The sequence below is a fragment of the Silene latifolia genome, chromosome 10, assembly GCF_048544455.1.
Source record: "Silene latifolia isolate original U9 population chromosome 10, ASM4854445v1, whole genome shotgun sequence".
NCBI lineage: Eukaryota > Viridiplantae > Streptophyta > Magnoliopsida > Caryophyllales > Caryophyllaceae > Silene > Silene latifolia.
This window is the reverse complement of record NC_133535.1, coordinates 97,568,425-97,640,513: the sequence shown is the minus strand read 5'-3', so window position 1 is coordinate 97,640,513 and position 72,089 is coordinate 97,568,425. Positions and strand designations below refer to the sequence as shown.

Genomic DNA, 72,089 nt, shown 5'->3' with positions numbered 1-72,089 from the left:
TTAGAGATCAACAATAATCACAACCATCACCAAACAACTATGTAATCAATAACCAAGTAGGGAAACCCTACCTGGAAAAGCAATCACCAAGATCGTTATAATCAGCTAATCAGAAACGTTCCTCTACGAAATCGCCTCCTATCAAATACACAATCATACAATTACCATTTAACAATCACAATACTCCAAAACCCCCAAAATACCAAATTAGGGTTTCAGCCAAACTCAATGAAACGACATTAAAACTGTACAAGGATCTTTCCCACAATACGACGGTCTCAACGATATAAAGAACTCTGATATCCGACGACTCTAGCCCTTGGATTTGATAGCAATGAGAGGAAGAGAATCAACATTGCTTTGTTTTATTTGTAAAAAGTTTAGATTTTAGGTAAAAGGTGGAAAGAACTGACGTATGAAGTTTATATAACATTTCACGCATTTCTATCAAAACCCGGCAAAACCCGTATAAAACCCGACTTACTCGATCGAGTAAGTCACTTCCTCGATCGAGTGCCCCCTACTCGATCGAGTAACCCACTTACTCGATCGAGTACCCATCAGTAGTACACTGTTTCGTACGCAACACTCACTTACTCGACAGAGTAAGCCCTACTCGATAGAGTACCCAACAACACATAAAACCGTAGTATTACAGTCTTCCCTCCTTAAAAACGAACTTCATCCCCGAAGTTCAAACCAAACCTATAAAACATGAACTCTTAACACCAACTCCACCAACTACGCCTACCTCCACAACATGGCTCACGATATTGTATCAACTACATTATAGTCTCTCGACAATAACTCCATACACTACCAAATACCATCCACAAACGCCGCTAGCTCCGTCTCACTAACATATTATCCACTAGAAAATCAAATATCAAGACAATCCACCTAGCAAGATCAACCACCAAACGGAATGTTACATTCTACCACCCTTAAAATGAACTTCGTCCTTGAAGTTTACTCACACTCATAAATATCATCACACTACTACAAGCACGACCATGACCTTTTAACAATATCAACCATCTACGTAACCGATATACACTTTTGAAAGTTCATCTCATAAGTATCCCGCCTACTCCACCACAACCGATGACGGCATCGCAACACTGCCACCAACATCCGCACCGCAGCGCGAAAATACTCATACCAAAACACGGAGTACCGTGCCCGGATCACCACCTGAGGCACAATAGCCACATTGATAGTCATCGCAACTTACACAATTCCCATAAACACTGACTCAGTATAACTTCCTGGACAAAAAAGAACTTCGTCAAAACCGCTTTACTAGATCACAACGCAACAATCAAACGGAATGAACAGATAATAACCTTAAGAATGTCATCCATACTATTACTCACGAGGTCGGAACATCACACTAACACTTACATATATCATAAATACACATACAAGTATAACTAGCCATGCCGGATCACTCAAATTATTACTTTTTGAATATCATCCCATTAGGTTACCGTACCCAACATATATTACAGAACATTCAGATAACAACTTTATGACTATTGCATTATACCATTACTCGTGAGGTCAGAACCTCGCACAAACACTTATACACACCATAAACTCATAATAGAATCTAACTAGCCAAACCAGATTACGTAAGTTACCACCTGATAAAGGTTACCTCTCGCCCGAATTTAACTCGTATGCCCCTCATAACACATTCTCCTATTTGCATAACCATCACCTCCTGCCAAATATAACCATACCGCTAATACCTAATTACTAGAAACCGCCTCTACAAAATCAACCTCTTTAAAATGGCTACCTTTTCTATTAATCATCACCCTTAACCACTAGTGACAACACCACAACACCACCAATGTTCGTATAACAAATCTCTTACACTCATCTCTAAATATAACAGTTCCTTTCCTATCTTCGATTAACATCCCAAATAACGAGCATTAATTTCATTAATAAACATTACCTCAGCATTCATTCCAATTATATCCTTAAGTGTATCGTCACCTAACTCGCCACCAAAATCTCATATCGTGTCAATACTTTACCAACCTTTACTCTCCTTAATTCCTCGAAACTCATGGCTAACATGTTGTCCTGAAACTCCTGTATAACTATTAACTCACATCCTCATGATAGTATCATATATCTCGATGATTTCTTACTTCTATATCACATAACTCCGGTCAACATCCTCCTAGTCTACTCCCCTCATTCTTTTCTTCTTACACTCGACAAAATCAATTAACAATTCAACTCCTTATTCCTTCTACCTAACTCTTTAGTGCTCCGGTTACCTTCTCATTGCTCCAAAACTCAAATCCCTTTATTTCATATCAGTACCATCTCACTCTTTCTTACCATGGATCTTCTCTCATCATGCTATCACTCACACTCGTCACTTTTTTTTTTCCGCCTCCAGAAACCAAAACTCATTTCATACCGTTAATTGCCCAAGGAAATCACACACTAGTTTCACCTATTGATGATACAAATTCCCAAACTCGGCCACTACCTACACATCACGACATCGTTTCCATCCCTCTATAACGACCTTCTATCACATATATCCTTAACCAATACAATCCTAACTATCTCCCTCCATAAATCCTTACACATCCCAAATTGCCACTATTCACATCCCTCATCTCATCCTTTTCATTCTCACGTTCTTTACACTTACATTATCCCTTGCCCATATACACTTACCATATATTACCCAAACTCGCAATCCTTATACTCACCACATCTCACAAAACATGCTCCATGCCTCAATAAGCTCATTACTTCACCTCTCTTTTCTTTTTCCACTATGCATCACAACCACATATAACTCCTGTCCTCCCCACCAAACTCATACCCATCATAAGGTTCTACTCTTACATCATAAGATTGGGTAACTTACGCATCAGGACCAACACATATGTAAAACAATGGATAAAGAAGCAAAAGAACACCCTTCAATTAAATAAGATATGAGACGAGGTAAAAAGATAAGCATATGACCCAATACAGGGGTCACTAGATCGAGTACAGCCTACTCGATCGAGTAGGTGAAGGTCAGAAGCACGTATAATAAATTACCAGGGCTACTCAATCAAGTAAGTGGTACTCGAACGAGTAACAAGAGGTGCACTCGATCGAGTAAGGGCTACTCGATCGAGTTCCTTATGCGGTTCTCAGCACTGTCCAATTTTCGTAAAACAGTCATATCTCACTCTTTTCTTGGTCATTTTGGGCATGTGACCTATCGTTAGAATCGTAGAAAAACAAGCTATCACCTCCATTTGGAATCACATCAAAATCATATATACATCTCAAGTTATAAAAGTTTAAAGACAACACTATGCCAAATCGGACAATCAATAAGGAGCGTATCACAACGGTTTAATGCATTTAATAACGACACTTAGATTAACGTTTTCAAAATATTAGCGGAAACCTAGACCGCGCTAATAAGAATAACGGTTTCCGTCGAAAATCGTTCTTTTTATAATGTGACAACGGTTTTTTGACAAACCGTTATCAAAAACGTTTAACGGTTTCCAAAAACTCGTTATATAATCACCCTTATCAACGGTTGTTACACAACCGTTACTAGTTTAAGAAAACGTCATGTCGAAAACCGTTACTAAATTAACACCAGCAACGGTTTTTGGTACCCATTTTTAGGTTATAGCTACGGGTTTCTTGTAACCATTATCATTTTCTATTATGAAAGAACGGTTCCTCTGTACCCGTTGTCATTTATCATTTACGGGTTAAAAATAACCGTTATATACTTTTTTCAATGTTTAATATTTAACCGATGCATGTATGATAAATAATGAGTCGTTGCATGCATTGTTTTGTTTGACCATTATTACTATCCGTACATTATTATACACACATGCATACATATTTTTCTATAAATATCACTTATAATGTGATCAATTAACCATATTCACCAATTCAAAGTTCAATTAATCATAGCCTATAATTTAATTAAAAATATTACACTTCGATCACCATGTCGTCGTCGTCTTCTACACCCGCCGAATCACAATCAATTACGCGCTATATCCATCCGATTACTTGTATTATACACAACCTTCCAATCAAATATGATGACAATGGTAAGGCTTTTTCGAGAAGTTTTACTTAGATGAGAGATATGCTTCGTCAAGGTGGGTATGCGAACGTTAAAAAGGCCCACCCAACTTGGACTAAAGTTCATGTTTTTTTTGGGTTACGCAATGATCGAGTTTAAAGGTTTTGGGAAGATGCTGGAATCTTTTCGTCAAGCGAGAAAACTCCAGGCAAGATACGAGGATCATGATGCTGGGAAGAACAATTATTATACGAATGATGTGTTACAAGCGCAATATTTATGGATTGCAACCGATTGTGACATTAATCTATTAAGAACATATCGACACTATATTGACACTCTGCCTCGTTCATGGGAGGCGGAACAAGTGCCTCTTAATAATCCACATATTGAATTCCCAAAATTTATCTCAATCGCAGGGGAATTACAAGATCATTATGTTAATTAATTATTATTATTATTCTAATTAATGTTGTTAAAAGCGCGTCTTTTAATTTCTTGTTATATATGTGTTTTTCTTGAATATATGCGTGGTAGTGTATTTTATTTTCTAATTATTTATTGCAAGTTACGTAGGTTTAAAATATTTTTTAATAAGTCAACTTTTACATTAAATTAATTACCAACGGTTTTGAAAAAAATTATAATTGTGACTATAAATGTTAAAGCATCCTTTACTAATATTCCTTAATCAAATCACAATATTTCATCCCCAGCCATTACACAAATTTGAAACAACATGGCAATGAACCCTAATTTTATCAACAACGAAAAATGGCTTACACAAACGATTGGAGATGATGGGAAGGTTCTCGCCGGGCTTCCCGCTGATCAACACCCATTAATCAAAGCATCCCTTGAACATCAACGAAATTATTGGTTTAAGAGGCGTGAAGCAGTCCGGCTTGTCATCCAAGCCTCCTCCTCCTCATCATCATCTTTATACCTTCGTTGGCCTATTACTCGGAACTTGGCTGCAGCCAGAGATATGTTGAATTGTACTCTTCCAACCTTATCTCCACATGCAAGTCGTGTCCTTGCATATATTCAATCTGTTATTGCAAAATATGAAGCCAATGACCCAGAAGTTAGCGGTATACCATAGTGGCGTAATTGGTGGCAGGTTGAGAAGCGCTTTTTATGCTTACCCAGGGTTGTTCCGGCTTATTATACATCTTTTGATTTCTGATAAATGCTGTAATGTATTTGGTTTAAAATTAAATAAAATGATCATTTTGAAAGTGTTGAGTTATGCTTGTTTGTTCTGCTTCCATTTTTTGAACTCCATAGATCAGTCAGTAATCAAGATCATGATTGCTGCTACATAATACTCATCAACAACGGTTCACCTACAAGCGTTGTCAATTGATTCATCAACAACGGTTCACCTACAACCGTTGTAAATTGGTTCATTAACAACGGTTCACCTACAACCGTTGTCAATTTGTGCATTAACAACGGTTCACCTACAACCGTTGTCAATCGTGACGTTCTAACTTCAACGTGCACCGTTTATTAATTGTTTGACCATACGACTCAATATATTAAAAAAATAAATACATGTAAGATATGACCATACGATTCAATATATTAAAAAAAAATTAATTGTTTGACCATACGGTATTTTTTAAGTCGTGGCTAATATTTCTCATTATTCTTGATTTGTCCAATGCACGGACTGTTCAATTATTTTTTATTGAATCAACGTTGCATTATTGGTGGGTTTGAATCAACACTGCATTATTGGTGGGTGATTCTATAATTTTAATTTTGTTCCAAAATTATGGTCGTTAACCAAGGTACAAATATTGTGAGTCCATGAGTGCAGAGGGATCGTAAGTTGTCAGAAGAAGCAGAAAATAAAAGATTAAGGGAATTGCATCGTCAACCGAGCTATATTGAAAGCGAGAAGAAAATGGCTGTGTTACGGGAAATGTTAAAGGAACAATGTCCTTTCCATTTCATTAAGTTCCCCCCTAAACATATAATTCTTGAAGGTACATATGAGAATTCATCGGCTTTCGAAGTTGGTTCTTCTGAGGATTTGATGGTGGGGTATATATTACCCAGATGCGATTGGTATGTATCTACCGTGAGTGAAACAACAAACACTTGGCGTCAATGGTGGTTTAGGTCATCGAAAGTGATGTCGGATTCGGAGGAAAAGACCAAAATTGAAATAGACTCTTACACCATCATTAATGGGAAGAGATATTGTCTAGGACGTAGTGTATTTTGGGTCATTTGATTAATGTATGTTTATTAATTGCTCATTGGGTTGTATTTTGGAAACTAATTGAGGAAAGAAGTTTTTAATATATGCATTAATTACATTGGGTTGTGTATAATTTAGTCTTGAATTTCCATTTTCCCCACTTGCTATCCCAGTTGCCTAATTGAGGAAAGAAGTTTGTACTAACTTAATACGGAGTACCAAATATGGAAGATGCTTTATTTTTGCGGGAAAAACTTGACACAATGAAAGATAAATGACAACGGTTACACACCAACCGATGTATTATAATGAAAACAATTACGAGTTTATAGTCAACCGTGGTCATATTGCAAAATACAGAAGATGGTTTCGCTTAACCCGTGTTTATTAGTTTCAATTAAATAATTCTTCAAACAACATACATGCAAACCTTCTCCTCACTCACTTAAAATCCTCGAAGATTGAGTTTCCCTAGAACCACTACTATTCTCTGTCGCCGTCGTCTTCGCCGTCGTCGTCGTCGTCGCCATCCCCATTGACTCTGTCGTCCCCACCGTCATCGCCATATCGGGGCCGGCTTATCCTCTTTGAAGAAGTAATAATAAACCCTACTCCTTCGTCTCATTAACTTAATGTCTTTATTTTCATTTTTAGTTGTGATATTATCTCCTAATTATCTTAGGTTTATTGTGTGTTAAACAACACCTATTATTTTAAGTATATTGTGTGTTAAACAACACCTATATTTTTAGGTATACTCTGTGATCATTTATTTGAGACGGTGCTCCTGCTATGTTAACTTAATGCTTAAAGTTAGTAGTTTGTTAATTTCTGGTTTAGATATGGGTGGAAAGCAGAATGGAAAAGATGGGAAAAGTCAACGAAGAAGATTCAGGTGATGAGAATAATTTGGAATCGGATACTGGACGAAGGAGCCATAGGGTTTCCCTAGAAGCAATAGAGAGAGGGATACCTAATAAACTTAAATGGGATAAATTAACGGGGCTGCCAGATGGTATCTTTGCTTCAAAATTCGGGAGTTGGATTGGTTGTTGTGTAAGAGAGTATGTGCCTCTCGGTTGCCGCGTATCGATCAGTTGAGTAAAGACCAGGAGGAAAAGCTATGGGGGAGAATAAAGGTATGTATATACAATAATAAATGCAGTGAGATGAAATTATCTTAGTTTTCGATATGTGCTATTAGCCGAAACTAAGCAAATATGCTCACCCTATATGCAGCCAGCTTACACTGTCCCCCAAGAACATAATGGTTACCTAAAAAAAAGATAGGGGAATCCTTCAGAGCATGGAAGTTAAAGGTTGCTCAGAACCACTTGTTCAACAAGAAGACCGGGGACATAAACAAGAAACCACCAACGAAAAAGTATCGGTATGTCAGCCAACAAGATTGGTATAACTTTATTGCTTATAGGCAGTCTGATAAGTTTAAGGTAATTTATCTGCGACTCATTGGGATCACTTTATTAGTAATCACTATATAAGTAATGAAATATGCTTACGTTACTCGATACAATTCATTTTATGAAGACTATGAGTAAGCATAACCTAGAGAACATTTCAAAGAAAGAGAGCGTCTTTCATGGCTCTAGAGGTGGTTATAGATTGATTAAGAAGAAGCTTGGAACTGTCAATCGTCATGACGCTTGGGTGGCCGGTCACACTCCTAAGAATGGAAAGTTAGAATCTCTATATGATAAGGCCATCAAAGAGAAAATTGTAAGTTTGAATAAATATGTCACTCCTAAAACTGGTGGTGGGTTATACAATTCTGAGTTTAAATAAAATTTTGTTGCATAATGGTTTTTTGTGTATGTAGAGGATCTGTGAGAATAAGGTACATGAAGGAAAATGGAAGCCTGAAGGACGTGATGACATTCTTGCTAGGGCAATCGGCAAAGCAGAGCATCCAGGTCGTGTGAGAGGGTATCGACGCATGTTGGTATCACTAAGTATTTTGGGAAAACTACTCGAAGGACAATGAGTGGTGATGATAGGGTATATAAATACTGTATTTTATTCAACATAATATATATATATATATATGCTGAAATTATACTACTTATTTTAATCATATTCATTTCTACTACACAGCTACAAACAATGGTCAGGTTAATACTCAGAATGGTGGAAACGGGGGATAAGCCATTTGAAGAAGAGTTGGTTATGGTTTGGCAAGTCATAAAGGAAGCATGGGAGAAGAAAGAAAAAGCGGGCATGCGAAGTGAGGAAGACATGGCAAAAGATCAAGATGGGATAGTTGAAGAGGAAGCCATGAAGGCAGGGGAGAAGGAGGTGGAGGTGGGAGCCAAAGACACGTTCTTATCATCTCCAAATCCGGTTTTTGACGAGGTATTAGCTACTACGACTAGTTTATAATTTCTGTATATATACTAATTAATTAAATTTATTAATTAAAGTAGTGCATGTATATATACTAATTAATTTAAAATGTGAAGGCCGTTTGCAAGAAGCCTTGTGTTCTTTACTACAAAGCCCCTACAGTAGCATCGGGCAAAATTGCTGTTGCTAGAGGAGTAGCTTTCTATTACGATCAGAATCAAGAAGTTGATGTTGAAGGCAATCAAGGCATTGCCCTCCGTGAGGGATGGAGGGAAGTGGAAGTGACCGAGTTATATCTGGAGGAGTATGGTACTCTAATAGTACCACGTAGTGATAATTGTCGTTTGCAAGATGTCGTGGGTTCTATTGTGCAATGGCCTGAAGCAGTCATTAGTGTTGACATCTCCGGGGTAGTTATGCTAAAGCGAACGCATTTTATATAATGAACACCTTTAAATTTATTAGGGTAACCTTATCTAACATATAGTAAGTGTTTCAATTTTAACATTTGCAGGAGTTACACGAAGCCATTATGGCTGAAATTAGGACTATTACGTCAACACCCAAAGTCATTGATTCGACTGCTTCTCCACCCAAAATTCAAGAGGTAGTAATAATTTGAAAAATAGATTGTGCGTTTTTCCTTCTTTTTTTTGGTTATTTAAATTATATATGACGTCTCGTGTAATGTATATATTTTTTTTTTCTAAATTGTAGACCGGGGTTAAATCAGACGACTTACGATATAAGCCATGTACTTTTGCTGCACACAACGCTGGTGTTCCTCTTAAACCTAGATATCACACCGATGATTATAAGCAAAAAGTGAATACTCCAACGTTCGTAGCTTTGCACCAGCTGGCTGAAAGGAAGGTAGCTATCGGGGAAGTACTCATTATTGAGATTGGAGAGGATGTTCTGGGCGACGGTACAACTGTTCTTATGGATGGGGAATCACTGTGTTAGTTTCTCGACCTTGACGAGTTAGATGCTATGCACATTGTAATTTGGATGAAGTAAGTTTTTTAATAAAACTTGGCATTTGGTTATACGAATAGTGATGTTTATTTAAATCATCAATGAAAATAACATTCTTCTTTCCATATGACGTAATAGGTACCTGTGTATACACATCGTTGAGGGGAACTATGTTTCTCATGACTACGGATTCGTGTCACCTGAATTGTTCTCTCAAAAGGTGCATGGATACACATACAGAGACCACATCAATAAAATTACTGAACGGTTGAGGACGCCCAAAAGCCTATGGTTTGCCCCATATAATGAGAATCGGTATGTATAGTACTTTATTATAATGAATTACGATTCTATTCATTTATTAACATGCTTACATGCATGTATACGAACTAACAGTTCAATTTTCAATATTTCATAGCAAGCATTGTGATGTGACCAATATTTGAGCATATTTAGTCCCCGAATTAGCCTCGTTCCTATGTTTTTTAGTGCATATTTGGGTCATTTACTATCTTTAGTCCTTTGTTTTGCATATTCTTTGAGGTTTTGTTTCCTTGGTAGAAGAGGAGTGCAAACCTTGCATTTTCATGGCAAAATAGAGCTAAATTGATCGAATCTAATGACCAAGCATCAAAATGAAGACAAGACTAGAAGGCCTTCGTAAATAATGAAGTAGATGGGCAATGATGAAGAAGATCCTTGCATCTCCGACAAGATCCCGGAGGATTGTTGGAAGAAGAAAATAAGGAAAGAAGAAAAAGCTCACTGGACTGGAATCCGCTCGTCCCAGCATCGGGACGCTCATCCAAGAGCCACAATCCGAGCGTCCCACCTACCAAGCCGCTCGTTCAAGAGCCACAATCCGAGCATCCCACCTGCCTGGCCGCTCGTCCGCCGCTTGCACAATCCTCTCGTCCCGACCTTTTGGACGCTCGGATTGTTCTCCAGTGCAGCCCGACTTCTTCTTGTTCTACTAGGGATGCGCATATTTTCGGAAGACTAGCAAAAAGGAGACTCGCATCTTTCTTCGAGAGGAGCATTTCCTCAACTTTTCTTAAGGACTTAATCGTCATTTAAGCCCTTAGTAACCCTAATTTGTGCACCTAATCCCCATTATAAATACCCCATTATTCTAATTAGATTATCATGTTCTTCTTATCAATCTTTAGTGTAGTTTATATTATTCTAATCTCTCTTTAATCTTGTAATCAACTTTTAATCAAGTATTAATACAAATCTCATTTCCTCAATTTCTCTATTGTTCATCCTTTATTTTGGGTAATTGAAGATTATTTGGGTTTATTTGGAGGATTGACAACCTTCCAATCATTCATCAAGTACTTCTATTATTCTTTGCTTATTATTTTGGAATCATCATTAGGTATAATTCTCTTAATCCCTTTTTAATTATTGTTTATCATCTTTACTTATTCATCATGTTTTGCTTTGTTGATATGATTGACAACCTTGTTAACATGTTAAACTTGATGATGAGTGAGTAGTTTCCTTGACTAGGGTTAATGGGGAATTAGGGGAAACCAACATGGAGGATGATTCATGCTTAATCTAATATGTTTACATAATTTATTTGCTTGCTTGTTGTGATCTCAATTTATGCACATGTTATGTTTGATGAAATGCGAGCCTATGAATCCTTGCATTTTTTACCCATCACTTACCTTTTCAATGAGACTTGTAAGACATAAACCAACTCGAGTCTCATTAGACCATGCATATAGTTGAGTAGGGAGGATTAAGTCGACTTGTAGGTGTTTTACAATCTAATCGATTCGGCTCCGAGACCCAAACCTTCCTTGGATTGTAAGATATAAACCAACTCGATCCTATCACAACAATAATTGCTTGCTTATAATTAGAGAATATGTTTGTATGATCAATTCCCATGAATCCCCTATGAACCCATGACACCCTAGTGCTTTTAATCAATTGTTTACACCTCTTTTTAATCATCTTGCTTGTTTACTTTTATTGTTATTTAGTTTAGTGATCTTCTTATCTCAACCCAAATTGTGACACCCTTAGACACCACTACTTGCAATCGAAAATCCTACATCAATACCCGTCCCTTGGGATCCAACCTTTACTTGCCTCTTTACTAATAGTAGAGGTGTTTGTGAAGATTATAAATATTGTTTTGGTCTAGGTACTCCTAACGACAAGTAACCGAAATCTAAGCTAAGAAAGCGACCGACCAAAAATGGCGCCGTTGCCGGGAACAGTGTTAACTTGATTTGATTTTCTTTGATTGTTATTAGTTGTGTCTTTCTTTGCCTTGGGGAAGTAAAACTCCTCAATGTTTGTTCTAATTGTTTCCAAGTTGTTCGAAATTTTGTAAGATGGATATTATAGATTGTTTTGTTGAGGACCACTTGAGTATACCTTTCTTCAAAGACTCCATGCAAGTATTGGAAGCCTTGGAAGCAAGTGAGGCCAAAAATATGCATTGAGAGTTGGAGGTAGATCTTCTTGAGGCCGCTCTAGCTAACAAAGAACTTACCCATGAGCAATCCGAATTAGTAGATAACATCCTTGTGGAAGCATATCAACCCATGGAACAAGAGCAAGCAATCAAAGAAGACATCATACAAACCGAAGAGCAAGAAGGATTTATTATGGAATTTGAGTATGATGAGATTACTGAGCTTGAAGAACAAGTTGAGTATGCCATGAGAATGGAGTGTTTAATGGAAATGGAGCAAGTTCTTAATGAACCTTCAATGGAGGAAAGTGAGGTACAAGTTCCAACTTAAAAATCCTTTCCCCCAAATTTGAAATATGCTTATCTTGATGAATCTAAGACCAAACCCGTGATTGTTAATGACAAACGTGATGAAAACCAATTGGGAAAATTGCTTGACCTGTTGAAACAACATGAAAAGTGAGGAGTCTATTGATCGAATACGAAAGAGGGGGGGGGGGGGGGGGGATGAATTGAGTATTAAAAACGATGCCCACTTTTTCGAAATATATGATGTAAAATTAATTATTTGATTTTATTGATTAAAATCAACTAATTAATTTACTAATAAGCGCAAAATCGAAATAACAAAAATAAAGAAAGAGAGAAAGAGAGACATACAGGATTTTTAAAGTAATTCAGTTTCACAAGTCGAAACCTACGTCCACTATTCTCGATTAATAATTTTTAGTACCTTTCTACGGATTACAAAAATTATCAATCCACTCGTATAATCAACAATATGATTATAACTCAGATTGAGTATCGCTAAATACTCTTGATTGCTCTTACGTTAATAAGAAAAGTACAACGATAAATACTAATCTCACGTTATGCGAGTGAGTATAATATCTTTATGAACTTAGTATCCTATAACGATTTCCTTTCAGTGATTGACAAATATGATGCGCAACTTTTGTATAAGCAATTTGTAAAATAAGAATTAAAGCTCAAATAATTTTTGCTTAAATATTTTTCTCTTGAATGTTGTAGATGTGTGTCACCAATAATTGTTGAATGAAGAGAGGTATTGTAGATACCTCATTTCTGCACCTCCCGCAAACCACCCGGTGATGATTGGGCCGCATGTTTGGTACGCGGAACGATTTGTGACAGTTCGTAAGTTTATTGTCAAGTGATTGCTCAAACACTGATGTCTACCTCTGCTTGTCATCTACGCGCCGATACGGTCGTTTTGACAGTAATTAGAGTACATTTGGAGACCGGGCCTAAAACCGTCTTCATTTTCTGATAACCGCTAAATCCCGAGTCAGAATGTTCTGGAATGTTCCGGATATTTCTATTCCATATTTTATTAATATTTCACAATCTTTTATTCTTTGGTAAAGAATTTCCCGTAATATTCATACAAAATATTAAGGAAAATAGAATTAATCCGTTATTCCATAAATTAAACACAGAAATCTTTCTTCCGCAGGAGGAAACCGCCTGGGAACAGATGCAGCAGGTGCTGCGCCTCTTCCAAGAGACGCAGTGCTTGCTGCGCCTCTTCCCAGGTCCTTTTCTACGTATTTTTCGTATCTTTTCATATCTTTTCGAGATTCACTTCCAAAGTTTCTCCGAAAACCCTAATTCCTTCACGTGATTAGTATAAATAGGAGCCTTCGCTCCTCATATTTCTCACGCGAGTGTCCGCCCTTCTCTTCTCCCTTTGCATTCTAGACCACGTTCTTACTTTTTGGCGTCTACGTGCTTGAACATTCGACCACGTAAGCTCGGATCCTTCTGAGTTCCAGTCTCGTTTGCATGACCGACCAATTTGACCAACTCCACAATAATCAACTTAATTAATCTTAATCGTTTTCCTCTTACGAGGGAACTTTCGTTACATTCGAGTCGAGCATCACTAATCATAAACTTAGTTCATCTCGTTTCGTCAAACATGTAAGTCCGAGGGTGTAAATCCTTCTTTATTTATTGTTATTTACTTTTTGTATCATTAATGTAAGATTTATGTCGAAAATACGATTAAAACCGATTTCTAAAACCATGCTTTAAAACCCTTTTTACGGATTACCAGAAGATGACCGTCGAGAAAGGACGCAGCAACTGCTGCGCCTCTTCGAAGGAGCGCAGTGCCTGCTGCGCCTCTTCGTGAGGCTGCCGCAGTTCCTGCTTCTTTTCTTCTTCCTTCGTCCTCTGTCAATTCGTTGTTTTTATTTGTTTTCGTTTTGTTCTTCAATTCCTTGACATAATAGGATAATAATTTCACATGCATATTGTTTATCATCATATAATTCATCATTAAATCCCGACTCAAATCCCTTATAATCCAATATTTGCAGGTTTTCGTCATTAAAATCAATTCGCGTTGTAGAGATTCGATTCTTTCATATTGAGTCTCTGGAATTCGATCTTTGGTATATTTCCATCTGTCTATTGTCATATTCGTCATTAGTTCTTCATTAATTCGTCATATTTAACCTATTTAGTTCACCCGTGTCATTAATCAATCTTTCATCCATGTAATTAATTCGTTTGCATTAGTTTCATCCATGTTTTATCGCTTTTTATGACTCATTCACATGTAATTAATGCATTAAATCACTTTCATCCGAGTCAAAAATCATAATCAATCCTTAAATTCACCAATTAATATTAACGATTTGCAGTTCCGGCTTTACAGCCAGAACTCACCCTTGGAACAGACGCAGCATCTGCTGCGCCTCTTCCAGAGGGCGCAGTCCTGCTGCGCCTGTTCCAGGTTGACTTCTGTCTCTGAACTTCCGTTCTGTTTTGACCTAGTTTAATTAGCTTACGTATGTAATTTGTTATTAATCGTATTATCGCCTAATTCCTGTTCGTTAATTTGTTTTTTTTTTTATTCTTTCTCAAATTATCCGTTTTAAAAGTATTTTCGACATAAATTAATTGAATCCATTGTAATCATTGTAATTTCCATTATTGTATTTATTGTATTTCTTTATCGTATCATTTGTATGCCTTCGCATGTAATTCAATCTAAATCCCGATTTGACCTAATTGTTTGCTAAATTAATTGTTCACCGACTTAGTTAAATCTTCACATGCTAGGATTAAAACTTGGATGTTGCATTGCATGCATATAATTGACGATATATCAAGTACGAATAACTTCCCTAATCATTAGTAGAGGCCGCTATCGAGGCGGGCGGGATTAGGTGTTCGATCAAAAGAGCTTCCTAATACGTACCCTCACCCCTTACTCCAGATCTCTGTGAACATCCGTGTTCATTGGCATCCACGAGAGTCATTCTAGACATAGAATGCTAAGGGTAACGAGTTCTGGGTGTCTATGTCACTACTTTGTGTCTTGACATGACATGAGGAATTCGAACGGTTTCCAATTTTCCACAATAAATTGGTGACGACTCCACAAATGCAAACGCTTGTTCTCTTCCTCCCAAGCGCCCCCGTGGGCCCGCGTCCACAGTTTGGCGACTCCGCTGGGGATAATACACTTACATGTAGCCAAGGGTGAAACTTGAACAAGGTTAGGGAATTGTTTGTACAAGACAATTGTCGGTTTTCATAACTCGGTCTTCCTAGATCGTTTATTCGGCCTTCCTAGGCCCAACCCAACCCATTCGATCAATCGTCCCGTCTAAACGGTCCTAATTCTTATTTGGGCCTAAGGATGGATAGCGATTGACGTCATCCATACCATGGCACTTACTCCTGTTTGTATCAAAGGCTTTCACTACTTGAGGAAATGGACTAGGAATCGGCCTTACTCTTGTTTGGTACGAGCCTCTCCACAGACTTCGGGTTTGATTGTTCGGTATGGCAACCCACCCTTTTAAACCAAAACCCTTTTAAATGCACTCAGCATCCCGTTATAATGCTTGTATAAATGTTTGTACCTTACGTGATCACCATTTCTAAACGAAACCATGACGATTTTTGTAAAATCAAAATTTTTTTAAAATGTAAATTTCGAAAAAAAGGCCAATGATTAGCGCAAAACCGAGTAAAAACTCTGTCCATTTGTCGAGTCAAATTTCGGGCCCAAGCCCATTTCAAAACCTCACTTCGCGTCCACTCCTACATCTACACTATAGTTGACTAGGACACACACTTCCAAATCTTGTCATTTCTTCAAAACTCACTCAACACAAGTGGCACACACCCACTTCACGAGTCAAAACATTTCCTTCTTAGTAAGTGTGTTAGAATGGTCGATCGTGTTTTGATTCATCATCAATCTCTTATCCAGTTTCCAAGATGCCTGAAACAAGTGACGTGAACTTCAATCAACTTCAAGATGGTAATGATCGAATCCTAACCGCGCTAGCTCAACTCCAAGTTACTCAAGATCAAGTGTATGATCGCCTTGACACCATCGAGGGCCGGATCTATACCGTAGAAACGAGGTTGCCTCCTCGAGAAAGTGAAGTAGTTGATGACCTCGTGAATGACTTTAGGGACGAAAACCCTCCCATGGGTATGACTGCAGCTGTGAAACGACTCCAATACTTAGAGGAGCAATTGATGTATCTAAAAGGGGATGACATTTATAGGGAGAATAATCGCAAGTATGAGGCCGTGAGTTCCAAGTTGCCAACCAACTTCAACATGACGAATATCCCTAAATTCAAGGGGCATGAAAACCCTTTGAACCATATTCGTGCCTTCAAGGATTACATGTCTATCAAAGGCATCAAACCCGAGATGTTCTTAAGGATCTTTCCTTCATCTCTTGACACCATCCCAAAGCAATGGTGCTACTCTCTAGAACATAAGAAGATCGCCACTTAGGAGGACGCCGCGATTGAGTTTGCTAAGAAATATGCGGATAATGCTGAGATCCAAGTTAACATGCGCACTTTGGAGGTTCTTACCCAAAATGACAAAGAAGGTTTCACCGACTTCCTAAGTAGGTGGAGGAAGACTAGTACCCAACTAGTTGAACGTCCGGATGAGGCTACCCTTGTGGAGAAGTTCGTGGACAACCTAAAGCCCATCTATGCCAATCATTTGAGGTACCAAAACATCAAAACTTTTAAAGACTTAACCGTACTAGGAACAAGTATTGAAGATGACATCCGTAAAGGCCTCTTGTCCAAAACGGTAGGTCGAGGATATCAAGGCTCAACAAGACGTTCTTACGACTCTACTAGCAAGACCGATGAAGTTAACCTCCTCGAGCCATCCAAGAAGAGTGCCCCACCAAGGAAATTCACAAATCTTGGGGACACTTACTCCAATGCTCTAAAAAGGTTAATGAAATAAGGCAAACTCCAACCCATAGGACCTACGCCCGAACCAGAAAAGAAGTCCAAGTTCTGGGACGAGAACTCATACTGCGAATATCATAGGGGTAAGAGGCATGACACAGAAAAATGCTACAAATTGAAGAATGTGCTTCAAGACATGATTGAGGATGGTCGACTACCAATACCGCCGGGAGGTAAGCCCAACAACACTCAGAATCCTCTTGGAATTCTAGTGATCATAAGTGAAGAATCTACCTTAGATTTTTCACACCTCATTTCTCCAGTAAAAGATGAAATCCACGCGATCGAGAATTAAGGGTTCTACTCTACTATCTCCCCTACCATTTACGACTTCATCGCATGGGCAAGGAGTGTGGAAAGGCAAGTTTGGGAATTGGAAAATGTGGTGACAACTTTACATGACCCCAATGCAACACCTAAAGAACATGCGCCACTAATCTTTTCCCAAAATGCCACTATGCAAGAAATAGTCGTCGTGGTTGATAAACTAGTCGACCAAATCACACAATTAGAGGACGAGGTCATGAGAATGAGGGAACTAGCTACAGTCAATGGAGTATGGGCCGATGATGACGAAGACGAATATCTCATTGAACACTCCCTAGTCAAGGAAATAGTCCAAAATGGTGAAGACCAAGACGTGGACCACGTAACTCGTTCGGGGCGTCCATATCAAAGTACTACTCAAAATGGTCCAACCAACGTTGTCACACCAAATGATAACGAAGATGACTCTACTGATCATTTGCTCAAGCAATTACAGAAGACAAAGGCTGATCTTTCAGTCTGGCAATTAGTAGCAAGCTCATTCCCACATCGCCAAGCTTTACTGCAAGCTTTGGCCAAAATAAATGTAGCACATAACTCGATACCCGACGATGCAGTCAACTTGGTCTTCCAAGAATCACCGAAGCTAAATAATCCTATTACTTTCTCAGATGAAGATTTGCCACCCTTTGGCGCCAGTCACAACTTGGCACTCTACATCACTGTCATTTGCTTAAAGAAGAATGTGCCAATGACCTCGGTGGATGATGGCTCCGCGGTCAACGTCATACCCCTGAAAACGGCATACAAACTAGGCATGAAAGAGTCGGATTGGACCCCTTCCAATCAAGGTGTTCGCGCATATGATGGTACACGATGAAAGGTGGTAGGACTCATTAACCTAACCATAGCCACAGGGCTAATTGAGCGAAAGGTTAACTTCAAAATAGTGGACATTGAAGCTTCCTTCAACATACTTCTGGGAAGATCTTGGATTCACGCTTCCAAAGCGGTAACATCCACCCTTCACCAAAAGATCAAAATTCCACTAAATGGCAAAGTGGTGACGATCACTTCGTCACCCATCAAGGCAATAATCGAAAAGAAGTCAAATAATCAAGTCCTTGCGGATCCAGTATATGAACTTGGGGGCTTTCAAAGCATAAGTGTCATAGAAAGCGAGTTGGCACCCCTATACTACGATCCCTACTCCAACTTGGTGGTCAACCACATACTCAAATCCCAGGGATACTTCCCTGGAATGCCTTTGAACCCTGCCCGAAGAAACACCTTCGCACCCTACAAGGAAGGCAACTAAAAAAGAATACCACTTGGACTAGGATACGAACCTACTAAAGAGGAAGTTCTCAAGATGCTCGCTCAAGTTCAAAGCCGTAAACACGTAGGAGTCCAAATGCGACCATATTTCCCTACCCTAAATGGATACTTTGTTAGGGAAGGAAGTCAAGAACTCTTTCACGGATTTCCCGAACCTTGGCACTACCTCGGAAGGAAGATACCCGGAATCGAGATCTTTCACGATTGCTACTTCATTCCTCCAAAAACGGTTCCTACCGTCAAAGCCCGTCAAGCACCTTGCTTAGACGAACAAGCTGTTAGTCTACTATTTGGAGAAGATCGATTTGTTAGAGCCGGGCAGGATGAGATCATTACCATGATACTTCAAGACAACCACTTCAACCCTACCGCGTTAATCGCAGAAACAAACGCGAACCAGCAGAAAGGATGGAGAAAATCAATCAAATGGACCAACAATCAAGGAAGACTCTTCAAGCTCACCACTGGAGAAGGAGAGATGTTCAAAGAAGATCCAGAAGACGATGAATTCGAGTCAGAGTCAGAGTCGGAGTCAGAGTCGGAGTCTAGAGAAGTCGCTAAGGAGTCTCCTCCTGTCGTCACCCCCATTCCCTTTGTTTCTCCTAGCTTAGCCTCAAATAGCAACAGTAGTTCAAGAAATGTCCCAACAACTGTCCCTTTACCGCCGCTGACCACAGATCAGATGGCTTCTTTGTTTCAACTTTTCTCAAACTTTAAAATGAATAAATTAGGTTCTGCTTACTCTTTGTGTTATATTGAATGCAATTCTGTTTACGATGATACTGAGGATGACCCAGACCCAGACTCAATTGAGATACCTCCCTATGTAGCCAAGGAAATACTACAAGAGGGGGAAGGGGGACCAGTAATAGAGAACACCGAACCCATCAATGTAGGAACCAAACTAGAACCCCAAGAACTTAGGATAGGGACAACCCTGAGCTCTACCGAAAGGGCCGATTTCATAGACCTCCTACACGAGTTCAAAGACGTTTTCGCTTGGTCCTACAAAGACATGCCAGGGATCGACAGGGATATCGCCGAACATAGAATCCCAATTAAGCCAGGTTTCAAGCCCGTGAAACAGAAGCTTCGTCGAATGAGAACAGAATGGGCTCTCAAGATTAAGGAAGAAGTCGATAAGCAATTCAAAGCCGGGTTCATCAAAGTTTCCGAGTACTCTGACTGGGTAGCCAACATAGTACCCGTACCCAAAAAGGATGGGAGAATCCGTGTTTGTGGTTATTTTAGGGACTTGAACAAAGCAAGTCCTAAAGATGACTTTCCTCTACCACATATCGACATATTGGTGGACAATACCGCAGATCACGCGTTACTATCCTTCATGGATGGATACGCGGGATATAACCAAATCAAGATGGCCATAGAAGACATGCATAAGACCGCCTTTGTCACTCAATGGGGAACCTATTGCTATACGGTCATGTCGTTTGGGTTAATCAACGCCGGAGCTACATATCAACGCACCGCAACTATACTCCTACATGACATAATCCACAAAGAAGTTGAGGTATACGTAGACGACATGATTGTCAAGTCCAAGGATAGAGAGGGGCATATTGCGAACCTTCGCAAATTCTTCTCAAGGCTACGAAAGTACAACATGAGGCTCAATCCTCAGAAGTGCGCATTCGGAGTAACATCTGGCAAACTCTTGGGATACCTCGTTAGCCAACGAGGTATAGAAATAGACCCTTCCAAGATCAAAGCTCTGATCGAAATGCCGCAACCTCAAACGGAGAAAGAAGTCAGAGGATTCCTGGGAAAAGTGCAATATATAAGTCGATTCATATCGAAACTCACCATGATCTGTGAACCTATCTTCAAAAAGCTCAAGAAAACAGATCACACCATGTGGGATGATGACTGTCAAAAGGCATTCGACCGAATCAAGGAGATATTAGCTAAACCGAAACAGCCATGGGCGCCATGCTAGCTCAAACCGAAGGAAAGGAGGAAAGGGCTATCTACTACCTTAGTAAGAAGTTCATGGAGTAGGAGTGCAAATACTCACAACTCGAAAAGACATGCCTCGCTCTTGTGTGGGCAACGATGAAGCTACGTCATTACATGCTTAGCTACCCCGTCAAAATATACTCCAAAATGGATCCTGTCAAATACCTCTTCGAGAAACCCGTCCTCAACGGACGCCTAGCAAGATGGACTTTGATGCTCTCAGAGTTCGATCTCAAATACGTGCCTCTGAAAGTTATAAAAGGGCGCGCCGTTGCCGAATTCTTTGCAGAAAATCCCATCAACGATGCACAAACAATAGATACTTGGTCATTTCCAGACGAGGATATACTCCAAACCGATGTAGACTCCTGGGACCTTTACTTCGATGGAGCATCAAACTTAAGAGGATTTGGAATAGGAGTGTTGCTCATTTCTCATGAAGGTGATCATACACCGATCTCTGTCAAACTCGACTTCGAGGTGACAAATAACGCTGCAGAATACGAAGCCTGCCTCATTGGACTACAAGCGGCAGTGAGCTTAGGCATTAAAAACCTCCGAGTGCATGGGGATTCGTCCCTGATCATCAATCAAGTTACGGGATCTTGGAAAATCCGAAGCGAAAGCCTAGCACCTTATTAAGCCAGAATAGACCAAGTTGCCCAATTCTTTGATCACGTGACCTATCTACACCTACCTCGGGAAGAAAATCAATTTGCGGATGCTCTTGCAAAACTTGCATCTTTGATTAATATGCCAGATGACATGGTGGAAATGCCTTTATGCATCGAACGACGATGAGAGCCAGCTTATGTCCACCAAATCACCGATGAAGAAGAAATCACAGAGGAACCTTGGTTCCAAGCAATCCTAAATTTCAAGTTCAACGGTACCTATCCACCGGATATGGACAAAAGGGGACAACGTGCTATACGCATACTAGCTTCCCAATACGTTCTCATGCAAGGAGAGTTATACAAAACAACACCTCTTGGTGTAGTCCTACGTTGCCTTGATCATTCACAGGCGCGGAAAGTGATGGAAGAAGTTCATGATGGAGAATGCGGTCCTCAAATGAGTGGGCCCATGATGGCAAAGAAAATCACACGTTTGGGGGTATTATTGGACCACAATGGAATCCGATTGCATCAAATACGTAAGACATTGCCACAACTGCCAAATCTTCGGGAATGTACAGCATGTCCCTCCTTCATTGCTCTATACGATGACATCTCCTTGGCCATTTTCTGCCTGGGGAATTGATATAATCGGGAAGATAACTCCAGCCGGATCAGGAGGTCACTGTTTCATTTTAGTGGCAATCGACTATTTCACCAAATGGGTAGAAGCGGCTTCCTACACTAGTCTCACGGCTAAAAACGTAGCAAAGTTCATACAAAACAACATCATCTGTCGATACGGTTGCCCACATGAGATCATTAGTGATAATGGATCACATTTCCAAGCCGAGACTGAGCAATTGCTAGCCAAGTACAAAATTAGGCATCACCACTCTTCGCAATATAGACCATAGACTAATGGCGCGGTAGAGGCGGCAAACAAGAACGTTGTCACAATTCTCAAGAAAATGATTGACAACTATCGAGATTGGCTAGGCATGATACCCTTTGCTTTGTGGGGATATCGCACATCTGTTAGAACGCCCACTGGGGCCACCCTTTTCTATTTGACCTACGGCATGGAAGCTGTACAGCCAGTCGAGTTAGAAATACCATCCTTGCGTATATTACTCGAAAGTCAAATCCCGGAAGCCGATTGGAAGAGGGATAGATATGAAGAACTCATCCTCCTGGATGAACGTAGGCTACGCGCATTACATAATGTCCAAACATATCAAGAACGTATCAAACGAGCCTTCAACAAAAGGGTCAAGCAAAGGAACATCAAGGAAGGAGACTTAGTAATCAAGTCGGTTAGAGCTCTTTTACCTGTCGACCCACGGGGAAAATTCAAACCTAATTGGGCCGGGCCTTTTCTAGTCAAGTCCATACTTTCGGGGGGTGCGGTTAGAATCACAGACCTAGATAGGAATGAATTTTCCAACCCGACAAACCTCGACCAACTAAAGTGATATTATGCCTAAAATAGGAATAAAAACGCGCCTCGTGTAACCTCACGTGATACCGTCGTTTTGTATCAAAATTAAATTTATAATTCCAAACTAAAACTATAGCTAGTGATAGTAAGGTTCGAACCACAGAGAGACAAGATCAATTTTGTTTGCTATTTTCAGTCTATAAAAGTAACAATTAAATGGGGGTTTTGAATTTGGTTGATTTTAATGACTAATTGCTAAATATGAAATTTCTCAACAAGATAAAAGAGAGATCAGGAACTTCGGTTCACCACGGCTAAGGTCAGGTCAAAAAGGTAGTAGAGGTCCTATGATACGGTCTTAGGAAATATGAACAAGCCTTTCGATCAATGCTCAAAATTAACCTTACGGTCTTCTAATTCCCTAGAATTTCTCAAAGCTTTCGCTCAAAGGAAATTCCAAATCTAATGATAACCTAACCTACCAATCTTTCAATCTAGCAAGATGGGTTTATCAAAAGGTAATAAAATCGATATGTAAGAAAATCATACTAATAAAATTGACCCTAATTCATGCCATGGCTCACCTCGTTCCCAATCAAGATAATTAGCTACGCATAACTAAAACTATAACAATTGCAAAATTGAAGGCAAAGAACAAGATTGACATAATTGAAATTGAATTAAAGACAAAGGATCAAAAGATGAATTGCTGAAAGTAAATTAATAACAACAAGTATTGAATTAACAAGAAATTAAAGAAGAAGGAATTTGCATAAAAGCTTACTAATTAAATGATGAACAAAGTATTCCTATTCGAATTTCGTCGTCTCCCCAGAAAACTATATCTAAAAAACAGTTCTTGAGTAATGAAAAACATACCCTAAAATTGTAGCTGCGTTCTACTGAAAACCATGCCAAAAAGTTAATTACAATTGGGCTTTTAAAAAGTCTAACACGAAAATTAAATCTCAGCTCGCAGCCTGGTCGATCGACTAAGGAGCACGGTCGATCGACTAGTGAGTGCAGCACAGTAGCGTCTGCTGAAGTTCCCTGGTCGATCGACTGGGGATGTTGGTCGATCGACCAACTGAGCTATGCAATAATCTCCTTTCCTCTTCCAAGCAGCCTCTAAGCTCCATGCACGCATCCCGAGGTGAGTGAGTACGAACTCCCTTCTTCAAAGTTTCCCTGAAGTTGCCTCCGGAGGACGATTTAGGCTTGATTTAGCTCACTTCCACTCATTCCTACAATAAATCATAGAAAATGCAAAGTAAACCGTTTCAGGAGAAATAATAGCTTAAGGCTAACAAATACGCATGGAAATACGTGCCAAAACTGCAAATAAAGTGTATAGAATATACACGTATCAAATCTCCCCAAACCAAACCTTGCTTGTCCCCAAGCAAGCACTAAATGCAACTAAAAGGACCTAATGGAAAGGAGTATATCTCAGAGCGAGCTACAAGTCAATGCCAAACCGTTAAATGCACATAATCAGCTACCGCAAAGCTCAAAGCAAGTGAACAAATTTATGCATGTTATGGAATTAAATTGGGCGTTCGACCTTGCAAGACTCATAAATTCGGACTCTCCCGGGTCACTCTTCCCTCAGCAAGGCAAATGGTAAGAATATATGTAGAAGAGAGGGAAGAAGATACAGACTCTCACCTAGACTGCGACCGACAAAACATGTATGCTGACTAGTATGAATAATGATTCTAGCTACCGTACACACGCATAACCACAGTCAAGGACTATTACATGCCGAACTATTGCAAAATTTGGATGTGTGAGGTTAAGTGGGAAAGAAAGGGCAAAAAAAGTATGGGAATGTGAGGGTAAGAGGCCAAGCTAGTACCTAACAAATCATCAAAACTGAATCCCGTTCCTCCAACTCAAAATACAAGCCATTGCCTCTAAATGTCTAGGCAACACACTATCCCAAACGAACACCTCCAATTCAAAAAAAATTAAGTACATGAGGTGTATTCTCGACTCAGCCGAATTATTAATTTTTTTTTCAAATTCCTTTTCTTCATTTTTTTTTCTTTTTTTTTTTAAAGAGTGGGCAGTCGATCGACCAATGACAGCAGTCGATCGACCACCTCTGCTGGACTATGCTCACTGCCCAGATCAACTTCTTCTCTTTTTTTTTTTCATTTCTTTTGAGTTTTTCTTTCTTTCTTTTTCTCTCCTGATTTCCTCCTTTTCCAGGCTGACACATTACCAGCAATTCTCATGAATACTCACTCCAACAGTGCATAAACGAACCAAAACTGCTATAATTCGACAAATTCCGCTACTACTACCTAGCTCGGCATAATGGTAGGCTAAGTATGGGATGTAGTTGAGGGCAACTGGCAGATATGGCTTATAGTGGAGTTAAATGGGGAAAAATGAGAAAGGGGGAGATGCAATAGTTCTCAAAACATGTAATACCGACCACAAACCGATGCGTATAGGCAATAAGCAATCAAAACTCATACACGTGCAAAACATGAAATGAAGGGAGTACTACTCTCATTCCTAAATTAACCGGTCATGAATGTCACCGGTTATAGGCTCTATATCTTAGAAAGTATAAGTAGTTTGCCAAAAAGATGGGTCAAGTCTAATAACCCGAAGTAAATTCCACAACAAAATTTGAGAAATCACTTTTAATTCTCGCTAAGCAGTTGTGAAAAGGCAAGGAATGGCATATATTTGACTAATAGTGCAATATCATCATTAATAAACTCCAATCCGACTCGACTATATGCAAAAGTAAACGTGATATTTTTGATTCTTTTTGAAATTTTTCGGTTTTTTCTTTGTTTTTTTTATTTTGAAATAACACAAATGCAAGCTAAAATGCAGTAAATGTGTGACTGAAATGCAATAAAAAAACAAATGCAGATGAAAAAGACATATGCAAATACCCTACCCAAACCGAAACGCACAATGCCCCCATTGTGCTCAGCAGCAAATCACCAGCAGTCACAACAATATAGGGAGGAATAAAAGCAACAACAAAAGAAAGGGAAACTAACAAAGAAGGATAGGAAACTCACAAAAGACGACCTCCCCAAACCAGCCAAAAACAGGGGAGGTCACAAGCATCTAATCCCCACCATCGTACTCAGAACCACTATCCTCTCCGGACCCCGAGTCGCTCTCCTCCTCCTCCGCCTCAACAGCAGCGGCAGTAGTAGTCGTGGGAGGAGGTCTCCTGGCAGGCTGGGGGTAACCTCCCACCGGAGGGACAAAGAAGGACGGGTGAGTCCAGGCACCTCGTGGGAGCATCCCCCCACGAGCGTACTCCTCGTAAACTGGGTACAGGGCCAGGGCCGTGTTTAGTCGATGCTGATCAAAGCTCCTGCACAAGTCACTCAACACACGTGACATCCCCCTTTGGTCCATGACCGGAGGGATAACCAAAGGTGTAGGGGGGCGGAAAGTGTCCGGGTAACCCGTGGGAGCAGGAGTAGAAGAGGAGGAGGATCGTGAAAACGAGGCATGAGCCCGCCTCGAGGTGCTAGCAGTAGTGGTGCCCGGCCCAATAGGAAGCCTGTAGTTGGGCAAGGGCGGGCGAGCACTACTACACACACCTTACTTTGCCCACGCTTTATTGGGCTATTCCCGACGCTTAAAAGCGTCGCCATTTTATTTCTCGACGCTTTTAGAAGCGTGGTTTTTTGGGGCGTCAGGAAATTTTGACAGTTTTTAGCGTCAACCTTGTAGACGCTTTTATGTGTCGAGAGCAGCGACACTTTTAAGCGTCAAAGTTTATCTACACTTTTTCGCGTCGAAATTTTGAATTTCTCTACGCTTTTTCCTGTCACTAGACAAATTCAATAATACTATCTTCGTCAATACGATTTGAATTAAATCATATAAATTACGAGCTAGTGACATCATAAATTAAAGTGTGTATAAAAAACATTAATTTGACTAGAACCAAAACAAAATTTTATACCATAAATTAAAATTGCAATTATCAAATTACATGCTTTCAAAATTCAAAAAAAATAAAAAAAAATATCATAATGATTTCATCCGAACAATCGAACAATAGAAATAAGAAATATCCCTATTAATGCTTTTCAGCAAAAATAATAAATTATTTCGAAACGATTAGATTTAAGCCAAAAGGTGCAACAAATCTACTCCAGAAAGTGAATTCAAGATTTGGTCCTTCTATCCGGATGCACCGCCACCATTAGTTGAGTCGGATATCTACATGCAAGGAAATTAAATATCATTAACAAGGCAATCAAGTAGGAAGTTGTGCTACTAATAACAAAAAGAAATCAAAATACTACATACTTCAGAAACCATACATAAAAAAAAGGGTTATTTCATGTGAATAATCCAAACTATACCTACCCTTCTCATATTAATCCATACTAAGGTTTAACCTAGAAAAAACCCATTTATCCCCTCATTTATATTTCAGTGATCTCATGGAAGGGCAACCTGTGAAGCCGATTCCCTGACTTGTATTACGTTAATTAATATCACTACCTCTCACTCTCCCCACTTTAAAAAACAAGAACAAAACAATTCAAAACACCTAAATTCTGAAAGCAGTACAAACAAGTGAACAACTACCAACTTCTTTCCTCTATAGATACACACAGAGCTAAATAAGCTTCATGGTTGATTTCAGCTCCATCTTACATGCAAATCTCAAGCTCTATAGACTATAGATATCCTCCTATTGAACCACCATTCCCAAATGCTTTAGAGATAATTTTCACAGGTAATTTTTCCACTTTTATGGATTAGAGATAATTTAGAGATAATTTTCACATGGGATTTGGCTGAGATTAGGCAGATTATTCTCTCAGAGAATAATTTTTCCACTTAATTATTCTCTTATTTGTCTCGATTTGAATGGGATTTGGGCTTTCGGCTGCCATGGGGACTGCTATAGCAAGGCCTGATGCGTCCGTTGTGGATAAATGAGAGAATAATTAAGAAATAGTAGAATTTTGAATTTGAAGATGAAGATATTAAAACAATGGAGGATTCAAAGGAAGGAGGAAGAAAGTTGGATCCAGGGAGAAAAAAGATTAAATAAAAGGTGACCTGATACTTCACCGGGAGTAACAGGTAAAAAATGGACAAAGATCACTAAAAGATAAATGAGGGGATACAAAAAGTAGACACACCTAAAACTCCGACAGAGACCAAAACCAATGCCACGACATTTCTAGGTTTCAATTACCTCCACAAGTACTCAAGTCTACTCCAAAATACCAACTCATAGTCATTTGCACACGCCTTCGTGGCTATACTAATCAATATACCGCAACACTCCAAACAACAGAAATACTAACAGTCATTTGCACACGCCTTTGTGGCTAAATGATCAATATACCTCCACACTCCAAACAACAAAAATAAGCAGTACTTTACATCTCAATTCTCAACACAATACTAACAGTAATCAAGGGATTCCCTAGTGGAAACCAACAAAGTTTTACACCTAACTACAACAATTTACACATTGGTCACAAATTCTTACTTGTGAATGGTGACGGTCACAAGTTTATGACGTCTCGCAACTATTTTAAATAACGTTAAGAATGAAAGGGGTTGCGGGCAACAACTAACCCTAAGGCATATAACCGAGCATCATTCCTATAGAACCATTCAGCATAGACAAAACTACCAAACTGAATCATACTACGATTCAGTACTATATTAAATTTAAAGACAACATAAAAATAAAAATACCTTTGAGTTCAAGGATGATTTTACAAGTTGGGCTATCTCGGGCGACGGCATTCCCGAACTCATACCTTCCAAGATTTTATACAAGATGCTATTCGTCTCATTCAACTTGGTTTGCAGCTCTTCTTTGTCCTTAGTCAAACTTAGAACAGACTTTTCCATATTTTGCACCTTTTCCACATGCTTGAGTTCCAAAGAACTACCATCTCCAGAATTAAAAGTCTTTTTCCTTAAAATACTGTGCACCCCAAATACATCACTTCCTTTCACGCCGAAACCATAGCCTAACGGGCGTTTGGGGATATCTTCCCCATACATTAGTTTACTGAAAGCTTCATTTTGGATTTGCGCTTTGGGCTTGGTAGGATTAGTTGCAAGTTTAGATTGAACATAAGTATCAGCATCCAACTACACACATTAAAAAAATGCTTAGTATATGTCAATTTACAAGAAATTTTAGAGTACATCAAACATTTTTATTATATATGAGTACCACAAATTCTTCCGTTATTGTATCTTTCACATATGACCCATCTTTCCTCTTATGAGTTTGCTTGAAAACCTCCAATTCAGTTGGCTCCCTTTTGTTCTTTTCTTCCTGTGAGTCATCAGTGAGTAATTAGCTTATACACCTAAGCTTGTATTTAATTCTAAATAAATGTAAAGATGGTGGTAATCATCAATAAAGGATAAAATATTTAAAAACTCCGCCCATATATTAGCATAGCTTATTGACCCGGTTGTGTGAACATGATTTTGTGATGCACGGGCCTCTTTCCCGCATTCAGAAAATTTCTGCATTAAATAAAATAGACATTACATAGAGTGCTGACATTATGAAAAAATAGTGAAGATAATAAAAGCAACTATTTAATTTTGGGCAAATACCTTTCCCTTGTCAGAATACCAATAATCCACTAAATGAATCCAACTATCAAGAGGGACCCCTCCTGGTTTAGTTTGGTAGATTTCTTGTTTAGTTTTTTTCGTGGATTTAAACAAAGTCTTCTTCAAGTCGTGCCTATATTGTCTCACACTATTGCCTACACGCTTCAGAATACCTTTGTCATAGCCATCACCATCGGGAATAACAAAATGATCCTTCGGAAAAAAAAAGGTTAATTTAAACAAAAAATATGAGCTGACCAAACTAGCACAATTATCCATGTTATGAAGTTAGTAACAACATACCCGAATACACTTGATGATTTCAACTTTGAAAATTTCAGGCACACGGTGCCAATTTGTCTCTCCAATTGGACAAAATCTTTCCTTCCGAGCCATATTACCAATGAATTTAACGAGGATGTGTCCTTCCATTTTGAGTGGCTGATGAAATTCATTAAAAGTGACACAATACCTCCCTTTAGTACACCATACATCATGCGGTTGAATTCGACCGCTGACCTTTTCAATATTTCCTTCATTATCTACCAAAACACATAAATACATATGTTCTTAAACTCTTTGATAATAGAGGTTTTTTTAAAAAAAATTCTGTGCAAAATTGCAAGCGTTAACAAACAAACAAACAAAAAAAAAATCCTACAAAATATATCAATTAACTAACTCAAATTCGAGGATATGAATGAAACATGCTCCGTTTATCTATCCCACGTTCTATCTACCAACCTCTGCATTGCAGCTATATCGCCCAGCCAAAACGCCAAGCTTATAAAGTCCTAACCACTACACTTTTATTAATTTGTGAGGGGTGTTCATAAAACGTAAAGAATCTGTTTGAGTCAGAGGTAGTACATAACAATATGCTAATCTGCTTTGTCTATCCTTAAAGATTATCTCTAGCGAAGAGGCCCAAAAACAACTCAATCAAAGCTAGATTAGCCTAATGGCTAGTCGCATAAGAACACTAAAAGATGACAACGAATCCATTTAACTAACCAAAGGGAACTTAAGATGTCCCATAAGAACATGAGCAAGTATCTTTATATTTAATCATGTCCTTGATCAGTTCCAATTGGCTTGCATCCACCAGCAGACTTCAATATGACAATTACCGAAAATCTATGTTATCCGACTCGGCTGAAAGTATAGGACACGACACTTCTGACTCGGTTGACAGTATCGGACACGACACTGTGTCCTAGTGACATAACAATATAAAAAATATATGATAATACCAAAATTGGATGCAGGGAATGCAGGAGGAACTTAAACATATTTTTATATAGTTAAGGAACTCAAACCTAAGACCGTTAGTTTTTCCGTTAACTATCAACAATATCACTGTAACTGAAAGACTTATTTTAATATCACTGCACTACTAGAAAATGGGGAAAAGAAAGCATTAATAAGTTTGGTGAGCATAGAAAACTATATCATACTAATGTCATGGAGTAGTGGCGGCAGTCCCAACACACAATTCCACACAAACCAACAAAGAACTACAATCATCCAAATTTAGATTGATACATGCATAAACACAAACTAAAACAATTTCTATCTGCTCAATCTAAACAAAGCACAACCAACCAAATTAAAAATGGAGAAAAACATGGCATAAAAGCAAAAAAAGATTGAAAGAAGAATACATGTTTGAACAGGGTATAGAGACTCAGGTAACCCAGTTGCTGTTAGAAGGATGCCATGAACTTTCATTTTTTTTCATTTAATCAGTTATGAAGGTTAATTTGCACTACTAGTATTATCTCATTAAATTTGAACTGTCCAAGCTATCTTTGTGTTCTTTTAGTTTGGTACAATAAGCATTAAGCCTCTTGCTACAACTCAGGTTGATAACACTTATAATAATGGTTGAATTTACCAGCTAACCAACACTGACAACTCATCTACAGAGGTGATATGATAATAATGGTTGTATATACGAAACCAGAGATTCTCACAGAGACAACAAAAATTAAACAAAAATAACTCAGAAAGCCAACCATGACAACAAAAATTAAACAAAGAGAACTTACCCATAAGTAGAACCTCCTCATTTTCGTCAAATTCTACATTATCAGGCCAATCGTGTACCACACTACGACGTTTCGGTTTGAAAGTTTTTAGACGAGTTACATTAGCATCTTGCTGGTTCAGAACTTCTTCATGCTCGACTGATGACTTCTCAATTGTGTTAGACCTATTACACCCATTGTTGGTCCTGTTAACAAGTTCAGATGGTAGCGGACGACAAGTGGGTTGAGACATTGACAATAATGCAGGCTTTGCACTATTACTAGTTGACTTGAGAGTCAAAACTTGTGCTTGTTCCCCAAATTTTTGAGATACATCGGGCTGTTTGGCAGAGAGTTGTGGGGCTTTTCCATTAGCAGAATCATGCAAATTTCGAGTGACATGGGTCTTTGAATGTAGGTGATTTGTAGTAAAAGACCAATCATTCATAGTAGATGTTTTCCATAAAGGATCAGGTGGTTTAACTCCTCCTACTTGTGCCTCTTTCCCCGTTTTTTGAGATGCATCAGGTTGCTTGGCAGACAGTTCTTGGGATTTTCTAGCAACAAGATCATAAGAATTTCGGGGGACATGGGTCTTTGAAAGTAGGGGGTTTGTAGTAAAAGATCCGTCAGGTTTCTTAATAAGTTTAACTCCTCCTACTTGTGCTTGTTCCCCCCTTTTTTGAGATGCATCAAGTTGCTTGGCAGAGAGTTCTCGGGCTTTTCTAGCAGGAAAATCGGGAGAATTTATGGTGGCGTGGGTCTTTGAAACTAGAGGGGTTGTAGTAAAGGAAGTAGAAGTTTTCCACAAAGGATCAGGTGGTTTAACTCCTCCTACTTGTGCCTCTTTCCACGTTTTTTGAGATGCATCAGGTTGCTTGGCAGATAGTTCTTGGGATTTTCTAGCAACAAGATCATAAGAATTTCCGGGGACATGGGTCTTTGAAAGTAGGGGGTTTGTGGTAAAAGATCCGTCAGGTTTCTTAATAAATTTTTTAACGAATCGTCTGGCTGGTTTAACCCCTCCTACTTGTGCTTGTTCCCCCCTTTTTTGAGATGCATCAAGTTGCTTGGCAGAGAGTTCGCGAGCTTTTCTAGCAGCAAGATCATCAGAATTTGCGGTAACGTGGGTCTTTGAAAGTAAGGGGTTTGGAGTAAAAGCTCGGTCAGGTTGATCATATTTAGCTGCATGTTCTTGAAAAGTGTGTGAGATTTGGATTCTTGAACTTGGGTCATTTCGAGTTTTTTCAAAAGACGGATTGACCTGGGTCTTTGAAAAAGAATCCTTTGAAAAGATAAGGCTCATCAATATTTCCAGGAGGACGACAATCTTTTAGCGATGGGTTGTTCTTTGCGGTGCCTTAACAACTGCAGCTACTTTGTTTTTTTGAGGGCAAAATGGCCCCATCCGTCATCGCACCACCCGATTCCGTAGTAAGAGATGATGGTGTGGTTAGAGGTGGCATTGGCCCATCAGCTTCCTTAAATTGAGCCCTGATCCTTTTGCTTCGGTAACTCATCCTTGAACGTGATACTCGTTAATAAATCCTAAAATAAACATTAAATCCATTAGTTGTATATAATAGTAAAGGTCAACGAGCATATAATAATATAATAAAGGGAAAGAGTTGCTCACAACATTTGCATAACCAAAACCAAAAACATTATTTAGATTAATAATTAAAATCATCTAATATCAAAAGTATACAAGAACTAGTTCAACAGAATTTCGCCAGTCTCAATAAGATCCCTAGGTTTTGTACTAATTACATAAGACCATCCTTTTTGCATCTCATCGTCGACATAAAAAACTTGTTTTGCTTGACACGAGAAAATAAAAGGATCATCGGCTAAATTTCGACCAGTATGCATCAGTTTAGAAAAGTTGACACACACACTCCTATCTTCAAACTTCTTAACACCTCTGTGTATATCAACCCAAGCACAACTGAACATTACAACTTTGCATTGGCCAAAATAATCTAACTCATAAATATCCTTTAGTTTTCCATAATATGTTTCACCATCAGCTTCGACCATAACTCCAGAATTTTGAGTTCTTCGATTTTCTTCACGATCAACCGTTTGGAATTTATATCCATTGATCATAAATCCCGTCATCCTTTTACAATGATTATTTAAACCACCTGCCAAAGCTTTCCTAAGTTGTCCTTGTGGGGTACTTGTATCTAGGTTTTGTACCTATGACAATAGACAATTGTATTAATATGAATAATATAAAATTGATAAGCCACATTTCGAAGTTTTAAAAGAGGTGGACCTGTCCTTGCAACCATTCCGCAAATTCTTTGATAATCCATTCGTTTTCATTATTTTGGGTAACACTGAGATGGACCATCTCCAGCCGCTTGTAATTAAGAAATGCACTTTAAAAGAATTGGAAAAAAATCATTACCGGATTATATTAAGGATGGGTGCTAAATTATAAAACTTTTGAGTCATTTATACTTACTCAAGAACCTCTTTCATCTAATCAGAATGAAGCAAAACGTAGCGGTGAGCTTGTTTTAAACTTCTGTCATCTAGGCGTACTTTTTCAATCATACCAACAACTCTACCACCAGAGTGAAACAAATAATCACTCATGTCTTGAATACCATCATCATTCCTCTTCGATCTATTAAAGATAGTCTCAATATCTCCCAAATACCTTGAACAAAATGTGATTGTCTCCTCAAGCATGTACCCTTCAGCAATTGATCCCTCTGGCTGCGCTTTATTACTTACGTATGATTTTAAGTGAGCCAAATACCTTTAGAGAGTTCATAAAATCAGTTTAGAAAAAAACACTTAAACATCCACTTAAATAGTCTCTGATAATTACCTTTCAATAGGGTACATCCATCTATACTGGACAGGACCACCAAGTTTCGCCTCCTCGACTAAGTGAATCAATAGGTGAACCATAATTGTGAAAAAGGTTGGCATAAACTCCATTTCCATACGACATAGTATTAGCACAATTTTTGACTGAAGTGCATTTAACTCGTCGTGTTCAAGGGTATGCGAACAAAGAGACTTGAAAAAGCAAGATAATTCCCCACGTAAGTCAATAACTTTAGTAGCCTTGGATGCCCTCAATGCCACATGAAGTATATCTTGCATTAAGACATGATTGTCGTGGCTCTTAAGATTAATGAGTTTTCTCTGTTTCATATTCACGCATCTAGAGATGTTTGAGCCATACCCATCAGGAGCTCTAATCTTTTGCAAGACTTTTAGAAATCGCTCTTTCTCCTCGTTAGACATGGTGTATGATGCTGGAGGCATGTATGGTTCTCGATTAGGTCGATCTTGGAGCCATAGATGTTCCTTTATGCCTAGCTTCTTTAGACCTTTTCTCGCATTCACATCGTCTCTACTCTTATCCATATCAAAAAGTGTACCCAATATATTGTCGCACACATTTTTCTCAATGTGCATAACATCTAAATTATGTCTTAGTGGGTTGTGTTCCCAGTAGGGCAGCTCAAAAAATATACTCTTCTTATTCCACAAATTATGATTATTATCTTTACAGTTGCTATCATTAACCATGTTAGTCGAGACACCAACTTCCCTTGCACTATTTGGCCTTTTCAATCGTTTTGTAGTCTTCCCATACGTATATTCAATCTTTTCTTGTTGTCTTAAGACATCAGAACCACTTATAGATTTTGGAGCGCAGCCAGACGCTATCGTTCCATCAAACAAATTGGCTTCAGAACGATAGTGATGATCTGGAGCCAACCAATTCCTATGTCCCACATCGCAAATCTTGCCACCAAATCTTCCGGAATTAGTTGAATGGGTACAACGTGGACAAGCATCATAACCAGCAGTACTCCATCCAGAAAGCATAGCATATGCTGGAAAATCGTTAATAGTACTATGTAATGCTGCTCGGAGTTTGAATTTTTCACCTTCAAAGGCGTCAAATGCGTCAACACCGCTCCATAACAACTTCAACTCAGAAATTAGAGGTTGGAGATACACATCAATGTCAATTCCTGGACTGGATTTCCAGGAATAATACAAGACAAAAGAAATGAAGAGGGTTTCATGCACAACCATGGTGGCAAGTTATAAGGAATCAAAATAACTGGCCATGTGCTATAAGTGGTATTCATCAAACGATATGGGTTAAACCCGTCACTAGCTAATGCTAACCTAACACTTCGAGGATCAGAGGCAAATAGAGGATACAGAGAATCAAATTGTTCCCACGCTAAAGCGACTGCTGGATGTCTAAGTTTTCCATCTTTTACACGATCTTTATGATGCCATCTCATATCTTCTGCTGTTTTAGGTGACGCGTAGATCCTCTCTAATCTAGGAATGAGGGGAAAATACCTCATCACTTTAGCTCCTTCACCCTTCTTAGCTAGATTTTTACCTTTTTCACCTATGACTTTTTTCCATCTTGACGTGTGACAAACATTACACTCCTCCTTGTCACTGTTTTCCCCCCAAAATAGCATGCAATTGGATGGGCTGGCATGAATCTTTTCATACCCAAGTCCTAAATCATTTATTATCTTCTTACCCTCATAAAAGGATGATGGGAACTCTTTTACTTGAGGAAATGCTTGAAGTAGAAGTTCAAGTAACTTGTTAAATGACTCAATAGACCAATGAAACATACATTTAATATGGTATAAATGTAAAAGGAATGAGAGCTTTGAGAAAGATTGACAGCCTTCGTAAAGTTCATCGTTTGCAGCTTCGAATAATCTTTTATAGCTATTGTCTTGTTTATTGTTGAGGTCATCAGTCGTAGCATCGTATGCGTGCTCAAACTCATTATCGGACTCACCAGAAGAACTAAACCCCATAGACACGTCATCAAATTCAGCTTCTTTTTCTATTTCTATGGAGCCAGCAAAAGTATTATGATCATCAAGATCTTTAGAATGGTTAGGAATCGTAGTCCTATAAACTGCATCAAGTAAACCTTTCATATTATCACGACCTACCAAGGGTTCTTCCCTACTTTCTCCATGCAAATGATCAAGAACGTCCCTTTTACCATGCCAAAACCAATCCGTATACTTCTGGTAAAACCCTTTGAACAAAATATGTCCCTCTATTTCGCCCAGCGTGAAGTAATAACGTAACTTACAACTCTTACATGGGCATTTTGTTTTCCCATCTACAAGACTTTCCTTAGCTAACTCAATAAACTCCCTACATCCATTTATGTAATCGCGATGGTCATTTGGCAAGGTAATCCAGCTAGTATCCATGACTACACATCATAAAGATTGAATCAATATATATATTTTGTATTCTCAGCTTTATTTTTCACATTTTTTTCTATATTATTCTAACCAAACTTTTTTTGTTTTTCTTTTAGTTTTGACACAATTTTTGAAGGCATTACATATTTAATGAGAGCAACTCGCATAAATCTCAATATGAGATCTCTACCGACGACGATAATTGATAACTGCTTATTTTTTTATCAATTCTTTAATGGAATATTTCATCCGCTTCAATCAATTGTTTGCCTTCAATTAAGATACCTCTTATAAAGAAATTATTAAATCACATAATCAGAACATTGTAGAATAAAAGTATCAATCACATACACGAGAACGAAATTATTACGTGATGTCAAAGTAACAAGGCTTACTTATTGTAGCTAAAGTAAAAAAGACAAAGTTTTAATAATAAATGAAAACTAAAATAGTAATTCGAAATACCCACCGTAAAAACTACTGAAGTAGCGTCACTGTCCAAACTTTGGTCCAAATTCCAATTATTCGGATCCTGCCCTGAAATTAAAGACTATAAACTGATAAATAAATACTACGGAGTACAATATAAAGAACTATAAGACTTGACTATTAAAGAGTCACAGTAACCACTGTTGGTAATCTTAATTAAGGATTATCAAATACTTTCCTGAAATATTACTGATTGTGAATAGATTGTGAATAGATTAATAAAGAAAAAGGCAAGAAAATCAAAATTATGCTAGTGCTTAATTTTCAAGCATTCAGAGAACATGATTTTCAAAAATTTTATCATGCACATCTATTGAAATTATGATAAACCATTTGCAACAGAAATAATGAACTAATATATATAATAGTCTTGCAATGATAAAAATAATCTGTCAATACGTTTCCAAACAAATCAGTTGGGGATGGAAACGTATATGCAAGCCAAAGGATAACCTGTAGAGGCTCGTAGTAATCAAAATTAGATAGCTCGGGAATACTCGGTTACTAGCTGGTATGCCAGTCTGAGAATTAAGAAGGGGAGAGATAAAAGTAGTAAAAAGAATAAGAAGAAAGGGACCTCGGCCGAGTCTAAACATGAGACTATGAGAGCGAACACAAGAAGGGGTTGAGACCTGTTTTGTGGTTTAAACCAGATTTCTTTTTTGATGACAGGAGAAACTGCTGCCTTTGCTAGATATATTAGCTAACTAACTCGAGACTTTTAGGAGACTAAGGGACCTTCAAGCTAGTAAGCTGCCTCTTGGCACATTTTTTGTTAAGGTATGCAGCGATTTTCTATACTTACGCCTACTACTGCTTTAACTCTTTTTCTGATATGCATAGTTTTTATGTTGGAAATTAATGTTCTCAGTATCCCAATTTTATGCGAATTCTCTATACATACGCCCAATACAAGAAGTAATTGCTCAATATTTATTAATAACTCTAAAAAAAAAAGGTAAGTTTCAGAAATTTGCACAAAATAGTAAGCATAACAAAGAGCGAATTTTTTTCATTGAAAGCGGAATCAAAGGAAATTTCTGAGTTTCTATGGGTGATGAGAGTGTCGTCGTGGCTCTCAATCAAACACATTTATAATACTCAACATACAACTAGCTAGTGGTAAGTCGAGGTCGATCCATGGGACGGTGTGCTTTGGGTTCTAAGTCTATCTATCTCAATTTATGCTAGTGTCACAATTTGGTTGGGTTTGTAGTTGTGTCTAGACTAATGCAAACAATAAAGTAAAGCAAACAATGAACTAAGAAATGTAAACAATTGATTAAGAGTGCTAGGATATCATGGGGTCATAGGGGATTCATGGTGTTGATCATACAAACATGTTCACAAAGTTGCAAGCAATTAATGTTGTGGAGGAACCGAGTTGGGTTATGTCTTACGGTTCTTAGGAAGAGTTGGGTCCCGGAGCCGAATCTCTTGGATTGTACAACACCTACAAGTCGACTTACTTTCCTCCTAATCAACTTCTATGCATGGTCTAACAAGACTCGAGTTGGTTTATGTCTTACGAGTCAAGTTGAGTAGATAAGAGATGGTAAAAATGCAAGGATTCATAGGCTTAGCATTTCATCAAACATAACATGTGCATAAAGTTGACATCACAACAAGCAAGCAATTTAATTATGAAAACATATTAGATTAAGCATGAATCAATCCCATGTTGGTTTCCCCTAATTACCCATTAATCCTAGCTAAGAGACTACTCACTCATTATCATGGGAAACATGTCATTAATGGTGTCAATCATCACAACAAGTATAAACATGATAATAGAATGAAGAAATGAACAATAAAGATTAAAGAGTAAAGGAATTATACCAACTTAAGATGATCCAAATAATAAAGCAAGAATAATAGAAGAAACTTGATTGATTGATGGAAGGTTGTCAATCTCCCAATAATAACCCAATAATCTTCAATTACCCAATAAAAAACTTGAATAATAAGCTTGAACAATAATTAAAGAGAGATTAATGTGTAACTTGTAGAAAGATTAAAGAGTAATCTATTCTAATCTACTCCTAATCTAATCTAAAGAAGGATTTTCTACTCTAAAACAACATAAGAGCCCCCCTTTGATTATTTACAAATGGGGTATTTATAGTAGAAATTAGGTGGATGCATTAGGGTTAACTAAGGGCTAAACTAGTAATTACACTTTTTAAGTTGGGCAAGGAGACTCCGGGATCTCTTGAAGGAAGGGCTTCTTTCTTTGAAGCTTGAAGAAGACGAAATCGTGCTGTGAAGAAATCCGGGCGGAATAAGGTCGGGACGGCCGGATCTGGGCTAAGGAATCCGAGCGGATCCTTGGGCAAGACGCTCGGATTGGCGAGGGGGAATCCGAGCGGATTGTAGGGAATCCGGGCGGATTCTCTTCCAGTGAAATTTCTTGTTTTTCCCAGCCAGAAGACGGGCGGATTGGGGACAATCCGGGCGGATTAGGGGAAGACGGGCGGATTCCTGCGAAGACGGGCGGATTCCTGAACAGCTTCTTTGTTTGACCTCGGATTGTAAAACGGACGCCATTTTCTCATCCGGACTCCTATTGGAGTGATTCAAAAGCCTAGATCGCTTGTTTTTTCGACGCCGTTCCATCTAGCATACTTTCAGAGCCAAAGGAGCAACCCTTGTTTCGGGTTTCGAGCGATTTCTTCATGCAATGCCTCCCTTCTCGTCATTTTTGCTTTTAACCTTATGAGCCTTCTACATACTCTTTATTCCTACATCTTTGGTCATCATTCTTGCCTCCTCTTCATACTAGTCCATCTAATATCATCAATAAGCTTCCAAATATGCACGAAAGACGGGAATTTCCGCCTTATTATCTCCTTTTCTACAAAACATATGAAATGCGATAGAACAGCAAATAGGAAGGTTTTGACGGATAAAATGGCCATAAAATGCTATAATAGTATGCAAAATAGGTTCAATTAGGGGACTAAATGTGCGCTAATTATGGTCACATCAAATATCCCCAAACCGAACCTTTACTCGTCCCGAGTAAAGAGGTGACTAAAACTAGACCTTTATTTAAACTAACCTACTAATATAGCCGATATGAGACAATTAGCGGGTCTCACTCCGCCCCTTCAACTCACAACAAGATAACCATGAGGTAGGATGCCTTCTTGCAAGGCAAGGTGGGTCTTGCCAAAATGGCGACACATCCAAACATTAAAGCACACAAAACAAGTAATGGATGCATCTACAAAAGAATAGCCACTTTCCTCATCTAAGTGGCGGAAATTATCTACAAGGGAAGCAATTCAAGGGTACACACTCCTTCATAGATGCAATTTGTTCAAACTACTAAGCCTAGAAGGATACCAATAAATCACCTCCAAGTTGTGTCAAGCTAGGGTACCTTTGTCCTCAATCGTTAAATGCTTTTGTCAAGAGTAGACTCCCTATGGTGTTAGAAACACTGGAGGATCGCGGAATTCCCCCTCTTGCCTAGACAAGAAGAAGGGTCGTCCCCTCTCTACCATGCACAAAAATGGATACGATGGATAAAGGGATCGATAGTATTTGAGTTTCATTTTGGGAGTTTGCTTTTGTTTTTGTTTTTCCCCCCAATTTCTTGTGGTTTTTGACATTTGAGAACACTTTCTTTGCCATTTCTTTTTGATTTTTGGCATTTCAACACTTGACAACTTTTTTGCATTTCTTTTTGAACATTTTCAAAGTCACCCCAATTAGTAACGAGGGTGCCTTGTATTTGAAGCTTTTAGGAGTTCTATTTTTGCTCCTCTTTTCATTTGATGCATTTTTGCAAACTTTCTTTCATTTTTCATTTCTTTGAACTCAAATTGATTTCTTTTTGTGCCCATTCCCTTTGATGACAAAAATATATGCTAGAACATGGATGAATGATGGTTGCATGGTTTCAAGGGTCACCTTGGAATAAACGGTAGCCAAGGAGTTATCACACCACAAGGTACTCTTGACTAGGCCTTAAACCATGGGTCAAAGGATACTAGCATGACACATCCTAGGGTGTTTTACAAGTATTCTAACAAGCAAAGTCTTAAGAAGAAAAAGCATCTACTAGGGCCTATATACACTAGTCAAGTTTCCCAAGTAGACGGTTTCACAAAATTTTTCTAACATGCAACTACATGCCATGATGCAACTATCATTTATACATCCTAATGCAAATGTTTCTACCAACTAATATGTCATATAAACTAAATGCAAGTCCTAAGTTCACATTGTTTTTACCGCATCAATCAAAATAAAGCCACATAGTCATTAACATAAAGAGGAAAAAGGAGATTGGAAAGATCATACCATGCGGTCTTCAATATCCTCATGTCTCGGATGTGGCGTAGTCGATTAATGTGAACAAGGATGAACAAACACAATATATACAAAATTACACTACAAAGGAAATGAACATGTTTTTGGAATTTTTAAATTTTCAAATTTTTAAGAGTTTTGTTTTTATGAAATTAAAAGACATATTTTTGTGATTTTTCGAAATTTTTCAATTTTTATGCATTTTTGGAATATAAATTCCCATCCCCCACTTTATTTTGGACATTGTCCTCAATGTACATGTAGGAGTAGGAATGAAAAAGAAATACATGTTTTTGGATTTTTGATTTTTTTGAAATTGAAGTACAAATGCAATGATATGATATGAATGAATGCATGCTCTAACTAAATGCAATTCTATATGACATATATAACAAATGAATGCAATCTAAACTACACTATATGATGCATGATTTCTAGTAAATTATGGTCACCTATGATCAAACCTCCCCAAACCGATTTAAACACTATTTCTAGTGTAGAAATGAATAGGTTTGGCCATTAGTGACTATGCATGAATTCTAGTCTATATGCAACTATCTACATGAATCATGTGAGATATATTACAATGCAACTATACTATATGAACTAACTAATGTAAATGCAATATGAGATATAATACAAATGCAAGCTTTAATGTACATGTATGCAATTGTAAATGTAATGCAAAGTTAAAGGAAAGAATATCTTACAAATGGTGGTTTGAGGGAGGACTCCACCAAACTCATTACTTGTTGCCATGGTTATAGATCTTGTCCATGTTGCTCAATGCTCTCAATAACCGGTCAAATGCTTGGGCACAATCCTCAAATAAGCATAAATACGGTTTGTTCCAATTCAAGATGAAGCTTGGCCAAGGGAGCTTGTCACTTATTCTCTTCTTCACCTTGCCCTTGGCATTTGAGCCTTTGAAACACTTACAATAAGTAACCCCATGATTCTTGTCAACATTAGGAATGAAGTATGGATCATTTTCGTTTGGAGACTTCGACTCACCACCTTCTCCTTCAATTTCGGTGACGGTGATAGCATTTTGATTTTTCAATCCTTCCAAGGTGGAAGGAGAATTGTCATGGCTTTGATGATCAAGTTCCTTAGATGTTGACATTGTGGATGCCAAATTCCCACAAGTAGCTTCACGTGCAAGTTTCTCTTTGAGCTTTGCCACCAAGTAGCTTTTGTATGATGCCTTGACCTTTTGAAGAAGGTCCACCATATCCTCTCCAACAATCATTGGCTCCATGGTAGGGGCCAAGTAGTCTTCATGAGAAATGGGGAAAAGGAATTCATCTTCTTCATGGAAGCATACCTCAAACTTCTCAAGGATGGGCTCCTCAAGTAAGGCAATCTCACAACTCCATTCCTCTTCTTCATTGCAAGACACATATCCCGCATAAGCTTCATCCATAGGTATGTCATCATCGCTATCTCCATAAGAATCATAAATGGGGGCTTCATTCTTCTTCATTAGTTCTTCCTCCAACACCTCAATGTTCACATCAAAAGTCACACCCTCATACTCACAAAGGCTAAGAGTATTTGGCTTACTCAACCTCATGTCTTCATCATCAAATACCACACTTTCATACTCACAAGAGCTCAAGGAGGTTGGCTCTTCCCACTTCACATCTTCTTCATCAAAGGTCATTACCTCAAATTCACATTCATGGTCAATGCTCAAGGATTGGTGGGGAGTGGTTGGTTGGGTGGTTTCTTGGGTTGCCTTTGTTTGGGCAATTTGAATCTCCAACTCCTCAACTTGGGTAACAATGCCTTGAAGAACATTGTCCCTATTTTGGCTTTCCTCTAGCATTTGTTTGAAGAGGTTTTGTTGATCTCCCATCATTTGGAGAATCACATTTTGAATGGGTTCATCATTTTGTTGTGGGTAAGTGTGAAAGTGGTTGTATTGTGGCAATTGAAAGTCATTGTGAAATGGGTATTGGGTGGGTGGTTGTTGTTGATATTGGGTGTGGTGATTTTGGTGGGAAAAGTTGGGGTAGTGGTTAGGATTTTCGTTGTACAAATAATAAGGTAGGTTTGTGTTGACTTGCTCCTCAAACTCCCCATACCCATAATTATACTCAAAAGATCTACCACATACTCCATATGTCAAGTCTTGGGTCATCATCATTGGTCAAGATAGAGATACAACTATAAACATGGAAACTACAAGAAAACGGTAAAAACGATCCTTGAGGAACAAGTTCCTCAAGGTGAAAGCACAATTAAAATAGACAAACAAGTAAGAACTTAATCACATAGCACCGTCCCCGGCAACGGCGCCATTTTGATGAGAGTGTCGTCGTGGCTCTCAATCAAACACATTTATAATACTCAACATACAACTAGCTAGTGGTAAGTCGAGGTCGATCCATGGGACGGTGTGCTTTGGGTTCTAAGTCTATCTATCTCAATTTATGCTAGTGTCACAATTTGGTTGGGTTTGTAGTTGTGTCTAGACTAATGCAAACAATAAAGTAAAGCAAACAATGAACTAAGAAATGTAAACAATTGATTAAGAGTGCTAGGATATCATGGGGTCATAGGGGATTCATGGTGTTGATCATACAAACATGTTCACAAAGTTGCAAGCAATTAATGTTGTGGAGGAACCGAGTTGGGTTATGTCTTACGGTTCTTAGGAAGAGTTGGGTCCCGGAGCCGAATCTCTTGGATTGTACAACACCTACAAGTCGACTTACTTTCCTCCTAATCAACTTCTATGCATGGTCTAACAAGACTCGAGTTGGTTTATGTCTTACGAGTCAAGTTGAGTAGATAAGAGATGGTAAAAATGCAAGGATTCATAGGCTTAGCATTTCATCAAACATAACATGTGCATAAAGTTGACATCACAACAAGCAAGCAATTTAATTATGAAAACATATTAGATTAAGCATGAATCAATCCCATGTTGGTTTCCCCTAATTACCCATTAATCCTAGCTAAGAGACTACTCACTCATTATCATGGGAAACATGTCATTAATGGTGTCAATCATCACAACAAGTATAAACATGATAATAGAATGAAGAAATGAACAATAAAGATTAAAGAGTAAAGGAATTATACCAACTTAAGATGATCCAAATAATAAAGCAAGAATAATAGAAGAAACTTGATTGATTGATGGAAGGTTGTCAATCTCCCAATAATAACCCAATAATCTTCAATTACCCAATAAAAAACTTGAATAATAAGCTTGAACAATAATTAAAGAGAGATTAATGTGTAACTTGTAGAAAGATTAAAGAGTAATCTATTCTAATCTACTCCTAATCTAATCTAAAGAAGGATTTTCTACTCTAAAACAACATAAGAGCCCCCCTTTGATTATTTACAAATGGGGTATTTATAGTAGAAATTAGGTGGATGCATTAGGGTTAACTAAGGGCTAAACTAGTAATTACACTTTTTAAGTTGGGCAAGGAGACTCCGGGATCTCTTGAAGGAAGGGCTTCTTTCTTTGAAGCTTGAAGAAGACGAAATCGTCTTTGTGAAGAAATCCGGGCGGAATAAGGTCGGGACGGCCGGATCTGGGCTAAGGAATCCGAGCGGATCCTTGGGCAAGACGCTCGGATTGGCGAGGGGGAATCCGAGCGGATTGTAGGGAATCCGGGCGGATTCTCTTCCAGTGAAATTTCTTGTTTTTCCCAGCCAGAAGACGGGCGGATTGGGGACAATCCGGGCGGATTAGGGGAAGACGGGCGGATTCCTGCGAAGACGGGCGGATTCCGAATGACTTCTTTGTTTGACCTCGGATTGTAAAACGGACGCCATTTTCTCATCCGGACTCCTATTGGAGTGATTCAAAAGCCTAGATCGCTTGTTTTTTCGACGCCGTTCCATCTAGCATACTTTCAGAGCCAAAGGAGCAACCCTTGGTTCGGGTTTCGAGCGATTTCTTCATGCAATGCCTCCCTTCTCGTCATTTTTGCTTTTAACCTTATGAGCCTTCTACATACTCTTTATTCCTACATCTTTGGTCATCATTCTTGCCTCCTCTTCATACTAGTCCATCTAATATCATCAATAAGCTTCCAAATATGCACGAAAGACGGGAATTTCCGCCTTATTATCTCCTTTTCTACAAAACATATGAAATGCGATAGAAAAGCAAATAGGAAGGTTTTGACGGATAAAATGGCCATAAAATGCTATAATAGTATGCAAAATAGGTTCAATTAGGGGACTAAATGTGCGCTAATTATGGTCACATCAATGGGTCAAATGGATTAGTAGTGTATATAGTAGAGGGCAGAATTGGGAGCAGCATAAGCCTAAAGATGAATCTTCCTGGTTTGGAAAATAATTTGTAAGGCTAAGGAGACGTTAAAAGATACAAAGAATAACTTCTATTCAACAAAAGTCACACTATGTTTAAATTCTTAACTGCCCAAAACCAAGCAAATCAATAAAAGTTCAATACAACAATTCAGGATATTCAAATGCAGTGCCCATAAAAGAATGAAATAGAAAATGGACATGTTGTGTGACCCGTTAATGTGTAATAATCTGACAGAAACTAGTATTTAATTTTGATATCTTACAGAGTCATCTGTGGATGTCCTAGTATTTCAATCTAGAGCAGTTTGATATGATATCTTACAGAGATACTGAAAATTCAATATTATTATCAATGGCGGAACCAGAATTTATAGTTAGGGACCGTTGTTTAGGGAGGCGATCACCCCTGCTAGCTCCCTTAGTTACGCCACTGATCATTACAAGTACATAACAAGAAAAGGAAAAAAAAAATAGAAACTATAAGAAAAAAGTTCCAGCAGAGTTCATCTTAAAGAACAAACATTAACGCGCGATTAAATAAATCCATGCGGATTTGGCCTAAAGCCGACAATATCATACTAATATGAGAGAGTGGTAAAAGCGGCAGTCCCAAGTCCCAAGAAACTAACACAGAATTAAAGAAATAAGAATGTTTTTACCATAACTTCAGCAAAAAGTTACTGTAAACAGTATAAATTGCACTCTGTATACTATTACAGTATTACTAATGATTAGATTAACAAAAAATGAGATGAACCCATTTGAATTAACCACAATTTAAGAAAACCCAGATGATAAGTATGATCAAAAGTAATGAAAAACTCACCAGTTCATCATTGCTCTGCATCAAAAGTACACTATTTTCTTGAATAAAAAGCATAAAAATAGAGGTTTTTTGTTAAATAAACAAAAAAAAAAAGAAGCAAGTGAAGATAATATAGATAATAAAGTAGTTAAAATAGATCTGGTGTTGAAAAGTAAAGAGCAGCTGAAAATGAAATGAGTTGGGTGGAAGTGGTTGTACTTGTTACTCCGCCATTGACAGAAACTAGTATTTAATGAAATAGAAAATGGACATGTTGCTTTTTCCAGTGCTTACCTTGTCTATTACAATTTTCCTTCTACCCTAAGCTATATAACTTGTGTCAGACTCAGAGCTGCTCTCCAAAACATTAATCTGTAAACACCAACTCACTCACAGCTCTCCAAAACATTAATCTGTTTAGACCAGTCTAACAGTCTATCAAATCAAAGCCAAAAGAAAATCAAATGAGCTCAATTCCCTGGAAGTATTATCTGTATCAGTCACCACATCATATAAAAAACTCTACAATCACATAATTGTTGAAATTTTGAAGAAGAAAAACAAAAACAGGTAAGAAAAATGTTCAGGTTTGCTTCTGGAATCCATCGTGCTATGAATATGACTGAAGGATTCACAAAGAGTGGTGAGTCTCTTACCACAGAAGATATGCAAAACTTATGTACCGTAGGCCGGTTCCCACCCGCAAACAAGCACAAAACCGCTAAGGATAACATGACAAACACAATTTTTAAATCAAATAAGTGAATAATAGGATCATACAAACATGTGAATAAACTCTTTTTCATAATCTCCTACAGAGATAGGTGATCGCCAAACAAGCATGCTACACAAATTAAGACTATCAAGTGTGCACACATCAATACACTGGCAGTACACATCGGACTATTGGATTTAATTGCTCACATTGTCAAATTGTAATGGGGATTAGAAAAGATCACATCTAACACAACAAAAGTATGGCACTCGCTTTAGTAGAAACTTTCAAGACAATATCCAGTTATCGACACCAATAAAAAGTATATACTATTGCCATTATCCCAACTGTCTTCATAAGCATCTAAAACCCTTTGCGTGTTGCATTATAAACCGAAGTAATAACTGACATAATTTCTCCATATATGGGTATTTGGGTGAAAACGTCAACTAGGGCAATTATGAGTTTCAATTATGAACCCGACTAACTGTGTTCAACAATAAAGCTCTATGGTACTCGAATATATAATATCGTAACCGAGTTTCAATTATGAACCCGACTAATCGTATTCGACATCATCGTTCTTAATATGAAACAAAGAATGAACAATACACACAGAAAACAACGATGAGCAATACAAAGACCTGTGATGATGGTAAAACAATTGAAAGCAATAACAAATTGATTAATTACGTACCTATTCAGCTGATGACGATGATCATCAATGAGAATCACGATTCAATCTGATAAGCAATTGCGATAGCTGATGAATATACGGCAACCCAATAGTAAATGAATTTAATTAATTAATTGATTACGAGAATTGGGGGAGAATAGTAGGTCTGCAATTGAATTAGGGTTTGAACTGAGTTTTTTGGGGGAGAAATTGATCGAGGAGATGGATAGTTAATTAGGGATTTAGGAAGTTCATATTTTTTTGGGGGAAAACAATTGTACGGCGGGGAAGGTGAAACAACAGCGCGAGAATGAATTTTTTGGTTTAGTTTTAGCGGTTTTTTTTATTAAAATTATTATTAAATTATTAAAATGGTCTATGAGTGGGAAAAATGGGTCGACGCCTTTAAAAGCGTCGACCATAAAGCGTCGGGAACGCAAGGGATTTGTTGTAGTGGAGCTGCCCCCTGGACAGTGGTAAGGGGCAGGATAGGAGGGAGGCCGAGGACAGGGATGGGGTCGCAGATGAAAGAGTCAATCTTCCATCGACTCCGACTATCGACCCACTTCACAGACCTCGCGTAGGCAAGATCCATGAAGCATAGGTCAGGGTCAATAGGGGCCTCCTCTCGAGGGAAAAGAAGAACTAGGCGGTTGGCGATACGTGTCACCAACCCACCACAAGCAATAGTGGCCAAAGTGCCCTCACTTATAGTCTGAAAGTGAGCGGCAGTCAAATAAGCGATGTTATAGATACGGGCTACCCGACTTTCAACGTTCAGATAGCCCGCCAAGATAGACAACTCAATGTTATTCACATTATTTGACTCCTTACGGCCGAAAATGGTATTACCCATTAGCCGTAGAAAATAACGAAAAAGGGGCAAGTGGACGGAAGTGCCCGTCCTCTTAGGCCCGTTCCAGTCACTAATACATGACCACATGACTCGGTGAATATCAGAAGTATCTGAGGTGTTACCCTCGAAATAAATACCCAAAAATCCAGCAAAGTCGGCTAATGTCAGGGAGTAGGTGACATTGAATAGCCGAAAAGAAATGCAAGGGCTACTCCTGTTGGCTTCAAAAGAAGCCTGGTCAAAAGCATAGGACGAGAAAAACTCAAGGGTCAAAATGTAATAAGTGAACTCAGCCATGTCCACAAGACCCGTCATTCCTGTCCCATTTAGCAGGGACACAACAGACTCAAAACAGCCTAATTTTTCTAAAGTAGGTTTGTGAAGAAATCGGGTGGCTGTTACTTTCATTTTCGCGACAAAAAGAGCGAACTTGGCACGCTGAGTTGAAGTGGAAAAAATAACCTGCGGATAGTCAGGTAGACTATCCGTGGTGTTCTCAATCATTAGCGGCGGACCCCGCGGCCGTTTGGCAGCTCCCTGGCTGGACTGCCCTTCGTACATATGCTGCTTTCCTTTTGTCATCTTTGCTTCCTATAAACAACACATTAGCAACAAGCTTCCCATAACAATGACAATTTATGAAAACCCGAAACAAAATCAGAAATTGAAGACGGAATTAGGGTTTCGACAATTTGGGGGAAACGGCATTAAACATCTTACAATTGCTAATATGGCTTGAAAACCAAAGGAACAAGATAGCAAAGGTAATTAAAGCATAAAAATCAAAAGACAATGGTCTGAAATCGATTTCCCCCAAATCGATTTTTTTCGAACAAAAGGTAGCAATGCTCTTAATTTGGGCATGAAACTTCAGTAAAAATCGAATATAAAGGATGGAGATAAGATTAGAGACATACCTTTGACGAGAACTTGAAGATTAAAGCAAGAAAAATCGAGATGAAGGGATGGATTAGCAAGGAAATCGCGAAAAAGGGGAAGAAAATAGGGTTTGCTTTTGATTTTTCTGATTTTATGAAAGTGAAAGAATGAATGAAGAATGAAGTAACACTTCCCTATTAACTTGCGTTCTGAACTCGCGCTGTAGTCAATCGACCACCTGACCCGGTCGATTGACCAGCCTTCACTTAAAACAGCTTCTGGACTTTTCCCCTCAGTCGATCGACTGAGGAACACGGTCGATCGACTGCTTGCGCTGGTAATTCATTTCAAAATCGTCAAAAATTCAATTTTTTCAACTCAATTTCCCGTTCTTCTCGCATGAACATTCAGTAAATCATCCTACGCTCTTTGCATAAAATAAATTCCTGCAAAAATTCTCAAAGGCGCACATTTTTCAAACTAAGAAGTTGCTAATTAAAAAGAAATAATTAAAGCTCAAAATGCCAATTAAAATGAAACAAAACTATGAAGCTCCTAATTACAAAAATTTACAAGCCGGGTTGCCTCCCGGTTAGCGCTGGTTTAAGAGGTCTCGCACGACCTTTTTACCTCAATTTGCATCATCCGATAACGGGTCGAAGTACAATACCTGGACTTTCCCGACGAATTCATCTGTTCCGTGATAATGCTTCACATATTGGCCATTAACTTTGAACCTTTCTCCAGCAGAGGTCTCCAGTTCAATTGATCCGAACTTTGTAACAGCTGTGACCGTATAAGGGCCAGTCCACCTGGATTTCAGCTTACCAGGAAATAAACGGATACGACCATTAAAAAGGAGTACCTTATCGCCAACATGGAACTCGCGCTTAATGATTCTCTTGTCGTGCCAGCGCTTTGTTTTCTCTTTGTAAATCCTAGCATTATCATAGGCCAGCAGCCTAAATTCCTCCAACTCATTCAGCTGTGTCATACGTTTCTCACGAGAGAGGTTAGGATCCAAATTCAAATCACAAATTGCCCACCAAGACTTACGCTCTAACTCAACAGGTAAATGGCATGTCTTACCATAAATCAATCGGAATGGTGACATCCCAATTGGCGTTTTAAACGCGGTTCTATAAGCCCATAAGACATCATCTAACTTAAGACTCCAATCTTTCCGTGATTTAGAAACAACTTTAGCTAAGACTTCTTTCAATTCTCTGTTAGAAATCTCAACCTGACCACTGGTTTGAGGATGATACCCCAAACCTCGATGATGTTGGACACCGAATTTAGTCAATAAAGCACTAAGTTGTTTCTCTTTAAAATGCATTCCACCATCGCTAATGACGACCCTAGGGACACCAAAATGAGGGAAAATGATCTTTTTAAACAGTTTAATCACGGCTTTTGCATCGCAATGGGGAGTAGCAATAGCTTCCACCCATTTGGACATATAATCTACAGCTACGAGGATATATTTATTACCTTGACTGCTCGGAAAAGGTCCTTGATAATCGATGCCCCAGACATAAAAAATCTCAACCTCTAAAATGCCTACCTGTGGCATCTCATGTCTCTTGGAAATATTCCCCGATCTTTGACAAGCATCGCACTCAGCAACAAAATTGCGACTATCTGCATGCAAAGTTGGCCAATAGAAACCAGATTGGAGTACCTTAGCCACAGTCCGGGACGGACCATGGTGACCACCATAGGCAGAAGAGTGGCAAGCTTCTAGGATATCCTTCACCTCCCATTGAGGCACGCATCTCCGGATGAGACCGTCTGCGCATTCCTTGAAAACATAAGGATCATCCCAAAAGTATTGTCTAGCATCATAAGCGAACCGCTTCTTCTGCTACCATGAAAGCTCGGGTGGTATCTTACCTGTCACAGCAAAGTTAGCAAAATCAGCAAACCACGGAGGTGGATAAGACCCTGAAGTAGTAATAGCTAACAAACTCTCATCAGGAAAAGAATCATTAATAGGTAACGAATTCTCCCTTTCTGTCTGCTGCAGACGAGATAAATGGTCACCCACCACATTCTCTGCTCCTTTCTTATCTTTGATCTCCAAATCAAACTCCTGCAAAAGGAGTATCCACCTCAAAAGCCTCGGCTTCGCATCCTTCTTAAGAAAGAGAGTCTTGCCGCCGCATGGTCGTATAAACAACAACCTTAGAACCTAACAAATAAGACCGAAATTTGTCTAAGGCAAAAACTACAGCTAGAAACTCTTTCTCAGTGGTATAATAGTTGACTTGAGCCTCATCCAGAGTTCAGCTCACATAGTATATGGCATTCAATGCTTTATTCTTCCGCTGTCCCAAAACTGCACCGATCGCATAATCGCTGGCATCACAGATAATCTCAAATGGGAGGTCCCAATCAGGCGGCTGAATGATTGGCGCAGAGACTAGGGCCTCCTTTAACCTGTTAAAAGCTAAAAGGCACTCATCAGTAAACTCAAAGACAACATCCTTAAGGAGCAATTGTGTAAGTGGTTTAGCAATTTTTGAAAAATCCTTAATGAAACGCCGATAGAAACCAGCATGACCAAGGAAACTCCTCACTCTTTTAACATTCACGGGAGGAGGCAATTGCTCAATCACCTGCACTTTTGCTTTATCAACATGTATACCTTTATCAGAAATCAGATGCCCTAACACAACTCCCTCATTGACCATGAACTGACATTTTTCCCAGTTTAAAACAAGATTAACATCTATACAACGCTGCATGACTTTATCAAGGTTAGCTAAACAACGATCAAAGTCATTACCATAAACTGAGAAATCATCCATAAATACCTCCATAATGTTCTCTATATAATCAGAAAAAATCCCCATCATGCACCTCTGAAAGGTAACAGGGGCGTTACACAATCCGAAAGGCATTCTACGGTATGCAAAAACACCCTGTGGACAGGTAAAAGTGGTCTTACTCTGATCATCCGGATGAATAGGGATCTGAAAGAACCCTGAATATCCGTCTAGAAAACAGAAAAATTTGTTGGAAGCAAGCCTTTCAGTCATTTGGTCGACAAAAGGGAGGGGGAAGTGGTCTTTCTTGGTGGCGGCATTTAACTGTCTATAATCAATGCACATCCGCCACCCTGTCACAACTCGTGTTGGTATTAATTCATTTTTCTCATTTTTAACCACAGTAATCCCTCCTTTCTTTGGAACTACCTAAACTGGGCTAACCCACTTGGAGTTGCCAACTGTATAAATAATACCTGCATCGAGTAGTTTCTTCACCTCAGCCATAACAACTTCCTGCATCTTTGGGTTTAACTTGCGTTGACCCTGTCTGTAAGGCTTGTGGCCTTCCTCCAGCTCTATCCTATGCATACAAAAATCAGGGCTGATGCCCTTAATGTCATCCAGAGAGTAACCTAAAGCCTTCCTGTTTTTCTTAAGCACACACATCAAAGCAGACAGCTGGTCATCATTAAGCTTAGCACTAACAATAGCTGGGTACTGCTCCGTATCATCTAGAAAAACATACTTAAGATTAGGAGGAAGTGGCTTACGCTCTGGCACCTTTACCTCTACAGCATAGACAGAATCAGCTTCAATGGTATAACAAGTGTTCACCAAATTCTCGTTGGCCAGGCTTAAGAGCATCTCATCTTCTTCCTCATTGAGCTCGTAGCTCTCCATTGAGGCTACCAAAGCATCTGGCTCCTCACCATTCTCCGCTGTACTACCTGCACACTCATCTAAACGGGTCAGATCACCTAAGGGATCCTTGGCTAAGGATTCCCTCCAATTACAATTAACAACTCTGTCAACAATATCAATGGAATAACATGCATCATCATCAGTAGGTTCAGTCGCTTTGTGAGCAAGACTAAACTCAATGGTGTCATCCCCTACCTTTAAGGTTATGGTTCCGCGTTTGACATCTATTACAGCCCCAGCTGTATGTAAAAATGGTCTACCTAAAATAATAGGTATCTGACTGTCCTCTGCAATGTCCAAAACAACGAAATCGACAGGGATAAAAAACTTGCCCACTCGAACGGGTACATCCTCTAGGACTCCTATAGGTCTCTGAGTCGATCTATTTGCCATCTGAATGGTAATATCGGTCACCTTAAGTCTACCAATATTTAACCTTTCGCAAACGGAATATGGCATGACACTGACACTGGCCCCTAAATCACAAAGGGCCTTTCCAATTTCGTGGTTACCTATACTGCAGGGAATAGAAAAACTACCCGGGTCCTTTAATATAGGTGGTATATTAATTTGTGAAAGAGCATTGCATTCTTCCACAAAAGCAACATTACCATCATCATGAAAATTTCTCTTACGATTCAAAATGTCTTTCATAAATTTAGCGTAAGAGGGTACCTGGGTAATTAGATCAGTGAAAGGAATTGTTACCTCGAGATTCTGGACCATCTCCAAAAACTTACCAAACTTGCGCTCCAGCTTAGTATTCTTCAAGCGCTCCGGATACGGGACTGCAACACTGGTCGTAGGATCAGTAACCTTTGGCTTCCGTAAGTTTAAAACTTTCGTCAAATCATCAATGAGTGTAGAATCATGCAAACTAGTTGACGGATTTGCGTCCTGCATACAAGACCCAGTCGATTGACCATTGGTCTCGGTCGATCGACCAACAACCGGGCGTGAAGTTCTCGGACAGAGATTTTTCTTCAGAGAGTCGATCGATCGATCGACAGGAGTGGTCGATCGACCACATATGCTGGGCGTGAATAGTTTCTGATCAGAAACTTTTTTATCTGACATCCCAGTCGATCGACTGCTGTTGTTGGTCGATCGACTGGTGGTACTGGCAAATAAGCTCGTTTTTTCACCAGAAATTAAACTAGCTTCTTCATAATTTCCCGAGTCTCCTCTTGGCTTGTCGGGACCTTCATAAGAGAGGCCAATTTTGAGATTAATGGCATTAATCGTTTCAATTGGCCCTTCACATTTGCTTGAAGAATTGGTGACTTGCTTAGCCTCTATATTCTCCAACTGCGTCACAAAATTCTTTGTAGATTCAATTCCAGCTGCTTCTATTTTCGCGATTTGAAACCAAAGAGCTCGGACCATTTCTCTCAATTCCGCGGTCTCATCTGAATTATGGACAGGAATTTCAACTCTTTCCTTGGAAGCTTCAGAGGTCTCGAGCTTCTCGAGACGGGCAGTGATAGATGTTATGAGTGTCACAACGGCACTCATTTCATCACTTTGCTTTCGCGACATTCCACGCGAACTTCCAAACTCGTCTCTATGGACTGCCATCTCCTCAATAGTGTTCCAACCTTTATTCTGACCGGTATTATTTTGGAACCTACCATTCGCAGCTGCATCCAGGATGACCTTGTAATCATGATATAGAGCATTATAGAATAAGTTGCAAAGGTACCACTGCTGGAAACCATGGTGAGGGACGGACCAAACCAAATTCTTGAAACGTCCCCATGCTTCACAAAATTCCTCATCATTTCCTTGCTGGAAATTTGTGATTTTACTTCTCAAGGCACCAGTCTTTGCAAGTGGGAAATTTTTTTTGTATGAGGCTAATGCTAGAGATGTCCAATCTGTGACTCCAGCTGCTACCCTATCAAGGTAGCGGTACCAATCTCGCGCAGAATCCTTCAAGGAATACATGAACATCACCCCCTTTACTTCATCCTGAGTCACCCCACCAGACAGGTATGGAAGCAATGATGAGTAGTCTGTGAAAATTTCCATATGCTTCAAAGGATCCTCATCCGGTAGACCAGCAAACTGATTTCGCTCCACTAAATCAATGTAGGAGGAACGAAATTCGAAGTGACCAGTAGTAGCGGTAGGTAGCACGTGTCCCTTTGGAAGGTGCTGCTTTTGGCTAAAGATTGTCTTCATCTCAAGTCTTCATCTCAAAAACTTGTCTTCTAACTGTGCAAAAGCAAAACTAGAAGCAAGGGTAAGCAACGGCGTCAAGGAACCAATGTTCCTTGAGACAAAAGAAATAAACTAAAAATAAACAAACAGAATTACACCGTCTCCCCGGCAACGGCGCCAAAATTTGATACCGTCATTTTGTATCAAAATTAAATTTATAATTCCAAACTAAAACTATAGCTAGTGATAGTAAGGGTCGAACCACAGAGAGACAAGATCAATTTTTTTTGCTATTTTCAGTCTATAAATGTAACAATTAAATGGGGGTTTTTAATTTGGTTGATTCTAATGACTAATTGCTAAATATGAAATTTCTCAACAAGATAAAAGAGAGATCAGGAACTTCGGTTCACCACGGCTAAGGTCAGGTGAAAAAGGTAGTAGAGGTCCTATGATACGGTCTTAGGAAATATGAACAAGCCTTTCGATCAATGCTCAAAATTAACCTTACGGTCTTCTAATTCCCTAGAATTTCTCAAAGCTTTCGCTCAAAGGAAATTTCAAATCTAATGATAACCTAACCTACCAATCTTTCAATCTAGCAAGATGGGTTTATCAAAAGGTAATAAAATCGATATGTAAGAAAATCATACTAATAAAATTGACCCTAATTCATGCCATGGCTCACCTCGTTCCCAATCAAGACAATTAGCTACGTATAACTAAAACTATAACAATTGCAAAATTGAAGGCAAAGAACAAGATTGACATAATTGAAATTGAATTAAAGACAAAGGATCAAAAGATGAATTGCTGAAAGTAAATTAATAACAACAAGTATTGAATTAACAAGAAATTAAAGAAGAAGGAATTTGCATAAAAGCTTACTAATTAAATGATGAACAAAGTATTCCTATTCGAATTCCGTCGTCTCCCCAGAAAACTAGATCTAAAAAACAGTTCTTGAGTAATGAAAAGCATACCCTAAAATTGTAGCTGCGTTCTACTAAAAACCATGCCAAAAAGTTAATTACAATTGGGCTTTTAAAAAGTCTAACACGAAAATTAAATCTCAGCTCGCAGCCTGGTCGATCGACTAAGGAGCACGGTCGATCGACTGGTGAGTGCAGCACAGTAGCATCTGCTGAAGTTCCCTGGTCGATCGACTGGGGATGTTGGTCGATCGACCAACTGAGCTGTGCAATAATCTCCTTTCCTCTTCCAAGCAGCCTCTAAGCTTCATGCACGCATCCCGAGGTGAGTGAGTACGAACTCCCTTCTTCAAAGCTTCCCTGAAGTTGCCTCCGGAGGACGATTTAGGCTTGATTTAGCTCACTTCCACTCATTCCTACAATAAATCATAGAAAATGCAAAGTAAACCGTTTCGGGAGAAATAATAGCTTAAGGCTAACAAATACGCATGGAAATACGTGCCAAAACTGCAAATAAAGTGTATAGAATATGCACGTATCATCACGTGTCGCTCTTGTGGCACTAAATAAACGGCCCCTGGCCAAGCTGAAATAAGCTAATGTCACTCTACTCTTGCATTTTGACAATTTGTCATCCTCATATCGTCAAATAAACTAAATTGCACCTTAAGAGTAAGTAAAAAGCTCATGCTTATTTTCTAAGTTCATTACAAGCTCCTGCTTAGAACAATTATTCTCTTACATTTACTGGAACTACGCGCAAGGGTTTGATTTTGTTTTCTTAATGAATACGTAGGCAATCCTTCACAGGATACAACCCATTAACTTCAAAATGTAAATAGAAGGACATTTGCAGTTGCATTTGGAATTTGACAAGCATAATAAATAGAAAATCACAACGATTTCATAACCAATTAACCTCTTTTATTTCATTCATTTTCTAATAGTAATAATAATACGTTACATAATAATAATAATGCTAAAAATAAATAAATTACAATAAAAAATAGGCTAGGATTCTAAAAACCCCACCTTTTTATTACAATAATAATAATAATAAATAATAATAAAGACTTGGACTATTCCTCCATCTTCCCTTTGCCCTTGTCATTTTTGTCATATTTCTTGTCCCGACCTCGAGCCGGACGCTCTTGCGCCACTTCGGACCTAATCACCAACGATCTCTCTCGTTGTCTAGCCTTCCCATTCTTGTCAATTACCTTGTCTACGTCAGGAGAGGTCTTCGATTTCTTCGACGGATGAACAACTCGAAACCCGGCTTCTTCCTCTCCCTCAGTCAGATGCTTCACTTTCTCCTTTTCCACCTCGCGCACCTTATAGTCAACGGGCTAGCGCTTCCTCAATCTCTCACGCTCCTCCGGAGTAGTAGCTTTCCTCCATCACAGATAGGAGTCCGACACACATAAGGCACTAACAGAAGAGTTCATGAACCATACGTTTCTTTGAGCCCATTTAATGGGCCACTCTCTTCGACTCTCAGTAGTAAGCGCCAAGGCAGTCTGCGGGACAGTGTCAAGCTTCGGAATCATCTGCTTCAGTCCAACCTATCTCATCAGCCTCTCCGGGAAGATGCACACCATGAATTCCAAGCTAGGAATGCGCACAGATCGGGTAGGATCCAAGGAAGATACTCCAGTGATAGATTTGAGGTGCCACCATGGTACAATCCATCTAATCAAGGGGCCATCATCACTCTTCAGTTTGTTTTCCCAGTAATTGCAGACTCGAGTGAAGTCCACCATGTAAAGCCTAGTCCTCATTGCAATCGAACGAGCATGATAAGAAGGAACATGAACTGGGGGCTCGATCAATCGAAGACGCTCCATAAGCCAGACCTACCAAAAGCATGTATTAGAAAAAAAAAAAAGAAAAAAAAAACAAAAAAACAAAAAACGAAAGAAGAAAAGAAAAAGAGAAAAGTGTTCTTTTACCTGCAGAATAATGGGACTTCCCAAATAAGGTAGGTCGCGATTGGCTTTCCTGTTATCCAAACCCAATAGGACCTCTCCTAAACATAAACAGGTTGGGCTCCTGCGCAGTTCCATTTGCTCAACTAGGCCCAGGAGACGGGGATCACCTCTCAAATCTTCATCAACATACCCTTGAAGGACATATACATGTAACAAGCAAAATCCGAATGTCCTCCGCCTAGCAACATAAGAAATGGTGGGGTCGGCCCTGTTAATGAATCGATCAATAAAGTCCAACATTCGCACTCCTTTCGAGGTCACTAGACGGTCCACCTTAATTCTTGTCAATCCAAGCAAGTCTCTAAATTTGTTTTTATACCCTTGTGAAGTAGAAGGAATAGCAGGTAAGTGTTCTGGGTCCCATCCACCGATCGTAGCAATTTCTTCAGGAAATGGGCAAATGTCACCTCCGGGAAAAGCAAAAACATGATAATTCGTGTCCCAATAATCAAGACAAGCATCCAGGAATGGTTTGACCACCTTGATATGCTTCAAACTCAACAATTATCCAAGATTATAAGCACCCATGTCGTGTTTCTCCACGTTGGAAAACTCGTTGGTCCACTCTTTTAGACGAATCTCTAAAGTATTCAGGATGAATGTTTATTTTGAGAATTTTATATAATAAGACGAGGAAGAGACGGAAGAATTGTGAGAATAAAACCTCTATCGACGTCTCTATTTAGACTAAAATCTGTTTCCTAAAATCCGCCAGGACGGAAACACCGGGGAACAGGCGCAGCACCTGCTACGCCTCTTCAAAGGGACGCAGCTCCTGTTGCGCCTCTTCCTCAGCAACGTTTCTGTGATTTTCCGCGTTGGATCTTTCCTAAATTCCTTAGCGAATAATTTCCTATTCATACGGGTTATTATATTGGTAAAGGGGTCAGGTTGCCATATTTCGTGTTTCCTAATTCCGCGGGCACGCATTTCGAGGCAATATCAGCATTTTCGTCATTTTAGCACACTCACATGTTTCTTTCTATTTTCTCCCTTTTTAGGAAATCATTTATATAATTTCAAACTTATATATTTCTTTCTTTTTCGGGAATCATTTCGCTCTCGTCCTCTATTACATTTCTAACTTATAGATTTCTATTTTTTTCATTTTTTTGGGGGTAACCCTCCCTACCGTCGGCTCATTTCCGGCAAATTTTTTGCATTTTTTTTGCATTTTGAGTCATTCGTTTTGCGCAATTTAGGCGATGCATCATCAAATGTACATTTTACGTGAATTTCTATGTGAATTTCGGCAGCATGACGACATAAACCGTCATCTACCAAACCTGTTCAAAGGTAATCTGCAGGTACAAACAACACAACCCAGCAACAAGGCACTCAGGCCATCATATACAACCAAAAGAGGGATATGTACAACAAACTGGGGGCTCGAGCCCCGAGCAAACTCCAAAATGTCCAAAATGTAGGTCCTAAAATGTAAAAATGTGCAAGATACAGCCAACAACAAAACTACTGTCGGTCGCCGCCTAACTCCGCAACCCTCGCCTCGAGAGCAGCAACCTCGGCGTCGCGAACCTCGAGCTCCCTCAGCAGACGAGTTGTCTCCTCCCGAGACTGGGCCAACTCGCTCCAGCTCGCGCTCCCTCTGCAAACAACAAAAATGGCTCATGTCAATCATTCCAAGCAATCATAAGAAAAGTTAGAAAATTAGAAAATTAAGTAGACGAAAGGTTCATACCTGACGACCTCGACCGCCGACAAGTACCTCGACAGCAGTAGCTCGCAGCCGGTTGCCTACCCTCCATAACGCCACAAACCGAGACGGCGCAACTTGCATTTTCAAAAGAAGTTCTTAATAATTGGATAAGTTCAATCAAATGTGTTCTTACACAAAAATCATACAAATTAGAGGCTCACCCTCCGAATCAGATGCTGCCACTCGTCCAAGCCAGCATCCGTCACAGCCACGTCAAAGTCACGCAGCTCGGAGATCGTCGTCCTCCCGGTTGCGCCAATGTACTCGTGGGTCTCGGGGTACTCTAGGGGCTCGATGCCCGCCGCCTCGACCTCCTGCAAAGTCAAAAGATTTTCATTAATTAATGATCTTTCATCGTATTCTCAAAAAAAATCAAAAATAAAGAAAAGTAAATGCTCACCACAACCGGCCAGTACGCCAACCTCCCGTAGAGGAACGCCGAGTAGTCCTCACCAGGAAGCATGAGAGCATCACCACCGACACCAGCCAAGTCAGCCTCCCTCTCAGCCTCAGAAGGTTCCCTAAACATCGTCCTAGGAGGATCGATGGGAACCGTCAAGACGTCCCGAGAGCACTGACGAGCTAAACGCTCGCCCAAGTACCACACATGACCCGTCGACGTCCTCAGCAGCAACCGGCTCGAGCTCCTAGGTCGAAGGACCTCAGCCACAAAAGGACGAGCGCCAGCATACTCCGCCCAAGGCCTGGGCACCCACTGGGAAAAGACAAGCAAGGAATCATTCTTATGATCGGTTAAAAATTAATAAAGAAGCAAAATGAATATAAGTGAGATGCTCACGCTGTCCGGTTGAAGAGCGTTCATGTCCCGCCGGTACACACCGTGAGAGGAACGCTTGCTCCTGGTGCGACACATCACCCAATCCCTCACAACAGGATATGCCTTCTCCAGCGGCTCCGTCCTCTTAGGCGAGAGGCTCGCAAAGTAGGAGTACACCCATGCCTGTGAAGCAAGATGGTCAATAACGATCTTTCGTAATTCGATAAGGAAAGGAAGTGATTTTAGTCTAAATGAAGGTTCATACCTCCAACAGTAGTCCAGGGCCGACAGCACCAGGAGAAGTCCCCTTCTCCATCAACTCCGGACGAACCATGGCCCTCATGAAGCGGATGAGGACCGCAAAACCAGCAGTGACCCAGTCCCAACGTCCAAGGGAGCTCAGGTCAGAAAGAAAGGGAAGAAGCTTCGTCGACAACCTCTCTCCCTTGTCTCCGAGGTAGATCGAAGACAGAAACCACCAAAGCCACAAGCGGGCCCTCTGCTCAGCTGTACAGGGAGGAGGAGCCGTCTCTATCCTGTCAATCACCACCCGCGCCGGGGTCTTCCCCGCAAAGTAGTCTCGGACATAAGAACTAGGCACCAAACTAGGCACTGTAACAGCCTTCGGCGCCAAGTTCCAGCCGATCAACCTCCTAGCCTCGGCCGAGTCCACCCTCATGGCAGTCTCCGGCCACTCCACCACCTCAGGCCCACACGACAGCCAAGAGATCATGCCGTAGTCCTCCAATGTGACTCCCACCTCACCAAAAGGCATGTGAAAAGTGGAAGTCGTGTCCCAGAATCGGTCTAAGAAAGCGCGGACCAGGCTAAGGTTAGCCCGCAACTTCCTCTTCGCGATATCCCTCCAAGCCTGCACCAGGGCGCCAAATGCTCCCCGCTCGATCATGGCTCGCTCCTCCGCCGACAGCCTCTCGTAGCACTCCATCGCCGTCGTGTAGCGCGAGAACGATCTGATGTTCCCGGCCTCCTATCGTGATTTAAAACAAAAGCTATCTTTAGTTTGAATGAAATTGGAAAAGAGATGAGTAAATGAAATGAAAGAAGGTGAGTGATGAGTAATGAATTCAAGATTACCAAGCTCTTCACCGTCCTGTAAGACAGGTGACCCTCTGCAGCCCAAAGCAAGTGCCTGCTAACCCAGGTCTCAGCCCACACAGGTGCTCCCCTCGGCTGATGACCACCTCGCCCAACGTTGGCCCGCCTCAGGGCCTCCTCCTCCTCCTCCTCGAGGATCTCGTCCTCAACAACCTCACTAGCTGCCCTAACCGCAGTGAAAGCCTCCTCGAGAGCACGAGAGGCGTCAACGGCTGTGTCTATCTCCATAGGAGCTCTCCCAGAAGTAGAAGCCTCGTCACCTATAACGTTTAAATAATTTTAGGCCGCGTCAAGTGACGACGAACCTTGATTAGGGGATTTTTCGAGTTTTAGAAGCCCCGAAGTCGCTCTTTTCTCGCCATATTTGGCCATATTCCAACAAACCCGATCACTCATGTGGTAATTTGGGTCAAGTCAAGCCTAAGTTGAAGCCTAGTCATGGGTTCGAGTCGAAATTTCGGCAGTATTTCGTTATAACGGCGATTATGCCCTAGGAAGTGTCCTGAAAAAGCCATCACAAACCAAAATTCCGAGATGGTAGGACGCTTACCCATCATCCAAGGATTCCAAATATCAAGTTTCATCGCAAATGGGCAATCCTAAGGCCATTTTTGAAGCAATTTACGGTTTAGCTGTGAAACCGTGTCAATTTCACTCAAAATGCCCAAAACTCAACGAAAATTCAGAACAAATACATGGTTATGATCCTTATATTACCAATTAGCCATTTATAAGGTCAATTTTACAAGGCAAGATCATTTGGGGGAAAAGCCCCAAATTTTTGACATTTTAGGGTTGAAAACCCCGATTTTTGTCGATCCAATTCGTCCATTATAGATGATTAATAAAAGAATGGTATACATACCTCGATTTGTCATGGCCAATACAAGCTTTTGGATTAAATTTTGGCGGAAATGGTTGAGATTTGAGAGAGAAATTGATAATTTTATGTTTCGAATAAATGAAATGAAACCCTCTGTTTCATCGCGTTTTTACGCAGGAAAGACACCTCCAGGAATAGACGCAGCAGGCGCTGCGCCTCTTCCAAGAGACGCAGCTTTTGCTGCGCCTCTTCCTCAGCTTTCCTTCATATGAATTTTCAAAAATTCGTTATGAGTTCGTTATTTGTGGGCCCATCTTTGGTGCGCCTCTTCCCCGATGCCATTTTATCTTTTTTGGTCCGTTTGACGATTATTCTTCGTTCAGACCCGCATTTCTAAGCCAACTGCAGATTATCATACATTATTTACTGCTTCCAAGACTTTGCTTGTCACAACGAGCAAGTATTCTTTGACAGGTGTTTCGACACACCTTCATTATATTCCCCCAGCGAGAGTAAGCGGATAGACAATCCCTCTCGAGACATGGAGATAAGTTCCTGATAAGGTTTCCCCAACGAGAGTTCACGACATGCAATCCTCCCTCTCAAGTTCTTCCGAAGTTTGTTTGAAGACGACCCAAGCAGATTTCTCTCAGCAGTTCCCGCCTGTGTCCTGCTACTCACGATATTTCTTTTTTCCCCGCGGAGTGCGATAAAGGTGTCGTTCTCCATAAGTTCCCAAACCCGCAAAGTTCTTACACTCGAGCCTTACTTACCCCTTATTTTAAAATTATACTCGGGCCTCCTTCCCATTGATGCTTTCCTTTAGGGTCCCACACCCTAGCACAGTCCTTACATATCTTTTAGGTCTTATCCCTTAGCTCTTACGCTTATCCTTTAACTCCTACGCTTAACCTTAGCCCCTACGCAACTCCAGAAGCATCTCTCGAGAAGAAGTCTCAGGTATGATCTCTTCTTATGGTTGGCGAGCCTCCTTACGTAGTCTAATGGACTTTAAACGACCCTCCCCGATAGTCGACATACTCTAAAATGTTCCCGACGACAGGTACTTGGTTCAGACCCCTTGAGCCGCCTCGCGTCGCCATAGTCGTCAGGTTTTAATCTTCGATTGACCTGATGGCTATACTTTGACTTTCGCCTTGTCCAAGCCCCAGTCAAAGTGGGAGCTCTGTAGATACCTCATTTCTGCACCTCCCGCAAACCACCCGGTGATGATTGGGCCGCATGTTTGGTACGCGGAACGATTTGTGACAGTTCGTAAGTTTATCGTCAAGTGATTGCTCAAACACTGATGTCTACCTCTTAGTTGTCATCTACGCGCCGATACGGTCGTTTTGACAGTAATTAGAGTACATTTGGAGTCCGGGCCTAAAACCGTCTTTATTTTCTGATAACCGCTAAATCCCGAGTCAGAATGTTCTGGAATGTTCCGGATATTTCTATTCTATATTTTATAAATATTTCACAATCTTTTATTCTTTGGTAAAGAGTTTCCCGTAATATTCATACAAAATATTAAGGAAAATAGAATTAATCCGTTATTCCATAAATTAAACACGGAAATCTTTCTTCCGCAGGAGGAAACCGCCTGGGAACAGACGCAGCAGGTGCTGCGCCTCTTCCAAGAGATTCCCTTCCAAAGTTTCTCCGAAAACCCTAATTCCTTCATGTGGTTAGTATAAATAGGAGCCTTCGCTCCTCATATTTCTCACGCGAGTGTCCGCCCTTCTCTTCTCCCTTTGCATTCTAGACCACGTTCTTACTTTTTGGCGTCTACGTGCTTGAACATTCGACCACGTAAGCTCGGATCCTTCTGAGTTCCAGCCTCGTTTGCATGACCGACCAATTTGACCAACTCCACAATAATCAACTTAATTAATCTTAATCGTTTTCCTCTTACGAGGGCACTTTCGTTACATTCGAGTCGAGCATCACTAATCATAAACTTAGTTCATCTCGTTTCGTCAAACATGTACGTCTGAGGGTGTAAATCCTTCTTTATTTATTGTTACTTACTTTTTGTATCATTAATGTAAGATTTATGTCGAAAATACGATTAAACCCGATTTCTAAAACCATGCTTTAAAACCCTTTTTACGGATTACCAGAAGATGACCGTCGAGAAAGGACGCAGCAACTGCTGCACCTCTTCGAAGGAGCGCAGTGCCTGCTGCGCCTCTTCGTGAGGCCGCCGCAGTTCCTGCTTCCTTTCTTCTTCCTTCGTCCTCTGTCAATTCGTTGTTTTTATTTGTTTTCGTTTTGTTTTTCAATTCCTTGACATAATAGCATAATAATTTCACATGTATATTGTTTATCATCATATAATTCATCATTAAATCCCGACTCCAATCCCTTATAATCCAATATTTGCGGGTTTTCGTCATTAAAATCAATTCGGGTTGTAGAGATTCGATTATTTCATATTGAGTCTCTGGAATTCGATCTTTGGTATATTTCCATCTGTCTATTATCATATTCGTCATTAGTTCTTCATTAATTCGTCATATTTAACCTATTTAGTTCACCCGTGTCATTAATCAATCTTTCATCCATGTAATTAATTCGATTGCATTCGTTTCATCCATGTTTTATCGCCTTTTATGACTCATTCACATGTAATTAATGCATTAAATCACTTTCATCCGAGTCAAAAATCATAATCAATCCTTAAATTCACCAATTAATATTAACGATTTGTAGTTCCGGCTTCACAGTCAGAACTCACCTTTGGAACAGACGCAACATCTGTTGCGCCTCTTCTAGAGGGCGCAGTCCTGCTGCGCCTGTTCCAGGTTGACTTCTGTCTCTGAACTTCCGTTCTGTTTTGACCTAGTTTAATTTGCTTACGTATGTAATTTGTTATTAATCGTATTATCGCCTAATTCCTGTTCGTTAATTTGTTTATTTTATTCTTTCGCAAATTATCCGTTTTGAAAGTATTTTCGACATAAATCAATTGAATCCATTGTAATCAGTGTAATTTCCATTATTGTATTTATTGTATTTCTTTATCGTATCATTCGTATGCCTTCGCATGTAATTCAATCTAAATCCCTATTCGACCTAATTGTTTGCTAAATTAATTGTTCACCGACTTAGTTAAATCTTCACATGCTAGGATTAAAACTTGGATGTTGCATTGCATGCATATAATCGACGATATATCAAGTACGAATAACTTCCCTAATCATTAGTAGAGGCCGCTATCGAGGCGGGCGGGATTAGGTGTTCGATCAAAAGAGCTTCCTAATACGTACCCTCACCCCTTACTCCAGATCTCTGTGAACATCCGTGTTCATTGGCATCCACGAGAGTCATTCTAGACATAGAATGCTAAGGGTAACGAGTTCTTGGTGTCTATGTCACTACTTTGTGTCTTGACATGACACGAGGTATTCGAACGGTTTCCGATTTTCCACAATAAATTGGTGGCGACTCCACAAATGCAAACGCTTGTTCTCTTCCTCCCAAGCGCCCCCGTGGGCCCGCGTCCACAGGTATTTATAGTTGTTAGAAATTAGGGTTTAGAATATTCTGGAAGGTGTGAAACCCTAAATAACTTGACGAACAAGTAGAAGGCTATGGTTTGGTGGTTCGGCCTCTAGGGTTTCGGCCGGTCCAATATTGGGCTCTCATGAGTCCAATTTGGCCTCTACTTGTTCACAACAAAACGAGATAGAATTTAGTTGAAACCCTAGGTTGCATGACGACATAAATATCGTGCTACAAACCAATAGTACATCCAACTTAAATTCTAATTAAATAATTCCAATTATATAAATACTCTCTTATTCTTATAAAACATTAAAAATATATTTTCTAAAAATTAACGCATCATTTTTGTCTAGCAGTAAAGTTATGGCTATGAGGTCATAACTTCACTAACCTTTAAATCAAACAAAGTAAAACCATTACCGGATGACGACCTATACTATCTAATCTTCAGTAGATCTTCAGTAAACAAATTGTCTCTTCACAAGTCTCTCATCTTGAGTCTTGCGGTTGATATTTGATCTTGATCTTGAATATTACGATCAAATGTCTTTGAAGTTGTACCTCCTTGGTCCAAACTTCAAGCTTGCTTCTTTTTGAAGTTATACCTCCTTGGGCCAAACTTCAAGCTTGCGTCATTGTAATTGTTCCTTTCTATATTAAGACTTGAGCACACAATTACACGCATATGTTTATAATATTAAGTCCACATACAAATCATTACTGTCATTATCAAAACAACTAATTAGGACTAAAGGTCCAACAAAAAGGCTATAGGTTATAGTCTAGATGACCTTAAAGGGATAAGTCCCAACTTTTGTATGCATAGAATTCATCTAGTGGAAGACCATAGACCTACCATCCAATCTCAAAGGAGATTAAACCCCCACATGCAAGAAGTTGTTAAAGGAGAGGTTATGAAATTACTTGATGCGGGAATCATATATCCCATATAGGACTCTTTATGGGTTAGCCCCGTTCAAGTGGTACCTAAGAAAGGAGGTACCATGGTAGTGACAAATGAAAAGAATGAGCTAATACCCACAAGGAAGATCACCGGTTGGCGTATGTGTATTGTGAAGGAAATGTAGATTCATATACATACTAACATACTCATATATGTCATAATTAATTTGTCATAAAATTAAATGCGGATTTTATGCATGCAAACAATAATAAAATAGAGGAGAAATCATGTCCTTACATTGGTGATTTTCGGTTATTAGGGCACAAAAGAGATCACCTTTCTCTTTTGATCTTGAGCTTTCCCTTATGGATGAACAAGATCTAAGTATAAGATCTCTCCCTAAACTTAATACCCAAGGCTTTCTCTTAATTTAATTAATATTACAAATACTAGTATAGTATTAATCAAGTAGAAAATTGAACCAAAATATTTTTAACACTTTGAATATTTCGGTTTTTAGAGAGAAAGAGAGGAGGATTTTTATTCTCTCTAAAATTGTATTTTGGATGATGGATAGAATGAATGAATAATACACTACACTTAGTATATTATTAGGTAAAAATTATAGAAAAACAATGATGGTTTTTCTTCCCCAAAACCGTGTAAGAGGAGAGCTTTAGGGGAGCCAATGCATGGAAAAATTGTTCTTCACAATGAACAATAGGCTTGCATGGCTAATGACTAGTGCAATCATCATGCCTTCCACTAATTACAATCAACATATAATTAGCTCAACAACCCTCTAATTTTCGGCCCACTTAATAATATGGATTCCATATTATTTTTGTCAATTGTCAATATGTCACATGTCATATGTGATATAAATTTGTTATGTATTTTTAACATATTAAAAATCAACGTATTAATAAAAATACGTCACATACAAAAATCGACTTAGTAATTTTATAATTACTTGTGCCAAAATATTTTACCATTTATAAATTACAACTGATTGTATTTATAACAATTCATTCAATTTAATTGTTATATTAAACAATTATTTCATCCGAGTAATGATACAATTCAATTACTCAGACCGTATCTTATTTAATCACATTTCAATATGATACGTAAATTTTACTTCCAAAATCGTCCGTCAATTTTCAAGTAATTTAATTAACTCGCAACATTATACGATTAATTAAATAATCAATTAAGAGTATTGCCCTTTAGGTATGACCTAGGGGTCAATCGATCACCACCGTCACACGACAGTAATGTCAAACTCTAGTCAGCCAATCATTACCGATATATGTTGACCAGTTGACAGTAACAAAATTACTTCCCAATTGTATTCTATATAATGAGACTTAAACATGTGATCATCATGATCAACAGTTGTGATCGCATTATTGTCGGAGGACACATATTCCAACAATCTCCCACTTGTCCTCGACAAGTGTGCGTCACCAATTCTCTTGTCCTATTACTATCTCCCACTCAATGCAAGGTGTCTTTCAGGTCGTACTTGCAAGTGATCACATCGAGAGTGGTTTCCTCGATCTGGAGAATAACTGATTGACCGGACTTATCTATCATAGATACTTTCCGAGCGTGGCCACGCATTTCCAGTTCATTACTCCTCGAGTGGCCCTGAGATATTGTTATAACCCTGACTAGGGGTGGACAATTCCTATTGCACTCATTCCCTTCGACTAGCCACAGCCATCATAACCCAAAATATGCCCATTTGACCCCATTTACGAAGGTCGTAGTAACACAAATCAAAGTTAATCCGAAACTGTGCCATCTTAGGAGAATAGTCTTTAGTCAAAAGAATCGACTCATTTGAATACTATAGTAGCTCTCGCCACGACCAGGCTATATAAATTTGCCAGAACTCTATAAGCGGTCATTAGGCCCGACAAAATGTTCCTAACGATCGCCTATGTGATCGACTAGTCATCTCACATGACTCTATGGCACTTGAACTTGCCATCAATCGCATCACACTCTAGTCACTTCGAGACGTCACCTCATATAATTAACTATGGGCAAATACAATGTTAATCCATGTTCACTTTAACGGGGTTCAATTGTCTCTACAACCCGTTTGGATATAACAATGTATAAGGTGAGTTAATAATAACTCAAACGACAAATGTCGACATCACACTCGGGTAGTCAATATCATATTACAACCTTGTGATGTATATCGTCAGTGTAAACACTTATTGATTGCAATAGAAGTTTAACATCCCATGTGTCCATGTGTTCAAACTTCTTGCACTTGCAATTTCCTTTGCATTCATGTTCTCTCTTATAGAATGAATCCTACCAAGTACACATCAAGGTTCCCGACCTTGGTTTTGGTTCTTTAACTTGAAAGAACTTTCTAATCGACTATCACATAACGAACGAATTTGTGATGAATGACATAACTTGTACCGATCAAGTATTCCATCCACACATAATGCACTAGGTATACGTTTTGTAGAATCTTGTAACAATTGACAAGATTATTAGCTTAGTACTTCTCACAAGTCCTAGCTTTACTAGGAAAGATTAATTTTTGAATAACCTCTTATTCAACCAAGCATCTTTCAAAACTTCTCATTTCTCTTTCAAGGCTTGAAAGAATTGGGATTCTCATAAATCCTCATATGTGCTCGGATTTTCTACAATATGTGCAACCTCTTATCACATAATGGAGTATTCCGTCAAACACCGAAATCGCTCATTGGATTCTTCTTGAGAATACATGACGTTTCCATTATGGCTCACCAATTCTATCATCATGCTCTTATGCATATGATTCATAATTGGACATGTACATGATTATTCTAATGGCGGAAACATTAGTTACTAATAATCATGAGATCAACCGTTCGTGTGTTCTATGGACGACCATGACTGCTAATGGTAATTCCATTTTCATTCATATGAATAACCTATGTGAATGTTGATACTATGTGTATCTCTTAATACTAATCCAACATCCCTCAATGTAATTGGATTCATCATTGTCCATTTTCATCCAGAATTGAAAACTCAAAAGCTTCTTTATGAAAGAAGGTATTAGCTCGTCATTCTTTAATGAGTGATGAGTTGTAAACATTCAAAGGATGATAGCTCCCACTAAATTCCATGTCATCACATGAGAATTTCCTAACTCCCACTCAATTCCACATGTTTCGAAATCGACTTCTCAATCGGAACTTATAAAGAATTGCATTTGCCAAGTTACTTAGATAAAACCATATATGTTCCCATCATATCCCTTCAAAATACCTATTTTGAAGTGGTCTCATCTTAACCTTTCGGAAAGAGATTTTAAATCTCCAACACACTCATGTCATAATGATGTGTAGCAATGTCATTATTCAAGTATAAACAATATCTAGAATACGTCCTTCGCAAATACCCTTTTGGAAGGAGATTTAACCATTTCATAGGGAGGTTAAGCAATGACATTTGTATGGTTTAACTTTTAGCAATTGAGGATATCGGTATATCAAATCTTGTAACCTCTAGTCATAAATGTCGCTTATTACTAGGATGTTACTTTAATTCATTTAGGCTCTTAAGTAAATCTCAAGGTTGAAACTATTGGTCAAATGTTTCATAAACTTAGTCAAAAGCTTGTTAAGACTTTACATTAGTCATTTTTCTTCCAAAACTTTCTTTTGGTCTCCTCGTGTAGTTGTCTTGAGAATATTCTTTTATGTTTACTACACTTGGTCTCTTTAGTCCTATAGAACTAACTTGAAACCATAGATCTCATCTATTCGGCATACTATGTAAATAGATACACCTTCATTCAAATCATTTTCTTTTGCATAGATCTTCATTTACACAAGTACACAATTTTATCTTGCCTTGTGTGTTGTGTTCTCATTTTTCTCCCACTCTATCTTTAGAATAAATACACTAAACATTCAAAGATAGTATATGAGACACAAATTAATGATGTTGAAGTATAAGGAGAACTATCTCATAGATAGACTAATAGTTATTGTTTTCATATGTGTACTTGGTGATTGACATACCTTTAGGAGAGTTCATAGACTCAGAATCACTTTATAAATGATCATACACAAGCCTTAAGCATGTGGACATATAATGAAACCCGTCATTATAATTGTCTATTAGATCACCTTTAAGTGAATAATCTTATGTTTCAAAACGCAAGCATTTATAGATGAAATTTTAGAACATAAAGGATAAATGATAAACACGGGTGACTCGGGTTGCAAACCAAGTCACCATCATCCAAAATACAAACCATTATCCAAAATACTTTTCCATGTCGAACACGGAAACTTAAAGTTCTAAAATCCAAAACATTACTTAAAATAAGACAATGAAAAACAAAGCTCCATAAAAGCTATCCTTAGCTTCTCCATGGTTTCTCATGCTTGTTTTTCTTTTCCCTTGTCTTTGCTTGGTGGAGGCCTTATTTACAATAAAAGGGAGATACATTATCACAACTTTGCATCATAATACCATAGTTGAATTTAGAAACATAAAAGA

The 72,089-nt window shown here is 39.1% G+C and overlaps 1 protein-coding gene and 1 non-coding gene across 2 annotated transcripts; one reads left to right on the top strand and one right to left on the bottom strand.

The window, feature by feature from the left end:
• Nucleotides 1-33,349: 33,349 nt before the first annotated feature.
• Nucleotides 33,350-36,882, bottom strand: LOC141607944 (uncharacterized). Its single transcript, XM_074427293.1, has 4 exons — nt 35,807-36,882; nt 34,482-35,651; nt 34,190-34,409; nt 33,350-33,838 (listed from the first exon to the last, which is right to left on the bottom strand). Exons 1-4 carry the CDS (start codon nt 36,880-36,882, stop codon nt 33,350-33,352), a joined length of 2,955 nt encoding a protein of 984 aa, XP_074283394.1.
• An 18,448-nt stretch (nt 36,883-55,330) lies between these two features.
• On the top strand, nt 55,331-55,437 carry LOC141609690 (small nucleolar RNA R71). Its single transcript, XR_012527609.1, has one exon. It is a non-coding gene; the product is annotated as a small nucleolar RNA R71 (small nucleolar RNA).
• Nucleotides 55,438-72,089: the final 16,652 nt, after the last annotated feature.

Excerpts from the sequence above, each read along its gene's own strand:
- LOC141607944 (XM_074427293.1), bottom strand. The coding sequence starts at position 36,882 with ATGGATACTAGCTGGATTACCTTGCCAAATGACCATCGCGATTACATA. Across the intron at positions 34,410-34,481 it reads TGGATGTACCCTATTGAAAG|GTATTTGGCTCACTTAAAAT; the intron begins GTAATTATCAGA and ends AACTCTCTAAAG. Across the intron at positions 33,839-34,189 it reads TTGTTGGTATGATTGAAAAA|GTACAAAACCTAGATACAAG; the intron begins GTACGCCTAGAT and ends CTATTGTCATAG.